This window comes from Schistocerca gregaria, chromosome 6 (genome assembly GCF_023897955.1).
Source record: "Schistocerca gregaria isolate iqSchGreg1 chromosome 6, iqSchGreg1.2, whole genome shotgun sequence".
NCBI lineage: Eukaryota > Metazoa > Arthropoda > Insecta > Orthoptera > Acrididae > Schistocerca > Schistocerca gregaria.
This window is the reverse complement of record NC_064925.1, coordinates 528,966,902-529,038,990: the sequence shown is the minus strand read 5'-3', so window position 1 is coordinate 529,038,990 and position 72,089 is coordinate 528,966,902.

Genomic DNA, 72,089 nt, shown 5'->3' with positions numbered 1-72,089 from the left:
GCAAAGTGTCGTTGTACGTAGACGATCTATTGACAGCCACAGAGACCTGGTAAGAGCATGTAGAATTGGTACACAAGGTGTTCCAAAAGTTCCGAGAATATGACGTCACAGCAAATTTTAAGAAATCCGAATTCCGAAGAAACCGAATAAAAATTTTAGGCCACATTATTTCACCAGACGGAATTTTACCAGATCCAAAAAAGACTGATGCCATAAAATATTTCCCCTCACCACAAACACGTAAACAATTGAAAGCTTTTCTAGGGGTCACGTCATTTTTTTCGAAAATTCGTGCCCAAACAGTTACTGAATAGTGATTCCCTATTCAACCTTTTAAGGAAAAACCACACATGGTTGTGGACAGAAAAATGTGAGGAAGATTTTGTAAAAACCAAACAGGCACCCATAAATGCACCCACTTTGAAGTATCCCGACATGAACTGCAACTTTTGTTTGAGCACGGACGCCTGCTGTCAAGGAGTAGGCTCTTGTCTGTTCCAATTAGTAAATGACAATGGAGAACAGACGATAAACATAATTACCTTTGCCAGTAGAACACTTTTACGGAATACGAGAGGACCTATTCGACAACGTAACTTGAAGCGTTAGCTGTTGTGTGGGCTTTCCGCAAATTCGAGTACTATCTGTGAGGAAGGCATACACGAATGTTTTGTGACCAACGAGCATTATCGCTTTTAGTCACATGTAAATTGCTGCACAAATGGATTGCACATTGGTGTTTATTTCTCCAGTAATTTGAGTCCGAGGTAGTTAATATAAAGGGTGAACAGAATGTAATTGCCGAGGCATTATAGCGCTTGCCACAAGGCTTGAGCGAGTTCAATGAATTGATCGAGCAGACTTCCGATTTTAGAGTTTTTCTGGTGCATGATTGCACATTTCAACCATGCTACAGAAAGATGTGTAAAGACATGAACAAACTAGAAAAGAAAGACAATAGTTGGAGACAAGTTATACTAAACCTGCAGGCAGATGACAATAGAACATTGAAACAATATTATACACTTTCAAACAATGTTCTTTTCTACAGGCGCAATCCACAATCCAGCATCTGGTGTGTATGCATCCCGGAAGAATACATAGACAATTTGATAAGACACACACATAGAGTATGGGGACACTATGGGGTATCAAAATGTACAACGAAAATATCAACGTATTGCCACTTCCCGAATCTCAGACGCAGAATTGAACAAATAATAAAAGAGTGTACAATATGACAGAAGGTTAAACATCTTAATAGATCTTGTTTGGACGTATTACACCCCATCATTCGAACTAGGCCAAGAGAACTAGTTTCTGTGACCGCAACATGACCATATCCACGAGCTAGGGGGGTAGTCAGACACGTGATCGCATATTATGTCTTCACAAAATACTTAAAAATGTATGCTACAAAAACAGCCATGTCTGGACCAATAATCAGACGCATGATGGAAGATTACATACCACGAGTAGGGAAACCGAAAAGTATCTTAACTGATTATGATAATGCAACAAACTTCACTAGTAATAAATGGAAAACATTTCTCTGATCTCAAAACATAAAACATATATTAGTGTCCAAATTTCACCCACAATCGAGCCCGATTGAGAGAAATTTTAAAGAATTTAATTGCTTTATAAGAACTTATATACCAAATAAACAGACAAAATGGGTAGCATATTGTAAATAATTTAATTCATAGTTCAACAGGCTTTACACCTACAGAGCTAATGTTTCAAGGCACAGAACTTGACGAGTGGGCTAAACCTTCACCTAAATTAGGCACAAAAGAAATAACATTAAGACGGATTACCTAAATTATTCGCAAAAGAAATAACACTAGACGAAAAGATACGCCAAGCATTATTACGGATGGAAGCACAAGCAGAAATAAGGAGAAAACAGTTCAACAAAAAGATAAAAAAAGATTACAGAATTTAACATTGGCCATGGAGTACTATTACGTAGCCACCCTAAATCCTCTAAAATTAAGGCATTAAACAAAAAGTGGCGGTTTTTGCATGATGGCCCTTTCATTATAACAGACAAGCCTCGCCCAGAATGTTATCTGTTATGTAACACATGAACTGGCAAGATAAAACGGCTATACCCTCACAAAGATATCAGGGAATAGTTCCACTAAATGTCATATGTTGTGTTATTAAAACAGAAAATATACCACTTTTATCACATAATGAAAATATCGTCATTAGCACAAGAAACTTGCGAACATGGAAAAAGTATTCTAGGTCCGATGTTCGTAGTTTAAAAAAAAATACATTGAAAAAGACAGTCAGTCAGTGAAAAACATACATTAACACATAAAACATAACTTAAGTTTCAAGTTAACCGCGAAACTAGTAGCTAACTGGGGGCATATGCCATGTTTAAAACGAATAGTTAACCCCACCTAATAAGACCTGTTACTGTGAGTCTCAGGAACAAAAAAAATACGGTACTTTTGTAGTCTAACTTAGTTATTTTTTAAGAGTGAGGAACAATAATACATTCTGGGCAAGAATTAGAGTTTGTGTGCTTGAAACGAGCAACAAACCGCGCGTCAACGTTTCAATCCAATGCTCAGCTAATGAGCACGCGATAGCTGCATGGCAAGAAGACGGCATTGGCCGCGCTGTAGGCAGCGAACCGGGGAGAAATCTTCCCCCCTCCCCTGTCTAGTCAGCTGAGAGTATGCAAAGCGTGAATGCGCAGGCGCGGTCGAGTCCAGACGACACGTGACCCATATTTACGCGATGGCGGGTATCACGAGTAATATTCACCAACAATGCGCCTGCACTCGTGGTACATAAGCACGCATGCGCGGAACGTTTAAAAGTTTTGACACTACGCTTACTATGAGACACAGTGACGAAAGTCACTCGAAAACAATAAAGAAAATGTGATTCTTGAGTTTCTCCCGGCGTATTTGATAATCAAAATATCCAAGGGTGTACTGCCGGTCTACATTGTCCAAAGGGGAAAATATTTCGGCGATCATACATGTCGCCATCATCAGGTGAACTGACGGACTGAGCTCCTGTGAACGTGCCGGCACGGAGATCCGTACGCTATGGCTGCTCAGGGGGAACAGGGTTCGGTCGCGGCGGCGGCAGATTTAAATACCCTCCGCCCGCGGCTCACTCCCTCCGCCGTCCGCGCCCCGGTCACGCTGTGGAAATTGCGACGCCGTCTGAGATGACGTCGGTGTGATGGCTCTGTCCGCCGTGCTCGATTTACTCTTGATTAAACCAATCGTTGGTTCCCAAGCCTTGCTAAGATTATAGCTACAGTCACGCTTTTATGAGGTCGTCATTGGTGCGAATTTCGATGGCCTCCCTAACAACGCTGTCCCAGTATCTCGACGTCTGTACCAGAATCCTCGTGCGTTCATACTCCATAGCGTGATTTTCCGACAAACAATGTTCAGCGACCGCCGACTTGCTCGGATACATCAGTCGAGTGTGCCTCTGGTGTTCACGGCATCGACCCTCGACGGTACGCATCGTCTGACCAATATACGACTTGCCACATTGACACGGAATCTGGTAAACGCCGGCCTTCCTCAAACCGAGATCATCTTTGGCGCTCCCCACCAGTGCACGAGTTTTATTCGGAGGACAAAACACAGTTCCGACCCGGTGTTTCTTCAGAATGCGGGCGATTTTCCCCGAGAGTGCGTCTGTATATGGAATAAACGCATTGCCTACCTCCTCCCTAGTGATTTCATCCATCTCCACAGGTTGTGCTGTAGTGGCTGGGCGGAGAGCACTTTGAATCTGCCACTCTGAGTACCCATTTTTTCGAAATACAGTTCTCAGATGTTCCAATTCCTGGGGTAGACTCTCTGCGTCAGAGATAGTGCGCGCCCTATGTACTAGAGTTTTAAGTACCCCATTCCTCTGTGAAGGGTGGTCGCAGCTGTCTGCGTGCAAATACAGATCAGTGTGCGTTGTCTTCCGGTACACCCCATGACCTAGGGTGCCGTCAGCCCTTCTCTTGACCAAGACGTCAAGGAAAGGTAATTTATCCTCCGTTTCAGTCTATATAGTGAATTTGATGTTGGTGTGTATGGAGTTTAGATGTGTAAGGAAATCAAGGAGTTTATCCATACCATGTGGCCAGATGACGAACGTGTAGTCCACGTAACGGAAAAAGCAAGTAGGTTTCCATTCGGATGACGACAGGGCTTCCTCCTCGAAGTTCTGCATGTACAAATTCGCTACCACCAGTGAGATTGGGGTACCCATGGCGACTTCCTCCGTTTGTTCGTAGTATTCTCCATTAAAATTAGCTTCAGGTTGGATGAGTCAGATATCATGGTGAGTTTTGACGTCGTTTTCTTGTTTACGAAGGTACCCCTACGAGAGTCACTAGAATTGATTAGTCAGAAGTTTGACGAGAAGACCACTGAACGTTTTAGGCATGTCTAGAGTTCAATGTAGTTTCTTTTAAATGGAGAATACTACGAACAAACGGAGGGAGTCGCCATGGGTAGCCTACTCTCACCGTGATTGTGGCTATAATTTTAGTAAGGATTGGGAACCAGCGATTGGGTTAATCAAGAGTAAATCGAGCAAACGTATAGAGCCATCACACCGACGTCGTCTCAGACGGCGTCGCAATTTCCACCGCGTGACCGGGGCGCGGACGGCGGAGAAAGTGCGCCGCGGTCGGAGGGTATTTAAATCGGCCGCCGCCGCGACCGAACCCAGTTCCTCCTGAGCAGCCATAGCGTACGGATTTCCGTGCCGGCACGTTCACAGGAGCTCAGTCCGTCAGTTCACCTGATGATGGCGACATGTTTGATCGCCGAAATATTGTGCCCGTTGGACACTATAGACCGGCAGTACACCCGTGGATATTTTGATTAATAAAGAAAATGGTACACAAGTCTTGTAAATAGTAGCTTAGAAAGTTTATTTTGTAAGCTTGTACTCCGTAGTATTAAGTGTACATGAAGGTATATAATGGCCCTTGGCGCTGCACTCAAAACCAATATTACATAGCATTTAGTGTTATCTTAGATATAAGACTAGCTATAAGGAAGGAGAAAGGAAATATCACAGTACCAAAAGAAGTAATACACATATATGAACGGGAAAAAAGGCTATGTACACGAAAACAACACACAGTTACATATAGAAGGAACCCAGCAGCAAAGAGTAACGCAAAGAGATAACATATAAATTTACATTACACAGTAGCGAGCGATTTTCAGAATAACCAACAAGGTAAATACGTGAATTTTGTGATTAAAGAAGCAAATGACAGAAACTTTAAAATAGGGAAATAAATAAACAGATCTATGCAACGTGAGTAATCAACATGAATAGCTCTCGAAACAAATACCTACATTTTATCGAGAGAGAAACATATTGACATTAGGAAGCACATAAAACACTCAGTAATACGTAAGAATTCACAGTGCCATGAAAATGAGACAGTAAAAATGAAGTTTGTAAATAAAAGACACCCAAACCTATCAGTTGCAAGGTCGACTACTGTATCCTGGCAACCAAATAAAATTTTCTAGTGACAGTATACAGTAGGGGAGCAGAGAGATACAATACTTTAAATTCTGTGCCAAAGATTAAATTGAGAGGAATGTAGAATATAATCTCTGTAATGTCCATATTTGATTCTCTTTTGTTTCATACTTGAAGAAGAAGTTAAGATACACTCTCTCTCGTTACCATGTATAGGATGGACGTAATTTTTGGTGTGTGCCAAAAGGCAGCCACCGTGGTAGTATTTATGATTTGTGCGACGAACATAGCAAGTCTTATTGTCTTGTGGATAAAATATAGTGAAAAGTATCTAAGTTTTACTAGAATTATTTAAAGCGACGTAACATTGTATTCCTTTGTTTCAACCGACTTCGTGAAGGAAACCGATGCCCAATTAGGAAGATACGCACGGTCAACAAAGAGAAGAACATCGATGGCGACTAATCAGTTAATATTGTGACAGAAGGACTAATTCTACGTGTAAGGTGAGGACTCTGAATAAATCAACAATGACGTAGAACTCAAAAATATTATTAAACGGAATTGTAAATTATATTACAGGCAAATTTCACGCAGCACTGAATTTGTCCGCATTCAAGTCGGTCAATACAGTCCGTAAAAAGCCTTTCAAAAATTCTATAGTTAAAGTTCCATATCCATATTTTTTTCTTTTCAAAAAATCAATAATTTAATTATTTTTATTTATTTCACCACAACACCTTTCTGCAAGAGACCTCTGCAAGAGATTTAAATAGAAGATGGAGTGAAGAGAACTTCAGAAACAGCTGTTCTAATTGATGCTCCTCCAGCAAAGCATCAGATGGCAGCACTGCTATCTTGGGCGGAGCTGTAGTTTATATGTCTTTTGCACTAGATGTGTACGCCTTGTAGCTCTGAGTTGACAAAGCCGCATAAATTACTAGCTCCCTTAAGGTTCCAAACCGCAGTAGCGGAGACTATGCTAATAAGGCTTGCAGAGATTCACACACGAGACGCCCTAGATAACAAAGACTTTCTAAGAGTTCTGGTGAATATAGATGCTATTTACTGCTCCCTTCCAGAACTGCGCTTGACTCTCACGAAACAAAATTCATGACCACTCACTTAATTTCATTACTTTCATGGCCATCGTTTCATTTTCATTACTTTCTCATGACTTTCCTGACCAGTAGACATCCTGAATAACTATATAGTCAGGATGAATCTTTCTCTCCGCAGCAGAGAGTGCGGTATTTTGAATCCTCTCGACACACTGAAACTGTGTGCAGTATTTTGAATCCCCCTGATACACTGAAACTGTGTAGATCGGGACTAGAACATGGAATCTAGGCTCCGACGTGAAATGCTCTGTCATGATCGGAAATACAGTTTTAATGTCAGAAAGTTCCATGACAGTGCTCACTTCACTCCGTAGTAAAATGTTCACTATGAAATCAACCACTAAGTTGTGCGAAGTCATTATCAACAACATCTTTCATTCCATGAGTGGTGGTTCAGTAAGGTATGCATAAGAGCTTCTCTAAAGTGCAGTGGAGGTACTGGAAGAAATGGGCTGTCATGGCAGACCGTAAGTCATGCTTGATAATTCAGTTGGTTAGAGCATTACAATGAAACGTAAGAGGCTGGGTTTGGGTCCCAGTACAGCTCACAGTTTGAATCTGCAGAAAGTTCCAGCCACATAGTTGCCCACAGAAAAAGGGTGCGCAGTCGCAACCACCAAAACGTTTCAGATAAGTTTTTGTTTGTTCACAATATTAAGTGAAAGGAAAATTTTAATTAGATTGATCAACGCAAGGAAAGTTACTCTTGCTGCGGTGTTAAGAACGTAGGCTGTCATTGTGTAGAGAGTTGCAGCAACGAGTTGTAGCTTTTTGAATAGCACACTTTTTTTTTAGCAAACCTTCAACGTTTTATGGGTGGATGGAAGATATTGTACATAACTGGACGGGTTCATATTGATGTTCTGGTGTCGGAATTTCATTTAAGTGAGGTGTTAGTGTCCATTTTCATGAATGCGCAACCACTCATTGCTCCTTCTAAGGTACCCGTGAATGAGACGTAAAACTGTCAGTGTTACAGAACGGTAGATTTCTCGATGCGCTGTTTGAAGTCATCTAGGGCTGTGAGCTCGGTGACCTAAACAGAATTCTGTAGATATCCCCACAAAAAGAAGTCCGCTGACGTTAAAAGAGGTAACGGCGCGAGGCACTCCTGAGGGACACGACGTCCTAGCCATCTTTAAGGCAATCTGATGTTCAGTTCTTGTACAACATTATGTGTAGAATGGACCTGGTGGCATTATGCTGCATCCACACGACCTTTAGCATCTAGACCGACATTTTCAAACAGAGCATCTAAAACGTCTACTATGAAAGCTCGATATATCTCACCTGTCGGGGTACCTGCCAAGTAAGATGAACGGATGATTTCATCTCCAAGGATTCCACACCAAACTTTTAACTGAGCGCCCCATACAGCAATCGACATTACAATCCATCTAGAATTTTCGTGGCCCACTCGTGCATATTACTGTGGTTCACTGAACTACAATTTGTGAATGCGGATTCATCATAGAACATAACTATTTGTCATGCGTGAGAGTGAAATTATTCAGGATCTACTCTCAGAAAATAATTCTCCGGCTGAAATCGTTCCCACGCGGATCCTGTGTCAGTAACAGGTGGTACGGGTCAAACTTGTGACAGTATACTATTCACCACACAGGTATAAATGGAGCAAAAACATCTCGCAGAGTGACATGAAGATCGTGGTGTATTACAACTAAAACAAACACTTCCGGATCTCACTTCTTGCTCGTCCCCCTGTTCGCCTCACTCCCTCTCCACCGTTTTCTACCTCTTTGCCTACGCCCCTCAAGCCTGTAGAACATATTCTCTCCTCCATATAGTGCATGTCCCTCAGATTTTCAGTAAAATTGCAGTGCTTCAGTGTTTTTATCAGACGAATTTCACCTTTCTGTGACGCATTTGTAAAATGTATATATATTCCTTTTTTAGCCACCTGTCTTTGATTTTTAATTTAAAACAGAACAACAGCCACAAATGTTCCTTATTAACATCAACTATGTACAAATTAATTTAAATCGCCCAGGATGGCAGGAAAGGCAACATCGGTCGTGAAATTTTTAATCTGTTTATTGGAGGTCGATTTCAGCTACTGTGTAGCTGTACATAACGAAAATCAGGCATTAAAATATAAATTAAAACGAGATCACAAATACGTCAGCTTGTAAACCGTTAATTTACAGGCCAGTTTTACTCAGTCATGATGACTCTTTATAAATGAAGTCGCACATGGTACCGTACTGACATTTCAGATTATAAATAATCAAACTAAGGCTGCTGATTACGTTTCCATGCGGCTAACCTTGGTATGTGATGTTAATAGTATCTAGCTCCTTCTTTATTACTGTCTCCTGTACACTACATTTTTTTAAATATTTACATAAAATTACGATGGCAGCCTTAAATACTAAAATACGTTGAGTAATTATGTTAAAACCAGATTGAAGAATCGACATACAGGTGGTGCAAATTGAAATACTAACGACATTTGCTTTTGCATAAAAACTAAAATCAGTGCTAACATTACAAAAACGGCCTACAATATTGATTCATGCCACAGTCCGAGTGAATAAGTTAAAATGTGTCCCATTCTCTCGTTCGTTGAATCCTTCTCTTTTATTTTTTGCCTGTAATTTTTTTTGCAGCAACAGTTTAGTTTATTAACCACCAAACAGATATAATTAAAACATCGGGATATCCGCTGTGCTGTGTTGCTTTCTTTGTGGCAAGCGAGATGGTGTAGTTGATAAGGCTCTGGCCTCGAATTCGTTGTGGGCGAAGGGAGGGGAGTGGGGGGGGGGGGGAAGAAGAGGGGTAGTGGATGTCAATTCCTTCCGGCCATGCTGATTTAGGTTTACCGTTGTTGCTCTCAATTACTGCAGGTCAGTGACGGAATGGTTCCTTAAACTAGCTAACACCACAATGTTTCCCTGTTCTGGAACAGGAATTCCTAGTAGAGGAAAGAACCTCAGTTGCAAAAAACTCTTCTTTATTCCTATCTAGGAACAATTAGCCAGTTTCAGCCTGAAGAGCTACTTGCACATGTCTTCGTGCACGAAAGATCAGGAACTGAAGAGAACATTGCAGAATTCAGTATAATATGGTTCTCCAAATATTATACCGTAGCAAATGACTAGAGTTGTTAACTACACTCAAGTTGTAGCATCCATCGTGCAGCACACACATACGTGCAAGAGAGTGTAATCAAAATGTACTCTTCAGATTTAACCGCACATTATTACACATGTACTGATTCAACTACTTCCAGTAACGTTCCATACCTCGTTAATCTCCGAATGAGCACGTAAGCTGAACAATAGTAATGGTACTTTTGTGAACTGCCACACTGGAAAACTAACTTCTGAGGTGATGGCGAATATCAGCTTAAGATGCAAAGTTAATTACATTTCGTAATTACAAACAATGAATTTGAGTGTGACATTTGTAATCAATATAAAATAACAGATCCTGCGGTATAAGTTGCAAGAATATAATTAAAATACATTACAATAGCTTTATTGCCACAAAATTTATATATTTTGGACAATGGTTCAAATTACTTCAGTTATCCACGTCAAAGTTAGTTAACAACTTGTTCTTAAATCGGATCAGCTTTCTGTCAAATATTAGAGAATTAAAGAATGAAATACACTTACATGCATAAGAAAGTTTGATGTTACTTCCGCCACAGTTCGCCGCCTATCCTGTTTTACCCGTCTGCCCAGCCTACGACGTCCACCTGTAATGAGGGGTGGCCGCTCAACCCGACGAAGCCTGGAAGTGGTTTCACCTTGGTTTCGTCACTCGCTGAAGACACTCACCACAGCATTCCTCGAACACCCAACAAGTCGTGCAGTTTCCAAACTGCTCGTGCGAGACTCCGGACCATTACTATCTGTCTTCCGTCAAACATAACTAGAACACAGTCTACAGATGGGCGTACCAAGGTTAACATATTCATTGTTCATACACGCTCATAGCACGCTCACTGATAATACATGCACCGTGCGTGTGTCTGACTAGCAGTCATTCCTTACCATGTGACGCTGCTATCGCCTGGACTGTCTTGTATCGATAGTAGGTCGGTGGTTATAATGTTCTGGCTAATCAGTGTTGTCGTAGTGAAGTTGGGGCCATTGTAGAATATTTCCTATCCACCTGCTAAACTTAACTAGAACGTAGTGTACAGATGGGCGTACGAAAGGTAACATGTCCATTGTTGATAATCTGCTCTAGATTCAGTCCATGAGTTGTTCAACAGATGAAAATGCCGAAAACAGATAGTTCAGTGTTTAGTCGTATAAGACTCTGCCTGCCAGAGTTTCTGCACTATACGACAGATTGAAAAATTATATTATGCCAAGCAAGAAGCGAAGAGGTTAGTTGCTATGTTTTTAAAACCTGGCATTTCGAAACCGCGAATTTCTCCTCATCGAATCTCTCCTCACTTCTTTCGTCACCAGAGCATTTATGAAACAGATTATTTCGTAAATATTTTCTTTAATTATACTAAGAGATACCGAGGCTTGATGTTCATGTCTGCTATAATTTTTAATTTGGTGAGTTCAATTTTGATATAAAGCAAAAGTAAGCAATGCGAAAATGTGATACCTATAGAACAAAGCATAAATGTTCTAAGACACAAAGGAATTAATGACAGTAGCTGCCAGTGAGCATTGGCTTAAATCAACGGAAAATGCTGAAAATTTCTAGTGTGTCAGCATTCAAACTCGGAGCTCCTGCTTACAAGGGAGATGCGCTGACCACAGAGCCATCGAAACAGCGGTCGCGCAGCTGCATGGATTACGGTAGGACGCCTCCCGTCAGACCTAAATTCTCAACTTATTCACACGCTACAGCTGTTTAATATCCCTCGCCCATTACTCGTGGCATTTCGCCGTTACTAGTAAGAGATCCACCGTGGTGTGAATCTGCTCTGAAGTGATCCATTAATTGTCCTCATCTTAACCTTTAAACACATTAGCGAGTCGCAATTGGAGTCACTTGTCCTGCACAGATACATGATACAGCGTGTAGAGACACGAAGCGGAACGATCATATAGGCTCATTTGTAAATAAAGCGGATGGAGGCTACAGTTTATTCGTAGGGTACTGGCAGACTGGATTGTCTACAAGTGAGGTTGTGTACACCATCAGACCAGACTAGCATGGGACGTCAATCGTATGCGAAGAAGGGCAGTGCAGATCTTTGTAAGATTGTCTATTTAGAGAGTAACTGCAATAGAAATATATAAAAGGCTTAAATGGAAGCTGCTCAAAGAAAGACGGCGTACATGTCGCAAGCAGCTCCTAATGAACCAAAAATAGTTACTCAGATCAGAAACGTCGAATATTTTTAACCCCCTACACGCTTATCCCGAAGAGGTCTGGCAGAAAAAAAAAAACTGGATGGTAACAGCTTACACACAGGACGTCACTATTGCCTCTCGTCGTATCCCTGAATGCGTACAGCGTACTGCGGAGTAGAGGAAGTCGAGACTGCCGACCTCATGTAGGACGCTTGTGGTCTATCAGGTCAGGAAAGTGGTTCCAACTTACCTACAAAAGTCATATAAGAAAAGGCGCATGTGCGCTGCACGGCGTTTATAATGTTCCAGTCGCCCTCTTATGCCGCCGGCTTAGTCGGTCAGACTTTTGAAGCTAGCAATTTAATCTTTCTGTGAAGATAATGAAAAAAATACTTCTGTGGACGTCATGAAAAAATGATTACGTTTACAATTCGAATTAAACTTAACCCTTACAAACAAAGAAGTTTCATCGTAAGAAGGCCAGAGTAATAGAACGTGGTAATTTTTCATTTTATGCTGCTATAATTTCAACATTTTGAGCTGAAATTTACATAAACGTCAATTTTAAAATTTTTAAATGCGAGAATAAGGTGTGTTTAACGTTCGAGGACTTTTAGCGAGAGAATGGAATAGCTTCAAACAATTAAGACCGACTAAATTGGTGCCGTAATAGGGTCACACCATGTTTAATATTAAGAGAATGCGCGCATGATTTGTAGCTTAGGTGGCTTTTGAAGGCCAATTGGAGGTTATTTCCCAGCTTGATAAACCGCAAGTATCCGACATCAAACAGTTATTGTTTACACCCTTATATTCTGCTAAGAGTAGTCAGGCCCATCTTGTCTGGTGTTACGACAGATATCTGCAATTTCGCTTTTGCGCTGTGCGGCTTGAGTCTGTCCAAACAATTACTGCTCACGAAGTCCTTCGTGCGAAGCCCATTGTTAACGTAAAACTTTGGTTTGTTTCCCATTATAAACAAAATTATATTTAAAGCTGAATTTTACATGCCCATTCGATAGAGCGGCGATATTAGTTTTATCGGTATGTATTAAAAGGGTCAGTAAACCACGAATAATAGCCAATAACCCAAACATCTTCTTCGTCTGGTCTCCTAAAGCCGAACAAGAGAGCGATACAGAAAATTAACATGGGGCGATAGTAAGTATCGAACGGGACTGGAGACTGAGCAGTCACCTCCGCTATCGCCTATGCTCTGGGTACAAATGACTGATTGTATCCGCCGGGTTGCTTGAGTTTATGCGCGCAACGGTCTGACTGGCTAACTTCAATATTAACTAACTGGGAAACGGCGCAACATAACGAAAATTTTTCTTAACATATTTCTCTTAACATATTTCTCATCGCAACCTACCGTGCAAAACTTACAAGTTTTCTAGGCTGTTTGTGACCACCCTGTATAAAAATAAGGTGTTGAAAACTTAAGGACAAAAGTAACGTTCGCTTGATGTGTCGCTGCCAAGTTCACTACTGGCCATTGAATTTGCTACACCACGAAGATGACGTGCTACAGATGCGAAATTTCACCGACAGGAAGAAGATGCTGTAATATGCAAATGATTAGCTTTTCAGAGCATTCACACAAGGTTGGCGCCGGTGGCGACACCTACAACGTGCTGACACGAGGAAAGTTTACAACCGATTTCTCATACAGTTAGCCGGTGTTGCTGGTGAAACGTTGTTGTGATGCCTCGTGTAAGGAGGAGAAATGAGTACCATCACGTTTCCAACTTTGATAAAGGTCGGATTATAGCCTATCGCGATTGCGGTTTCTCGTATCGCGACATTGCTGCTCGCGTTGGTCGAGATCCAATGACTGTTAGCAGAACATGGAATCGGTGGGTTCAGAAGGGTAATACGGAACGCCGTGCTGGATCCCAACTGCCTCGTGTCACTAGCAGTCGAATTGACAGACATCTTATCCGCATGGCTGTAACGGATCGTGCAGCAACGTCTCGATCCCTGAGTCAACAGATAGGGACGTTTGATCCGAAAACCATCTGCACGAACAGTTCGGCGAGGTTTGCAGCAGCTTGGGCTATCAGCTCGGAGACCATGGCTGCGGTTACCCTTGACGCTGCATCACAGACATGAGCGCCAGCGATGGTGTACTCAACGACGAATCTGGGTGCACGAATGGCATAACATCATTTTTTCGGATGAATCCAGGTTCTGTTTACAGCATCATGATAGTCGCATCCGTGTTTGGCGACATCGCGGTGAACATACATTGGAAGCGTGTATTCGTCATCGCCATACTAGCGTATCACGTGGCGTGATGGTATGGAGTGCCATTGGTTACACGTCTCGGTCACCTCTTGTTCGCATTGGCGGCACTTTGAACAGTAGACGTTACATTTCAGATCTGTTACGACCCGTGGCTCTACCCTTCGTTCAATCCCTGTGAAACCCTACATTTCACAAGGATAATGCACGACCGCATGTTGCAGGTCCTGTACCGGCCTTCCTGGATATAGAAAAAGTTCGACTGCTGCCCTGGCCAGCACAGTCACCAGACCTCTCACCAACTGAAAACGTCTGGTCAATGGTGGCCGAGCAACTGGCTCGTCACAATACGCCAGTCACTACTCTTGATGAACTGTGGTATCGTGTTGAAGCTGCATGTGCAGCTGTACCCGTACACGCCATCCAAGCTCTGTTTGACTCATTGCCCAGGCGTATAAAGGCCATTATTACAGCCAGAGGTGGTTGTTCTGGGTACTGATTTCTCAGGATCTATGCACCCAAATTGCGTGAAAATGTAGTCTAATGTCAGTTCTAGTATACTATATTTGTCCAATGAATATCCGTTTCTCATCTGCATATCTACTTGGTGTAGCAATTTCAATGGCCAGTAGTGTAACACAGATCGATGAAACTTGGGCCATAAATAGGAAGAACTGCTCCGGTGCACTACAGAATGTAACTGAAAGAAATACACATTGAGACTAACAGAAACAATACTATTATTCGGAGACAATTATTACACTGAAATTTTCGCCTTTTATTATGGTCTCATGCTCGCTGCAATGGAAGAGACAAGGATCTTAATAGTGTGTGTAACGTCTACGGATGGCAACTTGCGCCACTACCAACCACAATACTGGTAAATAGATCATGTGGTAGGTCGTTCCATTTCTCCACAAGAGCTGCTGAAAGCTGTATATGGGCGGGGTACAGTGCGTCTCTCCAACGCACCCACACGTGCTTTATGGGATTTAGGTCGGGGAACGGGCAGGCCAGAACATTCACCCAATATCGTCTCGATCCATGACGTCCTCCACATTTGGAGTTCGACGCGGTCGCGCATTGTATCCGTAAGATTGAAGTTAGGGCAGAATGCACCCCTGAAACGATCTACATCTACATCTACATGGTTACTCTGCAATTCACACTTAAGTGGCTGGAAGAGGGTTCATCGAACCATTTTCATACTACTTCTCTACCATTCCATTCTCGAATGGCGCGTGGAAAAAAGGAACACGTAAATCTTTCCGTTCGAGCTCTGATTTCTCTTGTTTTATTATAATGACCATTTCTCCCTACATGGGTGGGTGTCAACAAAACATTTTCGCATTCGGAAGAGAAAGTTGGTGACTGAAATTCCGTAAATAGATTTCGCCGCAAAGAAAACCGCCTTTGTTTCAGTGACTGCCTCCCCAACTTGCGTATCATATCTTACCCCTATTGCGCGATAACACGAAACGAGCTGCTCTTCTTTGCACTTTTTCTATGTCCTCCGTCAATCCCACCTGGGAAGGATCCCACACCGCGCAGCAATATTCTAGCAGAGGACGGTCAAGTGTAAAGTAGGCTGTCTCTTTAGTGGGTCTGTCGCATCTTGCCGCACGGGATTAGCCGAGCGGTCTGCGGGCGCTGCAGTCATGGACTGTTCGGCTGGTCCCGGCGGAGGTTCGAGTCCTCCCTCGGGCATGGGTGTGTGTGTTTGTCCTTAGGATAATTTAGGTTAAGTAGTGTGTAAGCTTAGGGACTGATGACCTTAGCAGTTAAGTCCCATAAGATTTCACACACATTTGAACAATTTTGTCGCAATCTTCTAAGTGTTCTGCCAACAAAGCGCAGTCTTTATTTCGACTTCCCCAAAATATTATCTATGTGGTCTTCTCAATTTAAGTTGCTCGTAATTGTAGTTCCTAGGTATTTAGTCTAACTGACATCCCTTATATTTGTGCGATTTATCGTATACCCAAAATTTATCAGATTTCTTTTAGTACCCATGTGGATGACCTAGCACTTTTCTTTGTTTAGTGCTAATTGCCACTTTTCGCAGCAAACAGAAATTCCCTCTAGATCATTTTATAATTGGAGTTGATCGTCTGGTGATTTTACTAGACGGTAAATTACAGCGTCATCTGCAAACAATCTAAGGGGCTGCTCAGATTATCACTTAGATCATTTATGTAAATCACGAACAGCAGAGGGCCTATGACACTACCTTGCGGAACGCCAGATATCACTTCTGTTGAACTCGATAATTTACCGTCTATCACTACGAACTGTGACTTCTCTGAGAGGAAATCACGAATCCAGTCACACAACTGAGACGACACTCTATATGCAAGAAATTTGTTCAATAGTCGCTTGTGAGGAACGGTATCAAAAGCCTTCTGGAAATCCAGGAATATGGAATCGATCTGAGATCCCTTGTAGATAGCACTCATTACTTCATGGGAGTAAAGAGCTAGCTGTGTTGCACAACAACGATATTTTCTGAATCTGTGTTGGTTGTGTGTCAATAAGACATTTTCTTCAAGGTGAATCATAATGTTCGAGTACAGTATATGCTCCAAAATCCTACTGCAAATTGTCAGTGATATGGGTCTGTAATTCAATGGGTTACTCCTATTTCCTTTCTTGAATATTGGTGTGACCTGTGGTACTTTCCAGTCTTTAGGAACAGAACTTTCTTTCATCAAGTGAGCGGTTATATATCGCTAAGAAAGGCACTATTGTGTCTGTATACTCCGAAAGAAACCTGATTTGTATACCATCTGGACCGGATGACTTGCCTTTCTTACGTGTTTTGAGTTGTTTCGCAACACCTAATTTATCTACTTTTATGTCACTCATGCTAACAGCTGTTCTGGTTTCGAAATCTGGAATATTTACTTCGTCTTCTTTCGTCAAGTAATTACAGAAAACTGTATTTAGTAATTCGGCTTTAGTGGCACCATCATCGGTAACATTTCCATGGGGAAGTTGCAGGGTGTCACAGTAAAGCAGACAATAAGGGTACCGTGTCAAAGATTTGGAGGTCAGCATGCCCATCCAACATAATGTCCCGCCACATCGTAACACTTGTATCACCAAAACGATCGTGTTCATATGTGCATGTGGTGTTCCCAGCTCTCGCCATACGAGGGTACCTACCCAGGAATATTGTCGAAGATGATCGCTTTGGTGGACAGGGTATTCTAGTGTCTGGAGGCATAAGGTTGCATGGGCGTACTGCCTTCCATATCTTTAAACACAGTACACTGAGCACTCGACGTCATAGAGACAATATACACCTTCTCCACATGCATCTTTACAGGGATTTATTTCTTTTCATGGATAACAATTCGCAACGCATCGAACTACACTACTGGCCATTAAAATTGCTGCACCCCGAAGATGATGTGCTACAGACGCGAAATCTAACCGGCAGGAAGAAGATGCTGTTGTATGCAAAAGATTAGCTTTTCAGAGGATTCACACAAGGTTGGCCTCCGGTGGCGACACCTACAACGTGCAGACATGAGGAAAGTTTCCAACCGATTTCTAATACAAAAACAGCAGTTGACCGGCGTTGCCTGGTGAAACGTTATTGTGACGCCTAGTGTAAGGAAGAGAAATGAGTACCATCACGTTTCCGTCTTTGATAAAGGTCGGATTGTAGCCTATCGCGATTGCGGTTTATCGTATCGCGACATTGCTGCCCGCGTTGGTCGAGATCCAATTACTGTTAGCAGAATATGGAATCGTTGGGTTCAGGAGGGTAATACGGAACGCCATGCTCGACCCTAACGGCCTAGTATCACTAGCAGTCGAGATGACAGGCATCGTATCCGCATGGCTGTAACGGACCGTGCAGCCACGTCTCGATCCCTGAGTCAACAGATGCAGACGTCTGCAATACGCCAACCATCTGCACGAACAGTTCGTCGACGTTTGCACCAGCATGGACTATCAGCTCGGAGCCCATGGCTGCGGTTACCCTCGACGCTGCATCACAGACATGAGCGCCTGCGATGGTGTACTCAACGACGAACCTGGGTGCACGAATGGCAAAACGTCATTTTTTCGGATGAATCCAGGTTCTTTTTGCAGCATCATGATGGTCGAATCCGTGTTTGGCGACATCGCGGTGAACGCACATTGGAAGCGTGTATTCGTCATCGCCATACTGGCGTTTCACCCGGCGTAATGGTTTGGGGTGCCATTGGTTACGCGTCTCGGTCACCTCTTGTTCGCATTGACGGCACTTTGTACAATGGACGTTACACTTCAGATGTGTGACGACCCGTGGCTCTACCCTCCATTCGATCCCTGCGAAACCCTACATTTCAGCAGGATAATGCACGACCGCATGTTGCAGGTCCTGTACGGGCCTTTCTGGATACAGAAAATGTTCGACTGCTGCCCTGGCCAGCACATTCTCCAAATCTCTCACCAACTGAAAACGTTTGGTCAATGGTGGCCGAGCAACTGGCTCGTCACAATACGCCAGTCACTACTCTTGATGAACTGTGGTATCGTGTTGAAGCTGCATGGGCAGCTGTACCTGTACGCGCCATACAAGCGCTGTTTGACTCATTGCCCAGGCGTATCAAGGCCGTTATTACGGCCAGAGGTTGTTGGTCTGGGTACTGATTTCTCAGGATCTATGCACCCAAATTGCATGAAAATGTAATCACATGTCAGTTCTAGTATAATATATTTGTCCAATGAAACCCGTTTATCATCCGCACTTCTTCTTGGGGTAGCAATTTTAATGTCCAGTAGTGTATATCACTTCACAGTGATACATCTTGCGAAAGTTACTTTCACCCATAAGTTTTGCACGCCAGAGTTCAATATGAAGTTTCCTCCCCCACGCTGTTCCCAGAGACTCTCACAGTAGTTGGAGTGGCTTTTACTGATTGGTGTCTGTGGACTCGGCAGCTGTTAGTCTGCTGTCCTATCAAAGCCAATAGGACCGTCTGTCTGCGGTCTAAGGTTTCCCCACTGCGCCGTTCGAAGTTGCCTCAGACCCGCGACACCGCACCACCCCTCTCAGCCCCTGAGCAATCCCTCTGTTCTCCCTGAGACAATCAAGGGCGCTGCGCGACTCATCTCGCGTTAATTCTCGGGCGCGCAGATTTCCGAGGAAAGGCTATTACAGATGCCGCCGCCTACGCTTCCGCCGCCGGCAGGAATAGACACAATAGCCGGCGCCTAAAAAGCCCGCCGAAGACTCGTCCCGCAGCCCACGGGCGCGCCACGCAATTTTCTCTGCGACGCCCCACTCATTATCACCGGCTAACTTTTCACTTCGCGCCATTTCCGTGTCGAGACATCTTACTGCGAGCGCTTAAGCAATGATTACGGAGTAAGATTGCCTTTCCCATAGCTCGTCTGACGCATTCCAAGCACAAGATCCCTATTCTCGAGTTTGAGACACGCCCTGCGCGACCTAAATGGAATTTCTCCTTGTTTGTTTCCCACTTCAGCTTCTGCCAATATTGCATGTCTGTTCGAATCATATGGTTGCCAAAGTATCCTTTCTTTATTACGATGAACAGTTCTGACATTGTGACCACGTCCCACCGCCATGTTGGGTGCCACCTGGTGGCGCTACAAGCACGTGACTTCGTAGCAAAAATACGTAAGCGGAGCAAAGACGGGGGATAATCCTAGCGAAGATGTGGGCTGAAAATGGGGAAATAAACGACTTCGACAAAGGCCAGATTATTATTACACAGAGCCTGTGAACGAGAATCTCGAAAATGGCGAGGCTGATCGAGTGTTCACGTGCTACTGTCGTGAACATCTACAGAAAGAGGTAGAAAGACAGTGAAACTACCTCTAGGCGGCAAATAATTGGACATCCACGACTTTTCACAGAACGTCGGGTTCAGAGGCTATTCTGCTCTGTAATGTAGGATAGACGGTGATCTGTGGCATCTCTGCCGAAAGAGCACAATACTGATGCACGCCTAAGTACACTACTGGCCATTAAAATTGCTACACCAAGAAGAAATGCAGATGATAAACGGGTATTCATTGGACAAATATATTATACTAGAACTGACACGTGATTACATTTTCACGCAATTTTGGTGCATAGATCCTGAGAAATCAGTACCCAGGCCAACCACCTCTGGCCGTAATAACGGCCTTGATACGCCTGGGCATTGAGTCAAACAGAGCTTGGATGACGTGTACAGGTACAGCTGTATATGCAGCTTCAACACGATACCACAGTTCATCAAGAGTAGTGCCTGGCGTATTGTGACAAGCCAGTTGCTTGGTCACCATTGACCAGTCGTTTTCAATTGGTGAGATATCTGGAGAATGTGCTGCCAGGGCAGCAGTCGAACATTTTCTGCAACCAGAAAGGCCCGTACAGGACCTGCAACATGCGGTCGTGCATTATCCTGCTGAAATGTAGGTTTTCGCAGGGATCGAATGAAGGGTAGAGCCACAGGTCGTAACACATCTGAAATGTAACGTCCACTTTTCAAAGTGCCGTCAATACAAACAAGACGTGACCGAGACGTGTAACCAATGGCACTCCATACCATCACGCCCGGTGATACGCCAGTGTGGCGATGACGAATACACGCTTCCAATGTGCGTTCACCGCGATGTCGCCAAACACGGATGCGACCATCGTGATGATGTAAAAAGAACCTGGATTCATCCGAAAAAATGACGTTTTGCCATTCGTGCACCTAGATTCGCCGTTGAGTACACCATCGCAGGCGCTCATGTCTGTGATGCAGCGTGGAGCGTAACCGCAGCCGTGGGCTCCGATCTGATAGTCCATGCTGGTGCAAACGTCGACGAACTGTTCGTGCAGATGGTTGGCGTATTGCAGACGTCCCCATCTGTTGACTCAGGGATCGAGACGTGGCTGCACGATCCGTTACAGCTATGGGTATAAGATGCCTGTCATCTCGACTGCTGGTGATACGAAGCCGTTGGGACCCACCGATTCCATATTCTGCTAACAGTCATTGGATCTCGACCAACGCGAGCAAAAATGTCGCGATATGATAAACCGTTATCGCGATAGGCTACAATCCGACCTTTATCGAAGTCGAAAACGTGATTGAACGCATTTCTCCTCCTTACACGAGGCATCACAACAACGTTTCACCAAGCAACGCCGGTCAACTGCTGTTCGGTTATAAACTTTCGTCATGTCAGCACGTTGTAGCTGTCGCCACCAGCGCCAACCTTGTGTTAATGCTCTGAAAAGCTAATCATTTGCATATCACAGCACCTTCTTCCTGTCGGTTTAATTTCGAGTCTGTAGCACGTCATCTTCGTGGTGTAGAAATTTTAATGACCAGTAGTGTATTTTGCAGCACAGCTTTCATCATACATTGTTGAACATGGAGCTCCACACCAGACCACCGCTACGTTTTCACATGTCGACCCAACGACATCGTCAGTTACGACTGCAGTAGGCACGACACCATCGGGATTCGACCGTCGATCAATGTAACTTGTCGGCTCTTCGGGTGAATCACATTTTTGCTAGATGGTCGTTTGCACAAACGCCGTCATCCAGGTGAACGGCGGCTCTAAACATACAGCGCACGACAGACTCAGGCTGGTGGTATCAGTATTATATTATGGGAGACATTCTCCTGCGCTTGCATGGGACCTGTGGACTAATCGAAGACACGCTGACAGCTGCGAACCACCTGCATATCTTCATGCTTGATGTCTTCCCCGACGGCAATGTCATTTTCATCTGTATAATTGCCCCTGTTTTTGGAGTATGAACCGTGCTACAGTGGTTTGAGGAGTAATATAGTGAACTCAATTGATGTCTGAGCTACCAAATTCGCTGGATGTATATCTTATAGAACCCATTTGGGTCGTTATCGGGTGCCATCACCGTGTACGCAAATCAGCGGTCCGTTATTTACGCGAATTACATGACCTTTGCGTAGACATGTAATGTCACATACCTCCACAAACCTACCAACAAACTGTCGGATCCCAGATACGCATAATCAATGATTCATTTCGTTCCAAAGACGGACGAAGAAGCCATTAAGCAGGAGGTCATAATGTTTCGGCTCATCAGGGTAGATCTTTAACGTAATATGTCGATCTCACAATCTGCCCCAGTGACTGCACTCTCATGCTGCTTGCATCCTGTTAGATTGAACTTCTAGCTGCTGTAGGGCCCCCATGACTTCATCGGTCCATCTCTACACTGGCCTGCCTAGCGATCTTACTCCTGCGGATCTCCCCACCACCAGTGCGATAGCTCTACAGTGTTCAACCGAGAGATCGATGTGGTTTTCAGATCGAAATCCTTTCGCTTTCACTTTGTAGACAATGTTTGCTGGCCGCATCTATCCGTACAGTTCCTTCTTCTTCTTCAGCAAACACATGATGTTATTATCACCTCCTTAATAGCGTTTTAGTTCACCTTTGGAAGGCAATATTGTAGTAATTGCAAGGCATGGATTCGACAAGTCCTTGTAAGTTTCAGGAGGCACATGACTGCTCACTGATCACATAATTTCTACAAATTACGGTCCGTGGTTTGTGGGGGCGGACCTGGCACCCGATAGCTTCGTAGATGTGCTCCGTTGGGTTCATACCAGACCAATTCGCTGGTCAAGACATCACCATAACCTCATTATCTTTCTCCTCAAATCACTATTGCACGAATCTGGCCTTAAGACATGGACTATCACCTTGTAAGACGCTGCCGTCAGCGGGGAATACATCAAACGTGAAGGGAAGCAAATTGTCTCCAATAACGTTCAAGTAGACCACAAGGACGAAAAAATGGTTCAAACGGCTCTGTGCACTATGCAACTTAACTTCTAGAACTTAGAACTAATTAAACCTAACTAGCCTAAGGACATCACACACATCCATGCCCGAGGCAGGATTCGAACCTGCGACCGTAGCTATCGCTCGGCTCCAGACTGTAGAGCCTAGAACCGCACGGTCACCCCAGCCGGACAACAAGGACAAATGGACACGTTGGAAAAACTTAAGTTTTAAGGAATCGGTGGCTTTATATACTACAGTCATTGTTGTTGTTGTTGTGGTATTCAGTCATGAGACTGGTTTGATGCAGCTCTCCATGCTACTCTATCCTGTGCAAGCTTCTTCATCTCCCAGTACATACTACAACCTACATCCTTCTGAATCTGCTTATTGTAGTCATCTCTTGGTCTCCCTCTACGATTTTTACCCTCCACGCTGCCCTCCAATACTAAATTGGTTATGCCTTGATGCCTCAGGACATGTCCTACCAATCGATCCGATTCAATACTTCCTCATTAGTTATGTGATCTACCCATCTTCAGCATTCTTCTGTAGCACCACATTTCGAAAGCTTCTATTCTCTTCTTGTCCAAACTATTTACCGTCCATGTTTCGCTTCCATAAATGGTTACACTCCATACAAATACTTTCAGAAATGAATTCCTGACACTTAAATCTATACAAGATGTTAACAAATCTTCAGAAACGCTTTCCTAGCCATTGCCAGTCTACATTTTATATCCTCTTCGACCATCATCAGTTATTTTGCTCCCCAAATAGCAAAACTCCTACTAGTTTTTCCATTCGTCTGTAAAGAATTCACGTTAGTATTTTGCAGCTGTGACTTATTAAACTGATAGTTCGGTAATTTTCACATCTGTCAACACCTGCTTTCTTTGGGATTGGAATTATTATATTTTTCTTGGAGTCTGGGGGTATTTCGCCTGTCTCATACATCTTGCTCACTAGATGGTAGAGTTTTGTCAGGACTGGCTCCCCCAAGGCCGTCAGTAGCTCCAATGGAATGTTGTCTACTCCGGGGGTCTTGTTTCTAAACGTAACGCAAAATGTTGTGCTGAATAATCCAAATAATGATGGGAAGGTTGGTTATTTTAGTGAGTGTTTAGAAATCAGAAAGGGAGACCCACAGCGCTCAGTTTTGTATCCAATCCTATCTATTATACAGGGTGGTCAACAACAGTCTGAAAAGCTTGTAAGCATATAACAGGGCAAATTGTTCTGAGAAATAATAGTTAAGAAAAAAATTCCATACGTTGCTCCGTTTCTGAGTTAATTAGCACTGAAGTTAGGCAGAAAGGCTGTTACGTGTACAAATTCAAGCAACCTGCAGAGATGGTGTGCCAGACGTGTTCTTCATTTGGTTTCCTAAAACCGAATAAGAGAGCGATACAAAATTAGACACGGGACGCTTGTAAGGATCGAACCCAAGCCAAAGATTGAATAGTCTCGTGCGCTATTATCTACGCCATCAGAAGAACTAACACTAATTGTATCTGGAGAGCAGCTAGAATTGGCACGCAATGGACACACCTTCAGTGCTAATTAACTCGAAAACGGCGTAATGTAACGAACTTTTTTCTTAACAGTTATTTATGATTACAACCTACCTTCCAACACCCTTACAAGCTTTCCAGACTGTTTCTCACCACCCTATATATGTAAATGACCTTCCACTTACATTCAAGAAGCAGAATGGGGACTTTTTGCAGACCGTACTAGCGTTATAATAAATACTATTGGAGTGGAAGCCACGGAAGAAATTGCAAATGATATTTTTCAAAGAATTATTAAGTGGCTCTCTGAAAATGGACTCTCCATAATTTTGAAAAACCGTGCTGTACTCAGTTGTGTACAAGAAATAGACATACCAACAATTGCTGTGGCACATGTACAAGAGTCAGTAAGTAGGGTAGAATGCTCCAAATTTTTGGGTGTACATGTTGATGAAAACCTGAACTGGAAGAAGCATATTACTGAGCTTCTCGAGTAAAGTTCACTTACTATTGCTGTTTGTGTAATTGCTAGTCTTGGAAAGAAGTGAATCAACCTCCTGATATATTTTGCACATTTTCACTCACTAGTGTTTACGGAATAATTTTCTGGAGTAATCTTGATTGTACAAATGCGAGCAACGGGGAATAATATGTGGTATTCACCCGAGATCGTCATATACGTACTCTTCAAGAAGTGGTGCATTTTAACGGCACTGTCACAATACGCATACTCGCTAGTGAAATTCATCAATAATAAATGATCCTCTACAATTTGAGAGGAATGGTGGTGCCCATATTTACAACACTAGAGGAAAAAATGACCTTTCTTATCACTTATTAGTTTTAGTTCAGTTTGAGTTATGTCATGCTCTGTAGATCAATTTCCCGATTATTTTACCGATATGATGTGGAACAGATCAGATTACAAGATATATCTACACACATGAATAGTGCTAATATTAATATTACTGAAATTTTTAGTTCTACACATGCAACTACATTCAGAGGTACAATCTCTCTTTTTTTTTTTTAACCATTTCTGAAACAGAAAATCGTCCATCGAGTAGAAGGAGTTGTCCTAAAGAAATGATTTTAAGCTAGATTTAAAACTTGATCTACTACCTGACAGACACTTTATGTTGTTGGGCAAATGATCAAAGAATAATGTACTCCTTTTTGAGGAACTGACAGCTTCAATAACAGATATGAGAGGTCATTTTTCCCTCTAGTGTTGTACTTATGAACATCATAGTTCTTCACGAATTGAGATGGATTATTTGTAACGCATTTCATTAGCGAATATATGTACTCCGATGGTGCAGTTAAAATACCTAATTCCTTGAAAAGGCGCCTACATTGAAGCAGTCAGTAGCTCACAAAGTAATGCAGTATGCAGCAATCAAATTTTTTTACCGTATATTCAGTGACATAAAATGTTTGAAAGGTGGTAAAGAAAGTTTTAAATCTAACCCAAACTTTCTCCCGGACAGTCCTTCTATACCATAGACGAATTTAAAAACAGGTGGTCTAACCAAACAATAGATCTTTTTTTTAACTATAGCTGCATGAGAATTACGTAAAAAATTTGCCAGATGCGAGTAGGACCCGCCCCCTGAGGGTTCTGTAAAATCTTAATTTTCTACAGTTCATCCATTCCGCAGGTCGAGAATCTCGATGATTTTTGTCTGTTGTCGACAATGGTACTGTCAAAATGCCCGGTCCCAGGAATCTCAAGACTTTCGAAAATGTTTTAATTTTAAGCTTGAAGCCGGATAACAAATGACAACAGAAATAATTTTTCGTGTGATATAATTACAAATCAAAAATTGTTTGGTCTTGTCCTTTACTGCGAAACCTTTATTCGTGCCAAATTTCATGATTCTAGATCAACGGGAAGTACCCTGTAGATCTTAGTGACTTTGCTGGTGTCAAAATATTGATATAAATGGCAGTGCCGGTATTTTCTGATTCCGCTGACTCCGAAGCTGTTTTATACAACTGCAAAGAAGCGTAAACTCAGTAAGCAACATTAATTTCAACTTGACATTTATTCCCCTTTCCTCAGAAAAAGGCGCTTAACATAGGGCCAGATACACAGTCGGACAACAAATAAGCCGGCCGCGGTGGTCTCGCGGTTCTAGCCGCGCAGTCCGGAACCGTGCGACTGCTACGGTCGCAGGTTCGAATCCTGCTTCGGGCATGGATGTGTGTGGTGTCCTTAGGTTAGTTAGGTTTAAGTAGTTCTAAGTTCTAGGGGACTGATGACCACAGCAGTTGAGTCCCATAGTGCTCAGAGCCATTTGAACAACAAATAAAATGATCTTTCTTTCGAGTGATGTAACACTTGATCGAATTTTTTCTATACTTGTAATGTGAACTCTTGCTTCTTGCCAAATTTCATGATTCCAGGTCGCCGGGAAGTACCCTATAGGTTTAGAGGAGTGAGTTTGCGAGCATCAGAATATGTTGCGCAAATAGTCGTATCTTTTGATTGCATTGACTTGAAACTTACATTTGTTACACCAACCACCAAGAAATCATAGGCCTTAGCGTGTGATATAACATTTAATGCGACATGTGAACCCTTTCCTCAAAAAAGTGGTTTTAACAGCCAGAGAGATAAACAGATAACAAGTGGCAAAAGAACGATTTTCGTATGACATAATTACATATTAACAATTTTCGAATTTGTTCTCTATTTATACTATGAAACCTTGTTTCTTACCAAATTTCACGATTTTTAGGTCGACAGGAAGTGCCCTATAGGTTCGATGAGTGAGTTTTCGAGTGTCAAAATATGTTCGCTCGCTCGCTCCAAGGCGCTGGACAATGGGAATCGGTTTTGATGTTGTGCAGTTCCTAGGATGATGTATTGCACAACACAAAAAATTTAATTGGTTACGTAAACATTTGTGGTCAGGCATTTTTCCAGGTAGACAGAAATACGCTATTGTTAAACCACTGCATAAAAAAGGGAATAGATATGATGCTAACAAGTACCGCCCAATCCCACTTCTGACAGCCTTATTCAAAATTCTTGAAAAAGTAATGTATTCAAGAGTAGCATCACATATTTGTAAAAGTGAAGTACTAACAAAATGTCAATCTGGTTTTCAGAAAGGCTTTACAACAGAAAATGCTATATATGCTTTCACTGATCAGGTATTAAATGTGTTGAATGATCATCACCCATTGCGATATTTTGTGATCTCTCAAAGGCTTTTGACTTTGTGAATCATGAAATTCTTCTACATAGATTAAGTATTGTGGTATGAGTGGGACATTGCATAAATGGGTTAATTCATACTTAACTGGAAGAATGCAGAAGGTTGAAATTAACAGTACAGATAGCCTGCAAAAACCAGCAGAGTCCTCTAACAGGGGAGGTATCAAGAATGGTGTCCCACAAAGTTCAGTCTTGAGTCCCTTATTGTTCTTAATATTTATTAACGACTTGTCACTCTATATTCATGAAGATGCAAACCTAGTTCTTCTTGCTGATGATACAACTATAGTAATCACACAGAAGAATCAATAATCAACTGAGGAAATTGCAAATAATGTCTTTCAGAAAATTATTAAGTGGTTCGCTGCAAATGGACTCTCACTACATTTTGAGAAAACACAGTTTATACAGTTCTGTACAGCAAATGACATAACTCCATTGATTAATTTAGTTGCTAAGGCAGAATACTCTAAAATTCTGGGCGTGTGCATTGATGAGAAATTGAATTGGAAGAGACCCATTGAGGATCTGCTGAAAAGATTAGGTTCAGCTACTTATGTTATTAAGGTTACTACAAATTTTGGTGATAAACATATCAGTAAATTAGACTATTTTCACTCACTGCTTTCATGTGGCATCATATTTTGGGGCAATTCGTCATTAAGAGAGTATGGGAACAAGATAAAGATAGCGGTATATGGAAGAAACTGTCCCCACTAATATCTGCACATGCATATATTTCGACAATTTTCATACACGTGCACACAGTACACAGACCAGACTGAATTAACATGGCGTACCGTATTAGTGACCTGAGTCCCAAAGATTAATGTTGTCTGTGGTCGATATGACCTATCGACACCAGAAGAGAAAGTATTCCTTGCACAAAAGCATGTAATCAGAATAATAGCTGGAGCCCACCCAAGATCACCTTGCAGACATTTATTTAAGGAACTCGGGATATTCACAGTACCTTTGCAATACATATATTCACTTACGAAATTTGTTATTAATAACCCATCCCAATTCAAAAATAACAGTGAAGTGCATAGCTACAATACTAGAAGAAAGGATGATATTCACTATTCTTGATTAAATCTCACTTTGGCACAGAAAAAGGGTGAATTATGCTGCCACAAAAATCTTTGGTCATTTGTCAAATAGTATTAAAAGTCTGACAGATAGCCAACCAACATTTAAAAGCAAATTAAACAAATTTCTGAAAGACAACTCCTTCTACCCAATAGACGAATTAGTAAGAGTAAGAGTAAAAAAAGAATTGAAGTTATTAATTAATTAATTATTTTGTGTAAAGAAAACTTATGATAAAGTGACACTTTCCACATCATTACGAAATGCCATATGCATGATCTATGGAACAAGGATTAATGTAAGTATGTATGTATGTATGTGCCTCTTGTTGCCCTTAAGAAAACAGAATGCGGAAGGATATGAACACAGCACTGGGTACTGCATACAGCAAGGGAAGATTTCAGAGATGATGATTGCATCAGCATGACAATGCTCCTTGTTATAAAGCGGCATATGTGAGGCAATGGTTTGTGTGCAATAACAGTCCTTAACTGAACTGGCCTGTCCAGAGTCCCAACCTGAACTTAATGGAACACTTTTGGCATGAGTTATAACGTCGACTTCACTCCAGACTGCAGCGTCCACACCACTACCTTCTCTGATTTCTGCTCTTGAGGAAGGATGGACTACCATTCTTTCTCCACAGACATTCAGAAGCCTCATTTTAAAGTGTCCCCAGCAGAGCTGACGCCGTCATAATGGTGATGGGTGCACATACTGCCTACTGATGTCCACTAATAAGTGTCAAAATACTTTTGGTTTGTCACAGGGTAATTTTGCTAAATAGAGACAACCTATTGGAAACGAAACCTAGGAGGACAAGGAGCAAAACAGATCATATTGATGTAAGGCCAGAATGCGTTCCTATGGAGCTAAGGTGGAGACAAATGATCTTTGTCAGTGACCCAGCATCAGCACCAGCCAGGTGATCCACCAGCATGAGGTAAGCTAGACAACCGTGTGGTACACTCTCCACGACAGCTGCCAGTATCCGTATCACTCGGTTAACATGCCTTACTATTTACAGGATTACCTCTTTGGTGACAATTTTTCTGCTGTTTTATCGTGCAGGTTTCCACGATGAAGGAACTTCTGTTGTCCATGCTATTCTCAGATGGGGCCACCCTTATTATTACTAATTGCACTATATCGATAACTAACCCAAAAAAATTAAATGTCTGTCTCTTAGGCCGAAATCCATATGGTTTCCTTATTACCGTTTCATTCGCAACCTCTTGTTTATCTTCCGATACCTTTCTCCTCACTCTCCGTTCTGGTCCACATCTCCTATCCCTGCTGTAACTTCTGGACTCCCTTGAAAATATTTCAACCGCCCTACATGCACACTTGTCTTTATTGTCAGAAATTTAATCTTGACATTCACTGGCGATGTAGTCTCTAACACATGGTATATCGACCAATACTTTGCAAAAAACTTCTTTATCTTTCCCTTTGGCATATACGAAGTTGGTAGCATCACCCACTGACCAACCTTATACTGTGACATTCCTGCTGAATGGGCCCACTGCTTCTTTCTACTCTCCAGTACTTGTTTATTTGCTGTCTGTACTCTATTCCAAATTTCCCTAATCACTTTGGCTAATTCCTTGACAGATTCTCCAGTCTTCCCTTTCTTTGTTTTCAATATGTCCAATGGTGATGGTATTTTATGACCATATAATTCTTCGTATCGATAATCCTATATTCCTATGATGTTTTGAGTCGTAGGCGAAGATGACATACTTCAAGTAGACATCCCATCTGGTGGGATTTGAGTCAACATAGTATCCAGGCACCTTCCCGGTTGTCCTTTGTGCTCTTTCAGTTCTTCCATCAGCTTGTGACTGGAAAGGACTCATTCTTAACTTCTTCAGATTTAGTCATGTACACCATTCCTCAAACACAGCTGACATGAAGTTTGTTCCCTATTCTGTTACTGTTGTTTCAGGCACTCCAAACTTCAATACACAATTATTCACAAGTGCCTGTGACACTGTTGCTGCCTGCTGGTTTTGAATCGTGACCGTTTCTACATGGCTTGAAAAATGATCTATGATTGTGACTATGTACTTATTCCCTCAGGTCTTTTATTGAATGGACCTATAACATCAGACTCCAAAAATTTGAATGGTGCTAATGCTTCAGGTAATCTCTGCAATGGTACTCTTTTTCAATACAAATCCTCTCTCTGTGTGCATTGTGTGCAATTCTGCACCTACTGGTTTACGTCCATCTGCCTATTTCTCCACCAATACCTTTCTGCTATATTTCTGTTGCTAGATCTGCAACATCCATGATCCACTAATAAGTGATCATCTTTTAGCACTCTATTCGTTAGATTGACTGGTGCCACTAACCACTACCTTTGATCCCAGCATACCAACCCATCTTGCATACAGAACTACAACTGCTTAAAAAACTGCTTACTTTCATCATCTGCTCTCTGTGCAGTTTGCCATTCCTTATGCTCAGTATCCCCAATATGTAATTCTGCTCTTTTTCTACTTAAGCCTTCTGCATTTCCGTACTTCTTCCCAGGTTTGTGTGTGACTTTAAAATGAAATTCACTTAGTCTTATTGCCCATCATGTCAACCTATTAGAATGATCCTTTAATCCCAATGACAATTTTAATGGCGCATGATCTGTTATTACTCTAAACTTTTTCCCGTGGAGATAACATTTCAAACATGTGATTCCATAAATAAATCTTAACATCTCTTTTTCCACTGTGGAATAATTTCTTTCTGTAGAATTTAGCTGTTTTGGTGTGTAAGCTACTGGATGTTGTAGTGTCACAAGGCTTAGGCCTGTCCCACCCCTCATTAAATTGAGCAAGACTTATATGAATAATAGTAAGAACAGATATTATTATTATGTTCTTTAAGTTTGTTTTTGGGTTTTCAGAAATACTGTGGGAAGAAAGTTTATTTATGTTGCAGATAACGTGGAATACTTTGCCCAATGATCACTAGGAAAGTTCGACGTAGTGTCAAGTGGGCAAGAAAAAAACGAATGCTGCAAAAGTGCAAACAACCGCGAACCATGGAAGAGCCTGGGCAGTGAGGGCATCGAGCTTCCTAGGTCGTTGTTAGACAACGTAAAAGGAAGAGATATTCTGCTTTCTCTTTGTAAACAGATCAATCGTGTCTTGAAAGGTTCATGTAAAACGTATAGGCGGATGACACATTAGGTGGGTCCCGATGCCTGTAATACTTCCACAGTTATTAAAAAGTTGTTAAACGGCAAAACCAATAGTTCATCATTTATATGTATATAAAGTAGTAAAGATATAGGAAAGGAAGAGTTGCAGCATCAGAAGGAAAAGTTATACATCACTCAGCAACAAAGAAGGACGCATATAGCGGGCGTTACATGGTGAAAATAAATCAACTGATAATATAGTAAGTCTGTGTTTAAGCATAAAGCTATGTAACACTGCAATGTTCTACACCTTCTACCTCTTGTGACAACACAAAACCAAGTGCATGGTTTGATACTACACATGAGAAAACAAATTCTCCATTAAAATCCAAAAATAGCAGTATCGGACTTGATGTTAAAGATTCTTTTAGTTCCTCAAAATCATGCTTTTGCTCTTCTGACCACAGAAATTTAGTACACTTTTTTAACAATTGTGTCGTCGGTCTGGCAATATCCACAAATTCTTTTACGAACCGGCTGTAATAGTTCATGACTCCTAAGAACAATTCCAACTCCTTTACAGGTTCTAGTATAGGAAATTCATGTAACACTCTAATCCCATCTTTACTTATAATACAACCTAGGTATGCTACCTCTTCCATCAAAAAATTACGCTTTTCTGTACTCAATGTTAACTTTGCTGCTTTTAAGCTTAGGAACACTTCCCTTAATCGCTGCATATGCTGTTCCACATCACTCCCATAGATGATTATGTGACTGAAATACACTAATCATTGCCGTCGTTTTAAACTCAGAGTACTCCATCCAACAATGCTGTTTTGTGTCGATCCTGTGGTGCAACCTCTATCTGGTGACAACTATTCTTCAAATCTATAATAGAATAATATTTGCTTTACACTAAATGATCCAAGGTTTCTCTGATGTTTGGAGAAGCGTAGGTATCCATTATGGTTTTTGCATTTAGATGCCTGTAATCACAACAAAATCTGTATTTTCGAGTTCCATCCTCTGATTTCTATTGTACGATGACTATTCCTGTCCACCCCCTCCCTCCCCCCCACCCCCACCCCCACCCCCCTTTCTTTGATTATTCCTTCTTTCTGCTGTTGATCGATAAATTCCTCCTAAATTAGCTGCAAGTATCTATGTGTTCTGCATGGTTTGCAGGTATGCTTAATATGTATAGCTAGTAATGGTCCTTTTGGAAAACTTCAACTCTTAAATTCAAAAAGTAATTTTTCCATCTGTTCCCTACTGCTTCCCTCTAGGTGCTTCATTTTTCCTTGTAATGCAGTTTCAATGGCTTCTGGTGATTTCCCATGGCTGACACCCCTTGCGTCCCATTCTTCTTCCTCCAGGATATCCATATTAGCGATTAACACCCCTTTTATTAATCCTATGTCCTCTTTGCTAAAATTATCTGTAGAAACAGGTACCTTCTTTTCACTGTTTATTTTTTTGTGCATATACAATACCTTTTTTTACTAAGCAACCTACCTGACCTAATACTTCATTCTCTTCTAACAGTTCCACCACACAAAATTCCAGCCAGCAAGCTTGACTCAACACTGACCCAAAGTGATTTCCTTGTACCATTAATAACAGAACCATGGGAATCAACTCTTAGTATGGTTGTTCATGGTTTAATCAGTTTGTCTTTCATGACAGACTCCCCTCGACACATCGCTACACTGGCAATAGCTTCACACAACTAGCTTCACATCACTGTCAAGTTCCATCTTACATTGCTGAAGATCTATTATGGCACTAGCCTGATATAAGAAATCTAATCCTAGAATCATGCCATGGCCCTAGCTCATTTGTTGCACAATCTCTACACATTGTTTAAATAAAACTGTATCCAGGCAGAAGTCTATGTCCATCGATCTTAGTGGTGTGACATCTTTGTCCCCTGCTCCACGCACTCTGTAACGTGGTGGGTTCCCTTACTAAGTTTCACCAGATCACTACTGGTCACCAACACTTGTGCCCTTGTGTCCAATAATACACCACAAATCTTTTATCCCACTACTCCCCTTATCGCACACTTCACCTCTATATCCTATTTCGTAGCATTCAATCTTACTGAGAATGGCTGTAGGTGAAATTGGGATTCATGTAGATGTTTACCACATTCTTCCCTGGTCTTCTACTTTTAGAACCATTACTTCCCCTTACTTTATCTACATCACCCTGTGGCTGGCGAACTGCCTCCTTACATGCCCCATTCATTTACATCCGAAACATTTTATACTAACTGCAAACACTGTCCATTTACCCTAAATTTCTGTTGACATATTGATCTCCTCACACTCTATAGCTAACTGCACTGCTGTGCACAAATCCATCATATGCCCTGTCCATACACGTCTTGACATTTACGCGTGCAATCATCTTAAAAAAGCATCGAGCATCCTCTGCTCAGCCACTTGCAAAATAATTTCATTGACTGCAGCATCTTGTCCTAATCCATAGATACATCCATTAATTTTCCTTATCCTATCCATAAATTGTTCCACAGTTTCCCTATTTTTCTTAGTTATTGCTCATAATTGTTCCCTCTAGTTTCAGACACTGTTTCGTTTCACATATCTCTGAATCAACCCTTCTTTTAATTCTTTGAGTGTTATGACTGCCTTAAGAACTTCTGTATACCCTATATAAGCTTTAGCTACCCCTGTTAGTCCCAAATTTGCAACACTCAATAACTCCTTATCAAACCAACCTTCCACCTCAATCAGATTTCCAAGGTCTCCCACAGGCCTGGACATCCTCGGTTGCCTTACCAGAAAAAGGAGCAATTAAGCTTGGGACTGCCACATCTACACACCACTATGATGACTGTGATTCTACCCCCCTTCCCCTCCCCATACAGTTCTGTATTATCTACTGTTAATTGTACTACCTTTTGTAACAATATGCACCCTGCTTCTGACCCTGACACATCATGCAACTCTGGTTCTGTGAAAGCTCTGTCCTTGAACACACTCATTTTGAGAGTTAACATTCACAAGACAAGAAAACAAAGTACATTAACCAAATTCTTACGTCTAATCATGAGCCATCTCGATTCCTAGCATTGCCTAGCCATTGCCCCAACGATTACACGTATAACATTTTACTGGAACTGATTCCATACATGGTGCTGATTGGCCGTCAAGGTTACACTGTGCAAATCTAGCAGGCAGTAAGGAATCATCACTTCCATTATGTCTAAAACTAGACAAATTCATTGGTTCTCTACTAGAAATGAAATCTGCTTTACAGAATACATGACCATCAAACCTTTTCTTCATGACCAAAATACAATCAAAATTTTGGGACTCACCACACCATAGCTGTAGGTTTAGATGCTGCTCTAAGAAGGTGATACCAATGATCTGACAGTAGTGTTAGGTGATCCTTGGATTGTCACCTGTGGAGAGTGAAATGATACATCAGGATCACAGCATATTTGTTTAATTAACTTTTTTATTCTATCTGTCAGCCATGGTACATCAGGAACAGCTTGTTGGAGGCATTCGGTTGCCTCTCATGTGAAACAATAAACATCCAGCATAGCTGAGAGCGCAGAATGGGGCCAGGTGTGGCGTCACTCAAGTGGTTCTGTCAGAAACATCTCCAGCAGCGACTGTGATGATAGCATGGCAGTTCAGCTAGCGATACTACAGAGGTGGCCGTGACCTCCCTCCAATGAGCGGGTGGCACTCTGCTCTGGCAGTGGGTGCCCTCATGACTCAGGGCAGGCAACCCCAACCTGTGGTCAAACAGCAGACCCCATACCACATTCTGGGATGTTGCTCCATGTGTCATGGGCTCGTGGTTTAGGTTGTGATACTGACACGAGAATATTTTAGTACATGAATGGCTGAGTACTTATACACTCCAGACAACATTTGTTTAGGGCTTAAGGCACATATTCTAAACACTTTCATGGTGGCAAGTTAGGAAATGCTTCCATCCTTCCACTAGCTTATTACAGCATTGGCTGTTGCTACATTGCGCCCAGCTAGCTCTGCTTCCCAATACTTGTTGGCTGTGTTTTGCTTCACGACACACAACACTCTTGCCTGCCTGCAACTGGCTCTGTTGCAGCTCATTTCCACTCTGGTGTACTTTTTGGCCGAATTCGGTTGATCCACTTAATAACAAAAGCCTTACTCACAAATACCCATGAGAATATCAAAAGCCTTAAATTAAATTTTTCTTCAGCCCTGTATATCTTCCTATAACTTTCAATGACCCATAGGCCCATACCCAATGGCTAGATAAGCTGCTGCCATTACATATATGTGCAAAACATGCCTGTTAAGTTACAATGCTGCTTCATCCTTCCTGCCAAAACCTTGTCCTTACTTTACACTTCATCGCTCCTAACAAATTCTTCTGCATCCCTAAAAGAAGTGTATTTGAATGACACAAATTCATTGACCAGCCTTCTAAAAATATAAGCTGGGCGCTATCTGCTGCCAAATTAGTGCTTAATTCCTAAAATTTTAGCTGCCGGAAAGCATGTCTTCAACCAAAGAAGCCCCGCTCCCCAGCCATAACAATCACAAGTACTGATTTTGATAAAACTTACAATGACAAATCATTTAAATATTCTGAAATTCAGTTTCTTGAAACATAATTTCTTATAATCAAAACAATAAAACCATGAGAATAATACAAACAGGTGATACCGCCTGTTCCCGTCGCAGTGTCACTTTACTCCCTAGTTATGCTTGTTATATATCAGCACGAATGACAATTCTTCATGACTACGGCATCATTTTCTCAAACAGTTGCACTGTAGTTGTTTGGTGAATGTGTGTCTGGTGTTAATAAAGCATTTAGTGATGAATGACGATGAAGATATTTTTGGCCAGTTGAGATAACGTACAATACTGACTTACCGAAGAGTTGGGAAAAATAAATCACCATGTGACATATGACCACTGCATGTGACACAGAGTTAGATGTTTAGTCAAGGCCTTAAGTGTAATTTGTCTTCTGCTGACTTAGTTATTACAACTGGATTAAGTTCATGTCCATTACTACAAATAAGCAACACATTTGAACATAAACGTCCCTCTAACATGTCCTCATGAAACGTTAATTTCGTGGCCCCCCCCCACATACACACACATACATACACAGTAGTTCGCCTCCATGCCCCTGTGCTCATCACATCACATGGGTCACTCATTGTCATGTTCCATGGTGCTGGCACAGCAGCAAATAATAGTTGCCATTTTATACATGTGTACTATTTTAAACCTCCTGCGAGTGTTCCAGTGAGTTCAAAAAAATTCACTGGCAGGTATCAGAATGCCATTTCAGCTCATTCTGGCCTAAATTAAGCTCTGTGCCAAATCGTCACTTCCAAAGCTTGTGCAAGCAATTTGATTTGACTGACATTGCACTGTGCGATGGGCCTTCCATACCTCAGACATATCTGTTCATTCCGACACAGCTTACTAGTATGACCACATCTTAGACAGTTGTGGCATTGTCTAACAGTAAGAACATAAAGGTTAACCTGACATCTTCATCTGTACAAGAAAACATGCTGAGGCTGTGAGTGACCTTTGAATGTAAGGACACTTCTTTGATTTCATGACAGATGTAATGTTGTTCTGAATTAGGCATCACGGTAAGCATCTAACATGCACTATTACAATAGGTTGCTAGATGGAGGTAGAGATTTCAGATCCTGCTAATGATACATCCACTCCTCTGATTCACCTCACCTGTGTGCAGGAATATTATCTTCTAATTTAAGCACTTCAAGCACAGAAGTTGATATAAGTTTGTTCACTATAACTGGGCTATCAGTTTCAATTTTGACCCTGTTCTTACCTAATGAAAAAATATTTACTATGTGGCTTCTCATTTCGTATATGTATGCGAACTATTTTATCAAGACTCGCAGAGAGTAGTTTAGCGATTTCAATATTCGCATGTTAAGGACCTGCATAAGTTAATTTACATGTACTGGCAGATTTTGTTGGTAAAGACAGCTTACTATATGTGTTTGATGTTCCTGCATCTTCAGGAAGATCTCTCACTGGCAGCAGGAGAGACTCAGCTGGCCGTCTGGAGAGAATTTTGATTGCTTGTAAGGTTCCTATTTGCATGGTTACGGTGACATCTTTTTCATCTGACAGTCTTATTTTTCTGTTGTTGATGCTAGCCATTTTTTCGTGCAATTCACTTGGACACCTTCTTATAATCTTTTTGGTATAGAACTAAGCTACCTTCTTCTACGTCTGTGTCATTTCCTTGCTGAGCATGACCATTCAGAGAAATAACTGCATCCTAGTGCTAAGCCTGCACCTTGAGTAACTGAAGTGGCTTTATTGTGCTGAGGCCACTCCTTCACTAAATACTCAATCAAACTTGATTGGAAATAGTCCTCACTCATTCACCAGAGATTCGAATTTTGAATTCAAAGAGTCTAATGGACATGAGTTTTTTGCTTGCTGTGTGCAACACTTTGTAATACCACAACACAATTCTGAGATGGGTATGTCCAGGTTATATTTGGTATGCAGTTTGGTTTTTGCATCATCAATGTGTTTAAATTTGGAGTTTCACAATTTTTAACAGGGGGGAGTTGGAGGTGAGGCATGGGTAATTGTGTGTTGCTTCTGAAGTTGAGATTTCAAATTCCCATTGTTTAATAGTTTTATGGTTGTAATAATAAGCCCTCTGGGCATACAATTCAAGTTCATCTCTGGTTCTTCAAAAGATAAATTATTTCTCATAGCAAGTTCTTGCGCTTTTTGCATAGCAAGTTCTTGTGCTCACTACTGGTGATTATATTTGGAATACTAGCAGTCTGTAGCTAGGTATGCTTGGCAGCAATGTAGACACCCTTTGCACTAAGCTATTAAATGGTCCCTGCTGCATTTGCTGCAGCTTTTCTGTCTGATTGACTGCCTGCTTATGTGTCCACAACTTAAGCAACTATAACACAGTGTCACTCATGGAATAGAAGAGTCTACCATACATTTCATTCTGTGAAGCTGTAATGTGGAAGAGACTAGCTCTCTAAAGTCAGCACATAAGCTTGCAGACTGATAACAGACCTTTATTTTATGGCAGCAATGTGGTCATCCTTCTCGCATTTAAGGCTCAGTTGTTACTTTCTCACATAGCTTACACTTCGTAGGTCACCTTATTTAAGTACTGTATCAAAAGATAGGCAATGTATGTGTCAATATCTTTACTAACAGATATACTTGTCACTTCACGGTATTATTAGCAACATGTGCACTCTTTACACTTAAATGAAGAACACTGCTCAACGCACGCAATCAAGTTGCCAGATTGTATGTTGTCTTATTAAGTTGCCTGTACTAGAATCAGAAATATTTAGTATGTTACCCTTTGCTTCCATAAATAGGAGTGTGGATCAGTTTGCCAACTACTGTAAGACATTTTCTGCATACATTCTATTGTTTTTTGCAGAGGCAGTACATATGGGCCAACATCCGCTCTGTTGTTGTTGTTGTGGTCTTCAGTCCTGAGACTGGTTTGATGCAGCTCTCCATGCTACTCTATCCTGTGCAAGCTTTATCATCTCCCAGTACCTACTGCAACCTACATCCTTCTGAATCTGCTTGGTGTATTCATCTCTTGTCTCCCTCTACGATTTTTACCCTCCACACTTCCCTCCAATACTAAATTGGTGAACCCTTGATGCCTCAGAACATGTCCTACCAACCGATCCCTTCTTCTGGTCAAGTTGTGCCACAAACTTCTCTTCTCCCCAATCCTATTCAATACTTCCTCATTAGTTATGTGATCTACCCATCTAATCTTCAGCATTCTTCTGTAGCACCCCATTTCAAAAGCTTCTATTCTCTTCTTGTCCAAACTATTTATCGTTCATGTTTCACTTCCATACATGGCTACACTCCATACAAATACTTTCAGAAATGACTTCCTGACACTTAAATCTATACTCGATATTAACAAATTGCTCTTCTTCAGAAACGCTTTCCTTGCCATTGCCAGTCTACATTTTATATCCTCTCTACTTCAACCATAATCAGTTATTTTGCTCCCCAAATAGCAAAACTCCTTTACTACTTTAAGTGTCTCATTTCCTAATCTAATTCTCTCAGCATCACCCGACTTAATTCGACTACATTCCATTATCCTCGTTTTGCTTTTGTTGATGTTCATCTTATATCCTCCTTTCAAGACACTGTCCATTCCATTCAACTGCTCTTCCAAGTCCTTTGCTGTCTCTGACAGAATTACGATGTCATCGGCGAACCTCAAAGTTTTTATTTCTTCTCCATGGATTTTAATACCTACCCTGAATTTTTCTTTTGTTTCCTTCACTGCTTGCTCAATATACAGATTGAATAACATCGGGGAGAGGCTACAACCCTGTCTCACCCCCTTCCCAACAACTGCTTCCGTTTCATGTCCCTCGACTCTTATAACTGCCATCTGGTTTCTGTACAAATTGTAAATAGCCTTTCGTTCCCTGTATTTTACCCCTGCCACCTTCAGAATTTGAAAGAGAGTATTCCAGTCAACATTGTCAAAAGCTTTCTCTAAGTCTACAAATGCTAGAAACGTAGGTTTGCCCTTCCTTAATCTAGCTTCTAAGATAAGTCGTAAGGTCAGTACTGCCTCACATGTTCCAACATTTCTACGGAATCCAAACTGATCTTCCCCGAGGTCGGCTTCTACTAGTTTTTCCATTCGTCTGTAAAGAATTCACGTTAGTATTTTGCAGCTGTGGCTTATTAAACTGATTGTTCGGTAATTTTCACATCTGTCAACACCTGCTTTCTTTGGGATCGGAATTATTATATTCTTCTTGAAGTCTGCGGGTATTTCTCCTATTTCATACATATTGTTCACCACATGGTAGAGTTTTGTCAGGACTGGCTCTCCCAAGGCCGTCAGTAGTTCCAATGGAATGTTGTCTACTCCGGGGGCCTTGTTTTGATTCAGGTCTTTCAGTGCCCTGTCAAACTCTTCACGCAGTATCGTATCTCCCATTTCATCTTCATCCACATCCTCTTCGATTTCCATAATATTGTCCTCAAGTACATCGCCCTTGTATAGACCCTCTATATACTCCTTCCACGTTTCTGCTTTCCCTTCTTTGCTTAGAACTGGGTTTCCATCGGAGCTCTTGATGTTCATACAAGTGGTTCTCTTATCTCCAAAGGTCTCTTTAATTTTCCTGTAGGCAGTATCTATCTTACGCCTAGTGAGATAAGCCTCTACATCCTTACATTTGTCCTCTAGCCATCCCTGCTTAGCCATTTTGCACTTCCTGTCGATCTCATTTTTGAGACATTTGTATTCCTTTTTGCCTGCTTCATTTACTGCATTTTTATATTTTCTCCTTTCATCAATTAAATTCAATATTTCTTCTGTTACCCAAGGATTTCTACTAGTCCTCGTCTTTTTACCTACTTTATCCTCTGCTGCCTTCACTACTTCATCCCTCAAACCTATCCATTCTTCTTCTACTGTATTTCTCTCCCCCACTCCTGTCAATTTTTCCCTTATGCTCTCCCTGAAACTCTGTACAACCTCTGGTTCTTTCAGTTTATCCAGGTGCCATCTCCTTAAATTTCCACCTTTTTGCAGTTTCTTCAGTTTTAATCTACAGGTCATAACCAATAGATTGTGATCAGAGTCCACATCTGCCCCCTGGAAATGTCTTACAATTTAAAACCTGGTTCCTAAATCTCTGTCTTACCATTATATAATCTATCTGATACCTTTTAGTATCTCCAGGGTTCTTCCATGTATACAACCTTCTTTTATGATTCTTAAACCAAGTATTAGCTATGATTAAGTTGTGCTCTGTGTAAAATTCTACCAGGCGGGTTCCTCTTTCATTTCTTAGCCCCAATCCATATTCACCTACTACGTTTCCTTCTCTCCCTTTTCCTACTGCCGAATTCCAGTCACCCATGACTATTAAATTTTCATCTCCCTTCACTATCTGAATAATTTCTTTTATTCCATCATACATTTCCTCAATTTCTTCGTCATCTGCAGAGCTAGTTGGCATATAAACTTGTACTACTGTAGTAGGTGTGGGCTTTGTATCTATCTTGGCCACAATAATGCGTTCACTATGCTGTTTGTAGTAGCTTACCCGCATTCCTATTTTCCTATTCATTATTAAACCTACTCCTGCATTACCCCTATTTGATTATGTGTTTATAACCCTGTAGTCACCTGACCAGAAGTCTTGTTCCTCCTGCCACCGAACTTCACTAATTCCCACTATATCTAACTTTAACCTATCCATTTCCCTTTTTAAATTTTCTAACCTACCTGCCGGATTAAGGGATCTGACATTTCACGCTCCGATCCATAGGACGCCAGTTTTCTTTCTGCTGATAACAACTGCCTCTTGAGTAGTCCCCGCTCTGGCATCTGCAATTAATCCAGTGGGTTACAGTTATTTGCTAGATCCACTAGTCCATTTCCATCCCCATCTGATAATCTACAGTACGTTCTGTTGTTGCATTTGACGTACTTACAGCTGCTGTCACAGGGATAGCCCACCGGTACAATTTCTGTTGGCGCATCTGCCCTACGTACTTGTACAACAAGCTGTCTCTTGCCGCATTGGGTGTCATCTCCACCCACTTTGAACTCGAAGTCAGAGCTTTTATACATACATTGATGGGATAACAATCAGTTCTGTCGTCTTATAATTTTGGTTCACTACCACCAGCACACAACAGAAATGCTGCTGACACCATAAGTGCATTTTCACTGTAAGTAGTTCAGTTGTCCATGTATCAGGCCTTGGGTAACACTGTACTTAATAGATCCTCCACTTTGATTTATTGTTTCACATGGACCTCTTAGGGAAATTCTTTCATTTCTTGTTATTCAAGTAATATTGTAGCCAAGCTAGTAGTTGGTCTTTGATGCCATCGTATGGGAGTTTTTGTACTAATATGTTATGTTTTACACAATATGAAGCTTTAGTGAGGTCGTAGAAAGTCCCCACGTGATTCCTCCCTCTGCTCAGTTCATTTAGATGCTCCCTCTGAAGAGAGCCTTTGGGCAAGCCAAACTGGGATGGTGTCAGTGAGCCAGTTTGTGCTGTTCCTATAGCTTGTTGTACAATACCCTCTCATATATTTTTGAAAGAAATGTCAGCAAAGACACAGGCAGATAGATATTATCCATATCTCAATACCTTCGTGTCATGATCCCATGCATTTATTAAACCAGTTACACCCAAGATATCTTAAATGCATTGTTTCGTGTAGTGTTTGACCATTAATGCTGGGTGACCAGATTTGTATAATCAACAGCTGTAGGAGCATGAATGAAAAAAAACTGATAAACTCTTAAGCACTTTACAGTATTATTTTGTGCTGCACTGCCCACTCATAAAAAGGAAAATCATGAAGAAAATACATAAATCAATTGGATCACTCCAGTCATAAGAGTTTCACTGAAGGAAAAGAGATTTCTCTTTTTCATAGCCAAACAAACCAAAACAACTCCAGAATTTGACACTTATTTTAAAAGATACAAACACATCTTCAAATGAAATTATTAGAAGATAAAAAAACTAACAAATGACAACTACAAGGAAAATGTTACAAATGAATTGAAAGCAATGTGGGCCATTATCAAGAAAGAATCTGCCAAAACACAGGAAAAAATTCCTGACATTAACCTGTTTGAAAATGGACACAAAATTAGTGACCTGTGCAAAGAAGCTGATGTATTTAATGCATATTACACAGAAATAGCAAACAATTTTATAGCAAAACAGGTTCTAGAAAGAGAGATGAGCAAAAAATCTGTTTAAATGAAAAATTAGTTCTTTTTATATCTAACAGATGGAAAGGAAATACTGAATATTATAAAGGTATTAAAATCAAAACTTTCTTTGGTAGTAAACAATGCTCCTTACTGCACATTTTCTAATGTGCAGTAAGATGAGCAAAAAATCTGTTTAAATGAAAAATTAGTTCTTTTTATATCTAACAGATGGAAAGGAAATACTGAATATTATAAAGGTATTAAAATCAAAACTTTCTTTGGTAGTAAACAATGCTCCTTACTGCACATTTAAAAAATGTGCAATAATGTTGACTAAGCCCCTGAGTCATCTGTGCAACTTTTCATTGTGCAGCAATGTTTCTCCTAAAAAAACTAAAAGTGGCCAAGATAAGGCCTCTCTTCAAGAAAGGAGACAAGACAAATGCAAAGACCTATAAATCAATATCTCTGCTCTCTGTTTTTTTTTTAAATACTGGAAAAAGTATTTAACAAAAGACTTATTTTGTGCATAGAGAAGTAATTTTGTATCAAGTACCCAACATATATTCAGAAAACTCAAGTCAACAGAAACTGGAATTTTTTATTTTGTTAATGAAGCCTTGACTCGAGCTTATGTGTGTGGACTCTGTCAAGTTTCTTGGAATATGGCTTGAAGAAAATCTTAAGTGGGAGACACACAAATTATATCTCAAAAAAGCCATCAACTGTGTGTTACATTTTAAGGGTACTCAAAAAATCTGTCAGAAAATCTGTTCTCATACATGTATATTACACTTACTTCCATTCTACATTACAGTGTGGAATCATATTTTGGGGGAATTCACCTGGGGGTAGATATATTTTCAAAATGTAAAAAAAGGCAATACGTATAATATGTAATCTAAGACATAACGAATCATGCAGACAACATTTCAAAACAAATGGCATTATGACACTGCCCTCTGCTTACATTTATAATATCATTTCATTTGTCAAGTCATACCTGTTAAACAATGACTGCACACTAAAATTCAATGGAGATATTCATAACTATGCAACAAGGTAGCAATCTGACCTACATATGATTCAGTCCAGAACTACCTGCTACCAAAAAAGTGTTTTAAATGTTGGGATACAAATGTATAATAATTTACCAAATGAAATAAAAGAAACAAAGAACCCAAGAGCCTTCACACATAAATTAAAAAAAATATCTCTTGGACCATTGCTTTTATGCAGCTGATCATTTTTTTGAAAGGGGTTAAAATTGTAAACAATTTTATGATAAATTTTCTATTAGGTCTGAAAATTATATACTATGCATGTCTATGAAATATACTGGATTATTATATACTGTGCATGTCTATGAAATACACTGGGCTACTTTATTATTACATTTCAATAATTAATGGAAAATCTCATATAAAGATGTGAAACAAATACTAATAAAGAGATAGAGGGGCTGGCCAGTACTTACCTCAGCTCAGTACAGCTGATAGATACACAAAAAACAACCAAAAATTTACGTTCCTGCTTTCGGAATAAATGTTCCTTCATCAGGGAGGAGAGAGGGGAAAGAAAGGGAAGAAGGGAAAGTGGATTTAGTTACTCACAACCCAGGTTATGAAGCAACAGGGAAAGGAAAACTGAGCTGAGGTAAGTACTGGCCAGCCCCTCTATCTCTTTGTTAGTATTTGTTTTACTATTACATTTGTATTGGCTGTTTGTATTTTACCATACAACATTTGTATTTACTGTTTTGTTAAAGATAGCTAACTTCCTCACTACAAAATAATGTAAAATCAGTTTATTAAAAATTACTTGCAAATATGTTCTCTTGACCTGTCCAATATCGTATGTACAACCTTACCATTCTATGATTTGTATTAACTGTTTTGTTTAAGATAGATAATTTCCTTGCTACAAAATAATGTAAAAATCAATTTGTAAAAATTACTTGTAAATAGCTCTCTTGACCAGTCCAATATCATGTGTACAGCTGTACAATACTATGATTGCCTGGATCAATAAAAATACAATACAATACAATACGACTCCAGTAGACATGTATCAGCAACGTTCCTGGACTCTGCAAAAGCTTTTGATGTAATAGCCAACAAGTAACTCCTTCAAAAATTAGAATATGTGTGTGCAAGTATTAGAGAGATCACCTTGCAACCTAAACAGATGGCGGAGCAGGCACTGTGCCATGTGCACAAAAGTGCAATATAAGCCCCACCCACCAAGACCTTGGAACCACTTATGTTTACTTTACAACAAAAATAAATTAATTACTGTGTGCCCCAAGGTTCTGTCTGGGACCCAGTGTTGTTCTTGACATTTAACTGTGTCATAGAATCACACAGCCTATACCAAAAATATATATAAAATTTGTGGATGACAGAAACATAGTGATAAAATGCGAAACACCTACAGAACTATAAAATTAAGTACAAAATTGCACCACACTCATTGCAGAATGGTTGACTCCCAACAGTCTTATTGACGAATGTGGATTCAGGACAACATGAAGTGGGACTCACACACCAATTACATTATCCAGAATCTAAACATGGTACACTGTGGCATAAAAATACTTACAACAAAAGAAATATTAAAAAAATGTGTACTACAGCCAAGCGGAATCATTGCTGCAATATGCAATAATTTTTTTTGGATACTTGCCAATAAGCAAAAGCTTTCTCATAGCACAGAAGAGGATCATTAGGGCAACTGAAGGCACTACACTCAGAAACTCATGTGAACACCCTTTTAAAGCTCTGCAGCTACTACTGCTACCAATCTTGCACTTTCTTGAAATAATTACTTACACAGAGAAAATTTCAGAGCCTGAAAGCAACTTAATATATTCAAATCCAGCAGGCCACGCATAAGACACCAGGCAAATATTGGTCCTTCATGGTCGGTAAGCAAGCATAAGTTTCAGACAGAATGGACCACTGAACACTGCCGAAACGTTTTAGGAACTTCCCCACCACTTTAACACAGTGAAAGGTAAACAAAAATTCAAAATTACTCTAAAAACACATGTGCAAGATAGTTGATATTACACTGTAAATGAATATCTATTGACATGGATTTAAATTATTTCCTTATTTATGGTGTACCTAAAATTTATTTTGTTACCTATTGTACTGTATGGTAGATTATGGTATTAATTTAAGGTATTATATTTTTATAATTTATTGTACTGTATTATTTGCTTAAAATTATTTATGTTATTGAATCAATTATTTTTATGTATCATGTTTTAAAACTGTGCATTAATGTACAAAGTAAGCTAAATCCACATCAATTATAAATTAGAAGTTGAAATGAATCAACAATTTGTTAAAACATTCATTACTATACTATCTGTGTAGTATACTGCTTAACAATTGCTAAAGAACAGAGGCATTGTTGGACAGAAATAATCACAGGCTATGATGTGTGACATGTAATACAGTACATACATAACAGAAGTGGAGTGGTATATTTATAACAAAAAATTGTACAGATTTAACCCCATGAAAAACCAGGATAACAGACATAAAAATGATACTACAGAAAGGTCATCAGTTTACAAGGGCGCAAGACAAACATAGGAAAGTAAACCCAGAAACAATCAGTATTGTACTTGTAAATTGTCTTAGGTGTTTTCCAAGCACTAATAGAAAGCACTGAAGCTCAAATCATTCTGAGTACAGAATGCTGGCTAAAGCTGGAAATAAGTTCAGCCAAAATTTTTACAAAGGACCTAACTGTATTCAGAAAGGATGGATTAAATACAGTTAGTGGTAGAGTATTTATTGCTGTCAGTAGTAGATTACCTTGTACTAGATAGAGGTTGTACTTCGCTACCAGAATAAATTAATAATTGGTTTCTTTTACTGAACCCCCTCCCCCCCCCCCCCCCCCACACACACACTCACTAAGATGATACAATTGGTGAACTGTTCAAAGGAAACTTGAGTCTCATTTCAAATACATACACCATTCATAAAGTTATAGTTGGTAATGACTCCAATCTAATCTTGATACATTGGCGAAACTACACGTTTAAAGTTGGAGTTAGGCATAAAATGTCATTTGAAATAGTTCTGAATGCATTTTCAGAAAATTAGTTTGAACAATTAGTTCACAAGCCCACTCAAAGTGTAAATTGTTTGCAAAAACAAATAATACTGCCCAAATGGGGAGCATCATGATGGATACAGGGAGTAGTGACCACAATGTTGTTGTAGTGATACTGAATACCATAACATCCAAACTTACCAAAAATGAATGCAAAATACATCTATTTAGAATAAAAATTCACAGAGGCATTTGTTGTGACAGTGCCACGACATTTAACAGTGCCACCACGACAGTACGCGCAAACGGCGATAGAAGCACTCCGCAACTCAGCTGAGCGCAGGAGCGCCACCTAGCTACGAACGGTGCCAGCCGCATGTCACGGCATGGCAGTCGAATAAGAGATACTGAGTTGTGATCATGTAACCAGCTATTGCTTCTAAGTGAGAGTGTTGAGTATCCACGCAATTATTGGTGATTAAAGGTTATAATACTTTTTGGCGACGAGGTCCGATATTTTCACTGCGTTGGGGATTTGTGTGTTTGTGACAGGGCAGACATGGAACAGCTTCTGCAAGCGCTCATTGAACAACAAACACAGCTGACGGCTGCTATTCAGGTGTTGTCGACGTCACTTACTCAACGTCTGTCTTCCTCTTCTCCTCCTCCATTCCCTCCTTACGACGAGGCCGCTGAAGACTGGGAGGATTATGAAAAGCATTTGCAGCAACACTTCTTGGCTTTCGGCGTTGTAGACGCTCCTATGTGTAAGTCGTTATTTCTATCTTGGATTTCCCCACGGACCTACCAGCTGCTATCTCAGTTAGCCCCTCTGCGGGAACCTGCCTCTCTGTCCTTCCAAGAAATGTGTGACTTATTGTCTAACTATTACCGAAAAAACATCCACGTCGTTTCCGTCCGCATGGCATTCTACCGGTGTCATAAACAGCCCCATCAATCTTACCGGGCTTGGGCGGCGGAACTACACGGTCTGAGTAGGAAATGTCAGTTTGTCACAGACACCCATCATGAGTCTTATGCTGATTCAATGGTTAGGGATGCTATTCTACGGCTTGCTTCTGATAAAGAAGTTCTGCAACGTGCCCTACAACAGCCAAACCCGTCATTGTCGGAAGTTCTAAGCATCGCTCAATCCTTTGAAGTGTCTCATGCTGCTGGAGAGCAAATAGACACATGGTGTGATGTAGGCACTGTACATTCAACTTTCAACACGGACAATTTGACTGTTTCACAGGAGAACGAAGATGTGGCGGCGGTTCACTCGCATAAACAACATCGCGTTGGGCCGCAACGCTCGCAACCACAGAAGCAGGTTCGTTCCGCACTTCCTTCTTGTCCACGTTGTTTCATACAGCATGACAGGGCCGTGTGTCCAAAACGTTGGGCCACATGTAATTCATGTAGGAAAAAAGTCCACATTGCTTGTGTGTGTCAGTCCCCTAAAGTTCCTGTCGACGAGGACAAGGCATCAGACATGGATGTTAACTGTCTGCTTTCTCAAACAAATAAGTTGTTTGTTACTGTTCGTGTTCTGGATAAGGACATTAAGTGGACACTGGCTCTGCAGTAACTCTTATTAATTCTCGCATGTATTTGGAGTTGGGTTCCTCTCCCTTGTCTCCAGTTACGCGAAATCTGAGAACTTATAATAAACAGAAAATTCCTATCATTGGCCAATCTGATGCTTCCACTGCCTACAAGTCTGTTGTTAGGCCCCTCACGTTTTATGTGGTGGATCATGTGAGCACTGAAAACCTGTTTGGTTATGATGCTTTCCAGTCATTCGGGTTCTCCATTGATGATGATGTGCACCTCATATCTGAGGATATTCCGTATCAACAGCTGGATGGATTGTGTTCTGAATTTTCGTCCATGTTCTCTGCTGGTCTGGGTTGTGAAAAGGATTTTGAAGCACACATTACTCTTCAACCTACATCTCCCCCTAAGTTTTTCCGGGCACGCCCTATTCCGGTGGCTTTGTGTGCATCTGTCAAGGCTGAGATAGACAGGTTAACAGCTTCAGGGATTCTCCTTCCTGTTACTTCCAGCGAATGGGCATCGCCAATCATTGTGGTTTCTAAACCAAACGGGAGTCTGTGTTTGTGTGGTGATTTTAAAACCACTGTCAATGCTCAGTGCCTCATTGACACTTATCCTCTTCCCCATCCTGAGGAGTTATTTACCAAGCTCGCTGGGGGCCAGTTCTTTTCCAAACTTGACTTATCAGAGGCATACCATCAGTTGCCGCTGAATGCTTCTTCCAAGGAATTTCTCGTCATCAACACTCCTTGTGGGTTGTATCAGTACCAGCGGTTACCATTTGGCGTCTCTAGTGCGCCGTCCATTTCTCAGCGGTTTTTGGAACAGCTAATGGCTTCCATTCCTGGCTGCATAATCTATCTGGATGACATTGTCGTCACGGAGGCCTCCACTGAGGAGCACCTTCGCAATTTGCGTTCACTGTTTCGGGTTTTGCATTCAGCTGGGTTGAGGTGCAATCTGGACAAGTCACAGTTCTTCCAACCCTCCATTGAGTATCTTGGTTTCCACTTGTCCCGTGAGGGTATATGTCCTCTACGTCAGCATGTTGCGGCCATTAATGTTCTACCCACAGCCCAGCACGCCAACACTGACGCATTGTCGCGATTGCCGATGGGCCCTGACCCGGTTTCAATCATGATGAACTACACTGTTTCCACATTGATGAGGAAGAACATCGTGCGGTCGAGGGTTTTCCACTTACAGGTTCGCAGGTCGCATCGGCTACTGTGCGGGACCCGGTCCTGTGTCTGGTGATCGGTTTTGTTCAACGGGGTTGGCCGGACAGTACCAAGATCCGGGCATCGGATCCTCTTCGCAACTACCATGCCTTGCACTTTCGTCTGTCTTTTCATGATGGTGTTGTTCTTCTGGCCACGGATGGCGCATCTCCACGGGTCGTGGTGCCAGCCTCTCTTCGCAAAGATGTTCTCAAACTGTTGCATGAAGACCATTGGGGTATTACTCGGACTAAGTCCCTGGCCCGCAGGCACGTTTATTGGCCCGGTATTGATTCGGACATCGCCCACATGGTTGCTGCGTGTGGTCAGTGTGCTCAGCAACAGCATTCTTAACAGATGGTCACCACTCCTTCCAATCAGAGTATCCTAGTGTAGATCAGATGTGGTTTAAATTCAAAGAAATAGTATCAACAGCAATTGAGACATAGACCAAATAAATTAACAAGAAATGGTACTGATCCTCCACTATTAACAAAACAGGTCATAACACTGTAGCAAAAGCAACAAAAAAGCAAGTCAAATTTAAAAGATGCAAAACCTTCAAGATTGGAAAAGTTGTACAGAAGCTTGAAATGTAGCGCTGTATATCAATCAGGTGTCTGTCAGAGTTTACTGGCGCAATATCTCCATATTTAGCAGTCATATACAACTGATGTGCCTGCAGAATCATTAGTGCATATTATATCTCTTTAAAAAAAATAATGTATACTATTTATTTAGAGGAAACACTCTCCTAGTAAATTTGCTTATCCATTCATTTATCGTGATATGTTAGTGATTTTTAGCGAAGTTAGTTTTTATGTTTACATATCACAAAAATAAAAAAGAGATATGTTGTTTGTTGTGGTCTTCAGTCCTGAGACTGGTTTGATGCAGCTCTCCGTGCTACTCTATCCTGTGCAAGCCTCGTCATCTCCCAGTACCCACTGCAACCTACATCCTTCTGAATCTGCATAGTGTAGCCATCTCTTGGTCTCCCTCTACGATTTTTACCCTCCACGCTGCCCTCCAATACTAAATTGGTGATCCCTTGATGCCTCAGAACATGTCCTACCAACCAATCCCTTCTTCTGGTCAAGTTGTGCCACAAACTTCTCTTCTCCCCAATCCTATTCAACACTTCCTCATTAGTTATGTGATCTACCCATCTAATCTTCAGCATTCTTCTGTATCACCACATTTCGAAAGCTTCTACTCTCTTCTTGTCCAAACTATTTATCGTCCATGTTTCACTACCATACATGGCTACCACTCCATACAAATACTTTCAGAAATGACTTCCTGACACTTAAATCTATACTCGATGTTAACAAATTTATCTTCTTCAGAAACGCTTTATTTGCTATTGCCAGTCTACATTTGATATCCTCTCTACTTCGACCATCATCAGTTATTTTCCTCCCCAAATAGCAAAACTCCTTTACTACTTTAAGTATCTCATTTCCTAATCTAATACCCTCAACATCACCCAACTTAATTCGACTACATTCCATTATCCTTGTTTTGCTTTTGTTGATGTTCATCTTATATCCTCCTTTCAAGACTCTATCCATTCCGTTCAACTGCTCTTCCAAGTCCTTTGCTGTCTCTGACAGAATTACAATGTCATCGGCGAACCTCAAAGTTTTTATTTCTTCTCCGTGGATTTTAATACCTACTCTGAACTTTTCTTTTGTTTCCTTCACTGCTTGCCCAATATACAGATTGAATAACATCGGGGAGAGGCTACAACCCTGTCTCACCCCCTTCCCAACAACTGCTTCCGTTTCATGTCCCTCGACTCTTATAACTGCCATCTGGTTTCTGTACAAATTGTAAATAGCCTTTCGTTTCCTGTATTTTACCCCTGCCACCTTCAGAATTTGAAAGAGAGTATTCCAGTCAATATTTTCAAAAGCTTTCTCTAAGTCTACAAATGCTAGAAACGTAGGTTTGCCCTTCCTTAATCTAGCTTCTAAGATAAGTCGTAGGGTCAGTATTGCCTCACGTGTTCCAACATTTCTACGGAATCCAAACTGATCTTCCCCGATGTCGGATTCTACTAGTTTTTCCATTCGTCTGTAAAGAATTCACGTTAGTATTTTGCAACTGTGACTTATTAAACTGATTGTTCGGTAATTTTCACATCTGTCAACACCTGCTTTCTTTGGGATTGGAATTATTATATTCTTCTTGAAGTCTGAGGGTATTTCACCTGTCTCATACATCTTGTTCACCAGATGGTAGAGTTATGTCAGGACTGGCTCTCCCAAGGCCGTCAGTAGTTCCAATGGAATGTTGTCTACTCCAGGGGCCTTGTTTCGACTCAAGTCTTTCAGTCCCATTTCATTCTTCATCTACACCCTCTTCCATTTCCATAATATTGTCCTCAAGTACATCGCCCTTGTATAGACCCCCTATATACTCCTTCCACCTTTCTGCTTTCCCTTCTTTCCTTAGAACTGGGTTTCCATCTGAGCTCTTGATGTTCATACAAGTGGTTGTCGTATCTCCAAAGGACTCTTTAATTTTCCTGTAGGCGGTATCTATCTTACCCCTAGTGAGATAAGCCTCTACATTCTTACATTTGTCCTCTAGCCATCCCTGCTTAGTCATTTTGCACTTCCTGTCGATCTCATTTTTGAGACGTCTGTATTCCTTTTTGCCTGCTTCATTTACTGCATTTTTATATTTTCTCCTTTCATCAATTAAATTCAATATTTCTTCTGTTACCCAAGGATTTCTACTAGTCCTCATCTTTTTACCTACTTTATCCTCTGCTGCCTTCACTACTTCATCCCTCAAACCTATCCATTCTTCTTCTACTGTATTTCTTTCCCCCATTCCTGTCAATTGGTCCTTTATGCTCTCCCTGAAACTCTGTACAACCTCTGGTTCTTTCAGTTTATCCAGGTGCCATCTCCTTAAATTTCCACCTTTTTGCAGTTTCTTCAGTTTTAATCTACAGGTCATAACCAATAGATTGTGATCAGAGTCCACATCTGCCCCTGGAAATGTCTTACAATTTAAAACCTGGTTCCTAAATCTCTGTCTTACCATTATATAATCTATCTGATACCTTTTAGTATCTCCAGGGTTCTTCCATGTATACAACCTTCTTTTATGATTCTTAAACCAAGTATTAGCTATGATTGAGTTGTGCTCTGTGCAAAATTCTACCAGGCGGGTTCCTCTTTCATTTCTTAGCCCCAATCCATATTCACCTACTACGTTTCCTTCTCTCCCTTTTCCTACTGCCGAATTCCAGTCACCCATGACTATTAAATTTTCATCACCCTTCACTATCTGAATAATTTCTTTTATTTCATCATACATTTCCTCAATTTTTTCGTCATCTGCAGAGCTAGTTGGCATATAAACTTGTACTACTGTAGTAGGTGTGGGCTTCATATCTATCTTGGCCACAATAATGCGTTTGCTATGCTGTTTGTAGTAGCTTACCCGCATTCCTATTTTCCTATTCATTATTAAACCTACTCCTGCATTAACCCTATTTGATTTTGTGTTTATAACCCTGTAGTCACCTGACCAGTAGTCTTGTTCCTCCTGCCACGGAACTTCACTAATTCCCACTATATCTAACTTTAACCTATCCATTTTCCTTTTAAAATTTTCTAACCTACCTGCCTGATTAAGGGATCTGACATTCCACGCTCCGATCCGTAGAATGCCAGTTTTCTTTCTCCTGATAACGACATCCTCTTGAGTAGTCCCCGCCCGGAGATCCGAATGGGGACTATTTTACCTCCGGAATATTTTACCCAAGAGGACGCCATCATCATTTAATCATACAGTAAAGCTGCATGTCCTCAGGAAAAATTATGGCCGTAGTTTCCCCTTGCTTTCAGCCGTTCGCAGTACCAGCACAGCAAGGCCGTTTTGGTTATTGTTACAAGGCCAGATCAGTCAATCATCCAGACTGTTGCCCCTGCAACTACTGAAAAGGCTGCTGCCCCTCTTCAGGAACCACATGTTTGTCTGGCCTCTCAACAGATACCCCTCCGTTGTGGTTGAACCTATGGTACGGCCATCTGTATCGCTGAGGCACACAAGCCTCCTCACCAACGGCAAGGTCCATGGTTCATGGGGGGAGATATAATAAGCAAAATAATGAATTTCGTAGGTTGCCAATTACGTATTATATCTGCTTTTATCGAGCGCCAGGCTCCCTACAAATTACTGTAAATGCAATAGCGTAGTATTACTCAGCTCCAGTTCACTATCACAGAAAATAGACAAGTTTTAATAAAATTATTTCACTGGATTACTTCAATTAATCTCACTGAATATTTTTATGTAATTTCTTCCACTCCGGCTGTCAGACATTGTGCTGTGAAAAAATATTTTTAAGTGCACCACGTAATGGCAGCTAATTGTTAACAGTCAGATATCACTGTTACTCGCTCCACAGCAGCTGGAAAGATGCTAAATAATTTTCATTAAATATTCTTTTCATGACACAGTCAAGGCAGCCCGTAAAAGGAAAAAGAAGGCGTACCAAAAATGACTACATACTAGAACTCAGGTAGACAGAGAAAGTTATGTTGAAGAAAGAAACAAAGGCAAACAGATAATTGCAGAATCCAAGAAGAAATCTTGGGAAGACTTTGGAAATAGGTTGGAGACATTGGGTCAAGCTGCTGGAAAACCATTCTGGAGTGTAATTAGCAGTCTTCGAAAGGGAGGTAAGAAGAAAATGACAAGTATTTTGGACAGGTCAGGAAAACTGCTGGTGAATCCTGTGGATTCCTTGGGCAGATGGAGGTAATATTTTGAAGAGTTGCTCAATGTAGATGAAAATACAGTCAGTAATGTTTCAGATTTCGAGGTACAATGGGATAGGAATGATGATGGAATAAGATCACATTTGAGGAAATGGAGAAAATGGTCAATAGATTGCAGTGCAATAAAGCAGCTGGGGTGGATGAAATTAAGTTGGAACTCATCAAATACAGTGGAATGTCAGATCTTAAATGGCTACACAGGATAATAGAAATGGCCTGGGAGTCGGGACAGTTTCCATCAGACTGGACAAAAGCAGTAATCACACCAATCTTTAAACATGGAAACAGATTGTAACAACTACATAGGTATCTCTTTAATCAGCATTGTGGGTAAAATCTTCTCAGGTATTGTTGAAAGGAAAGTGTGAGTATTAGTTGAGGACCAATTGGATGAAAATCAATGTGGGTTTAGGCCTCTTAGACGTTGTCAGGACCAGTTATGAGTGGAACAGGGAATTGTATCTATGCTTCATAGATCTAGAAAAGGCATATGACCGGGTTCCTAGGAGGAAGTTATTGTCTGTTCTATGTGATTATGGAATAGGAGGCAAACTTTTGCAAGCAATTAAAGGTCTTTACATGGATAGTCAGGCAGCAATTAGAGTTGACGGTAAATTGAGTTCATGGTTCAGAGTAGTTTCAGGGGTAAGACAAGACTGCAACCTGTCTCCCCTGTTGTTCATATTATTTATGGATCATATGTTGAAAACAATTGACTGGCTGGGTGATATTAAGATATTTGAACACAAAATAAGTAGTCTTGCATATGCGGATGACTTAGTTGTGATAGTAGATTCGATTGAAAGTTTGCAAAATAATATTTCAGAGCTAGATCAGATATTTAAGGACTATGGTATGAAGATTAGCATCTCCAAAACGAAAGTAATGTCAGTGGGAAAGAGATATAAACAGATTGAGTGCCAAATAGGAGGAACAAAGTTAGAACAGGTGGACGGTTTCAAGTACGTAGGATGCATATTCTAACAGGATGGCAACATAGTGAAAGAACTGGAAGCGAGGTGTAGCAAAGCTAATGCAGTGAGTGCTCAGCTACAATCTACTCTCTTCTGCAAGAAGGAAGTCAGTACCAAGACTAAGTTATCTGTGCACCATTCAATTTTTCGAACAACTTTGTTGTATGGGAGCGAAAGCTGGGTGGATTCAGGTTACCTTATCAACAAGGTTGAGGTTACGGATATGAAAGTAGCTAGGATGATTGCAGGTACTAGTAGATGGGAACAATGGCAGGAGGGTATCTACAATGAGGAAATCAAAGAAAACCTGGATGTGGTTAAGAATGATTTTGAAGTAATAGGCTTAACATCAGAAGAGGCAGCAATGTTAGCACTGAATAGGGGATCATGAAGGAATTTTATTAGGGGGACTACGCTCCAGACTGAATGCTGAAAGGTATAATCAGTCTTTGATGTTGATGGTGATGGTGATGGTGATGGTGATGATTCTTTTCATAAGATAAATGTGGTGTAGGTTCTTGAAATAACACACAGAGATCACTTTACATTAATATATTCTTACTAGGACACAGTTTACACCATTAAATATTTGCAATTACGTTACGACAGAAGCAAATGCTAGCGCAGCACAATAGCTTGCATAACTTATTCCAGCTAACACCAGAACAAACAGAACAAAACATACTAGACAGAAGAATGAGCATTGCATTGTATTTTATACTCTTACAAAGATAATATTTCTTTTAATTACTTACACATTATAATCTCATACAATAAAAATAATGCCTTTTCCACATCTATCAATCTATAGTGTATAGTTTTACAGTTAATGTTATTACCTTTCACAGATAAATCGATGTTTGCAATTCATTTTGAGTCACATACAGTCATTTGTGTTTGTTTCACCTCGATAATGGTGAATATTGCAAAAGGGACACTACATGCACAGTACCACATCAGTATGTGATTGTATGGATGTAAATTAGTGCCTGTGACTGTAGCACTGTGTGCTGTGATTTGCAGTCCACTTAGTGGCCCCTTGTGTTTACAAATAACCTCCTGTGTGGGGCTGGGGCCATAACTGGCCTGTGGACCATACATGTAAATGAGGTGCCCATAATATGCAGGGGGCAGGCCTATGTATTCAACAAAAGGGAAACTGAGTCAGCACCTTTCCACAGACAGTACACACAGAAAAGCACACTGCAACACATAAACTTATTTTTGTAAACAGTTTTCACATGGACATGGTATCAATAAAAAGATCACAAACTGTTAAAGTTTGTATCAACTTTCTGGTCTATAAATCCATAAAATATGTATTCGAGTATCTGAGAACCATAATTACTTACAGTGGTAGCAGTTTGATCAGTGGCTCATGATGTCTGCTAGGAAGGCATAACTTGTTTGTAGAAAGTCATCCTCTCTCCCACAAACAAAATTCATACTCTATTTTCATCAAGTCAGAGAGGTAATTCTATTACATAAGCAGGCCATGAACAATGGACCCTGCTGATAGTGAGGAGACCTGCATACCTCAGCGATACAGATAGCCGTATTGCAGGTGCAACCACAATGGAGGGGTATCTGTTCAGAAGCCAGACAAACATGTGGTTCCTGAAGAGGGGCAGCAGCCTTTTCAGTAGTTGCAGGAGCAACAGTCTAGATGATTGACTGATCTGGCCTTGTAACATTAACCAAAACAGCCTTGCTGTGATGGTACTGTGAATGGCTGGAAGCAAGGGGAAACTACAGCCATAATTTTTCGTGAGTGCATGTAGCTTTTTTGTATGGTTAAATGATGATGGCGTCCTCTTGGGTAAAATATTTCAGAGGTAAAATAGTCCCCCATTTGGATCTCTGGGTGGAGACCATTCAGAAGGACATCGTTACCAGGAGAAAGAAAACTTGTGCACTACGAATTGGACGATGGAATGTCAGATCTCTTAAGCAAACAGGTAAGTTAGAAAATTTAAAAAGGGAAATGTATAATTTAAAGTTAGATATAGTGGGAATTAGTGAAGTTCAGTGGCAGAAGGAACAAGACTTCGGGACGAGTGAATACAGGACTATAAATACAAAATCAAATAGGAGTAATGCAGGAGTAGGTTTAATAATGAATAAAAAAAACAGGAACATGGGTAAACTACTACAACCAGCATAGTGAACTCACTATTTTAGCCAAGATAGACATGAAGTCCATGCCTACCACAGTAGTACAAGATTATATGCCAACTAGCTCATCATATGATGAAGACATTGAAGAAATGTATGATGAGATAAAAGAAATTATTCAGATTCTGAAGGGAGATGAAAATTTAATAGTCATGGGGGACTGGAATTCGATAGTAGGAAAAGGAAAAGAAAGAAAAGTAGCGGGTGAACATGGAGTGGGGCTAAGGAATGAAAGAGGAAGCCGCCTGGTAGAATTTTGAACAGAGCATAACTTAATCATACCTAACACTTGGTTTAAGAATCATGAAAGAAGGTTATATACATGGAAGAGGCCTACAGACACTGAAAGGTTTCAGGTAGATTATATAATGGTGAGTGTGGTGTGAATGCTATAAGACCTTCGGTACACACACCATCAGATTATTTGACTTGTCACTCTAACAAAGTAGGCAAGTCAGCAATATGTCTCGTGGTCTTATCTTGGTGTGCTTATCTTCTACTGTTAGGTCAGATGATAGAAATGCCACTTGCACGTTTAGAGTAGCAGATTGATGGTGGCCAACTTTAAACAGAACTTGATTAATTTTCACACACATTTATTAAAATAATAAAAATCATAGATATTACGAAACTTGATTCTGGATGCTGTTTACAACTGACAATCTGAAGTTCCTTTGGTCTTGGTATGTTAATCTTATTCTCACATATCTCTGATACTTGACAAAGTATCTATACATTTCTCTTCATGGCTATGTACAGGAATATGATAATCTTATTAGGCGCAGACTGAAACTTGACTATAGACTAATGCAGACTGACTAATCGGAAGTGTGTACACTTGTTATAATACCTCGCGCATTCAAGTATCACTGTGCGAGTGTGATCCGCAAGGAGAAAAGGTTCTATGTTAGCAGCGATCTCATTGGCTGCATTACATATTAATACGCGGATCGGCAGAAGCAGAATTTGGTCCGTCTTTATGGCAGCGCCATCTCGTAGAGCAGACATGGACGAGCGCTGCGCCTGCGCTGTTGTGCTTGGCGGGGCGCGCTCTAGTGGGAAAGTTGTGTATGCGCTGACTACATGGAACTATGTACACAACAGTGAGACAGAGATTTAGGAAACTGTAAGACATTTCCAGGGGCAGATGTGGACTCTGATCACAATCTGTTGGTTATGAGCTGTAGATTAAAACTGAAGAAACTGAAAAAAGGTGGGAATTTAAGGAGATGGGACCTGGATACACTGACTGAACGAGAGGAGGTAGAGAGTTTCAGATAGAGCATTAGGGAAGAATTGACAAATAGGGGGAAAGAAATATAGTAGATGAAGAATGGGTTGCTTTGAGAGATGAAATAGTGAAGGCAGCACAGGATCAAGTAGGTGAAAAGACGAAGGATAGTACAAATCCTTGGGTACCAGAAGAGATATTGAATTTAATTGATGACAAGAGAAAATATAATAGTGCAGTACATGAAACTGGCAAAAAGGAGTACGAATGTCTCAAAAATGGGATCTACAGGTAGTGCAAAATGGCTAAGCAGGGATGGCTAGAGGACAAAATATAAGGACATAGAGGCCTATATCACTGGGGTTAAGATAGACACTGCGTACAGGAAAATTAGAGACCTTCGGAGAACAGAGAACCATCTGTATGAATATCAAGAGCTCAAATGGAAAACCAGTTCTAAGCAAAGAAGGGAAAGCAGAAAGGTGGAAGCAATATATAGAGGGTTTATGCAAGGGCAATGTACTTGAGGACAATATTATGGAAATGGAAGAGTACCTAAGGACATAGATGAAGATGAAATGGGAGATATGATGCTTGTAGAGTTTGACAGAGCACTGAAAGACCTAAGTTGAAAGTAGGCTCCAGGAGTAGACAACATTCCATTACAACTACTGATAGTCTTGGGAGAGCCAGACCTAACAAAACTCTACCATATGGTGAGCAAGGTGTATAAGAGAGGCAAAATACCCTCAGACTTCAAGAAGAATATAATAATTCCAATCCCAAAGAAAGCAGGTGTTGACACATGTGAAAATTACTGAACTATCAGTTTGATAAGTCACAGCTGCAAAATACTAACACAAATTCTTTAAAGACGAATGGAAAAACTGGTGGAAGCTGACCTTGGGGAAGGTAAGTTTGGATTCCATAGAAATTCTGGAACACATGACGCAATACTGACCCTATGACTCATCTTAGAAGATAGCTTAAGGAAAGGCAAACCTACATTTCTGGCATTTGTAGCCTCAGAGAAAGCTAATTACAATGTTGACTGGAATACTCCCTTTCAAATTCTGAAAGTGGCAGGGGTGAAACACAGGGAACAAAAGGCTATTTACAATTTGTACAGAAACCAGATGGCAATTATAAGAGTTGAGGGGCATGACAGAGAAGCAGTGGTTGGGAAGGGAGTGAGACAGGGTTGTACGCTATCCCTGACGTTATTCAATATTTTATATTGAGCAAGCAGTAAAGGAGCCAAAAGAAAAATTTGGAGTAGGAATTAAAATCCATGGAGGAGAAATAAAAACTTTGAGGTTTGCTGATGACATTGTAGTTCTGTCAGAGACACCAAAGAACCTGGAAGAGCAGTTGAATGGAATGGAAAGTGTCTTGAAAGGAGGATATAAGATGAACATCAACAAAAACAAAACAAGGATAATGGAATGTAGTCGAATTAAATCAGGTGATGCTGTGAGAATTAGATTAGGAAATGAGACAAGTAAAGTAGTAGATGAGTTTGCTATTTGGGGAGCAAAATAACTGATGATGGTCAAAGTGGAGAGGATATAAAATGGCGACTGGCAATGGCAAGGAAAGCATTTCTGAAGAAGAGAAATTTGTTAACATTGAGTGTGGATTTAAGTGTCAAAAAGTCTTTTCTGAAAGTATTTGTATGGAGTGTAGCCCTACATGGAAGTGAAACATGGACGATAAATAGTTGAGACAAGAAGAGAATAGAAGCTTTCAAAATGTGGTGTTACAGAAGAATGCTGAGTATTAGGTGGGTAGATCACATAACTTATGAGGAGGTACTGAATAGAATTGAGCAGAGAAGAAATCTGTGCCACAACTTGATTAGAAGAAGAGATTGGTTTATAGGATATGTTCTGAGGCATCAATGGATCACTAATTTAGTATTGGAGGGGTGTGTGGAGGGTAAAAATCATAGAGGGAGACCAAGAGATGAATACACAAAGCAGATTCAGAAGGATGTAGGTTGCAGTAGGTACTTGGAGATGAAGAAGCCTGCACAGGATTGAGTAGCATGGAGAGCTGGATCAAACCAGTCTCTGGACTGCAGACCACAACAGCAACATACAACTGATCACATTGAAAAATCTGTACCTAAAGACTGGAAAGTTGCACAAGTCACGCCAATACCCAAGAAAGGAAATAGAAGTAATCCGGTGAATTACAGATCCATATCGCTAACATCAATTTGCAGTAGGATTTTGCAACATATAATGGTTTCAAATGTTATAAGCTATCTTGAAGAAAAATGATTTATTGACAAACAGCCAACATGGAATCAGAAAATATCATTCTTGTGAACCACAACTAGCTCTTTATTCTCATGAACTTATGAGAGCTAATGACAAAGGATGTCAAATTGTTTCCATATTTTTAGATTTCCCGAAAGCTTTTGACACCGTACCTCACAAGCCATTTCTAATCAAATTATGAGCCCAGGGACGATCATCTCAGTTGTGGGACTGGTTTTATGATTTCCTGTTAGAAAGGTCACTGTTAACAGTGACTGACATAAAGTCATTGAATAAAACAGAAGAAATATCTGGAATTCCCCAATGAAGTGTTATGGGCACTTTGCTGTTCCTGCTCTACATAAACGATCAGGAGACAATCTGAGTAGCACTCATAGATTGTTTGCATATGATGCTGTCATTTACTGTGTACTAAAGTCATCAGAAGATTCAAAACAAATTGTAAAATGATTTGGACAAGAAATCTGCATGATGCGAAAAGTGGCAATCGGCTCTGAATAATGAAAAGTGTGGTTATCCATATGCTAAATTTGGGTTATATGATAAATTGCATAAATCTAAAGGCTGTAAATTGAACTAAATACTGAGAGATTACAATTAACCTAAGTTGGAACAATCATTTAGGTAATCTTGTGGGTAAAGAAAACCAAAGACTATGATTTATGAGCAGAACATGCAGCAGCTCTACTAAACAGGGTTTCCATACTATGCTTGTGCATCCTCTTTGGGAATCCTGCTGTCTGGTGTGGGATCCACACCAGATAGAATTCAAAGATGGGGCAGCTCGTTTTGTACTAGGGGAGAGAGCATAGTGGGATAGTATGTGAATTGGGGTGGCAGTCATTAAAGCAAAGGTATTTTGCATTGTGGCAAAACCTTCTCATGAAATTTCAATCACCAGCTTTCTGCTCAGAGTGTGAAAATATTTTGTTGGCACCTACATAAGCAGAAAGGAATGATCATCATAACAAAATAAGAGAAATAAGATCTTCCACAGAAAGATTTAATTGCTGATTTTCCTTGCACATTGTTTGACAATGGAATGGTAGAGAAATAGCTTGTAGGTGGCTTGATGAGCCCTCTGCCAGGCACTTAATTGTGAATTCTGAAGTAATTATGTAGATGTAAATGAATAATGTTCTTGTTTGAGACAGGTTGGACTCCCAACATAAATGTTGATATCAGATTGTCAGTAAGGAATATGCCATTCCCGACCACTAATGCAGATTTTGCACATTCTCTTTTTCATCCTGGCTATCAAATTGTTAAGGAATCCTCTCTCGAGTTTGTTTTCATTTCTTGCACAGGTTTAGGTTGAGGGAGTATGCAGGAAATTTCACACGTCTGTATCTTCACTTTGTACTGTGTCTGACACCTCAGCAGTCCTGATTGGGCAGAAATTGTCATCTATAAACAAAGTCTGGACTGACTGCACCCTAAAAAGATAGACATGATCCAAAATAATCTCCTTGCAATACTGCTGTGGTGTAACAGTACCTCACACAAAGATATGCAGTGGTGTTTGGCATTTGTGCGTAATGCCTGCCCACACCATAATGCCTAGGCTGTACTGATGATGTTCAAGAACATTGAGTGATGTGTAATGTGTTACCCTCTCACTCCACATTACCTGGTGGCCAGAATCATTCACCATAGTGAAGAAGCATTCCTTGTAAAACATCACTCTGGACCACTGCTGTTGACCACAACCAACATGACCCCAACCAACATGACCCCTACAGCAACAAACTCTTTCACAATGATGGCATGGTTGATGTGGTATGCATTTAACATGCTTCCAAGCATAAAAACTAGTGTGGTTTAATTGCCGTCAAATACTGTGTACCAAAAGGGGTTGGAAGGTTGCAGCTATCTGCCTAGGAGTGCAATGTCTGTTCCTTTATGCCACTAGAGCTATGTATGGATCCTTTTATGGTGTAGAGGTCAACCAATTATCCCAACATGCTTTCGCATAGCATTTCCACATTCAGCAAGGTTTTTTAATGATGAGAACACTTTTGAACACACCTGTTAATGTGGCCACAGTGGTGACACTTTGACTGGTTCAAAGCACTGAATGATGTCTTGCAGCCATGTTACTGTGCCATATGAAATGTTGCACTGATCAATTCCACAATAACTTTTGACAAACAGATTACTGCATGAATAGCTGAATGTGTACAGTGCATCACTGCAGTTACACATCCCACTCATACGTTTCCTTTTATTATGATGGTCAAGTGTTCCTTACAAATTTCCAGTTGTTGCGTAGCAATTGGCAGTTGTTTCTTAGAAAGAGTCAATTGTTCCTTATCAATTATCAGGCAGTGTAGAAATGTGTTAGGACTTGGTTTATGTTTCAACTACAGAGATCATTAAATCTCTTTGTTGAAACTTGCACTAAAAAAAAAAAAAAATAATCAAAATCACTTGAATTACTAGTCGCGTAAATATTTTCATTTTATTGTTGCCATATGGAAACACAATTTATATGACTGGGATATAAGTAGGTCTGTAAATAGGGTAGACAATGGTTATTACTAACATACATTACTTATTCCTCACCCTCAGTTTCATTTTACCTAGAGTTTCATGTTTTCAAATAGAATGTCATAAAAATGAAAACAAGAAGTACCCTGAAAATGAATGTTAGTTATAATTATTTCCTTACTAGTTTCCTCACTAATCCTATTCTTTTCATCAGTCCATAAAACATTTCTGATAAAGACCACTCTTTCTGTAGCTGTATGAGTACCAGGTAGAGCTAGCACAAATGCATCAATGAGCCGCTAATTTTTGCAGTAGGTATCTTGCGATGCAAGGAAATTGAAAATGATGGACCATTTTTCACCAAACTCTTGATAGTGTTACATGGTTACAGCACATGAAATGGATAAACCCATTTTTCAGTATAGTATATCACATAAAATAAACTTGAAATGTCAAATAAATCAGAATCTTTCAGCAAGCCATTTTCTTGCAATGTACTGAATTTTCAGAGTTTGACACTTTTCCTCCTTCTTCGATTTCACTTTCCTTGTCAATAATCCTGACTCCTCCAAAACTTCATTTGCTGACATATCTGATATCTCAATATATTTCATTGTTGAAGACATCATTTTCAATTGGCTCTCAACAAAACAGCCAAAACAGTGACTGAGGATCCCTGAAGAACATTTTAAGATATAAAGACGTTTTTCTTGAGACAAAAGTAAGATTTTAGTCCTTCTTAATATGAATAATTCTGTTAACACCTGCTTTCAAGGAAAGCCATCTTCTTTTAACACTGCCAATCACTTGTCTGTATTCCACTTCCAAAAATGGGCAAAAGTCTTTCAGTTCTTCAACATGAATGGAATAAATGTGGAAATGCTGAAAAATTTTGAGTACAATGGGTTTTATGCCTACAGGGAAAATGCCAGCACTGGTTTGTTCTGCAATGCAAAACTCCAAAATTTGAATTGTAGTTGTCACCCCAGAATGCAACACTTTTGTCCCACAGATGGAATTTATTAAGAATTTACATGATAAGATTTGCTATAACATCAGCTGCTTTACCTGTCATATTCTGGTGGTCAATCACCATTACCTGAATGCCCTTACTTGATACAAAACATTCAACAAGGACTGGTATCAGTTTTACACTTCTGTGTAGAGGTGCCCACCATAACTTAAATGTACTTTGCATCTTTCAGCTCCGCACAAATTTGATGCAGTACATGTAGAGCCAACACATTTACTATTACAGGTTCACTCTTTGTTCTGGAACAGGTAAATTTCTTCTCAAACATGTTCCTGGTGATCACAGCAGTGCAGTCCATTGACTCATGAATGGTTATGTTTCTTTGTGTGGAAAGTTAGTGAACCTGCCTCAGTAGCAATGCATTGCTTCATCATTCATAATGTACTATTCTAATGTTTTATAATGTAAATGGATAGGTAAAACATCTGTACATCTAGTGGTGGCAGGAGAACACACATATAAAAAGGGTTTTACCTATGCAAGCTTTCAGAGCAAGTGGTTCCTTCTTACAATGGAAGAGGTGAAGGAAAAGGACTGTAGAGTTTTAGGAAAATGCTTAGGGTTTGGAAAAGTCACCCAGAACCCCGGGTCGAGGGAGACTTGGTGGTCTGTTGGTTGGCACCCCTGTATATGTCTGATTTTAATATACAACTGCCAGAAGTTTCATTGTTGTATGTCTGTTAGTTAATGTTCAGTGCTGTATTGTGTGTCACATAGTTTGCAAATTTCGAGATGGCAGAGTGTCTGCATTAAATTTTGCGTGAAACTCAAGAAAACCTATACACAGACACACCAAATGATGCAGGAAGTCTATGCTGATGAGTGGTTAAGCCATACTCAGTGTTAAGAATGATTCACATAGCTTAAAAATGGCCAGATGGAAGTTAAAGATGACCCTCGTTCAGGACACCCTTCGATGTTTGCTGGTGACACTCATGTCAGGAACTTCATCGAAATTGTGCATGCCAATTGAAGACTGACTGTCCAAGAGATTTCAGAATAAGGCAACATTTCAGTTGGATAATGTCATAAAATCCTGACACAGCATCTTGAAATATCTGTCAAACAGGAAACAAAAAGTTGTAGTAGATAGTCAAGATAATGTCCCATTATCTTCAGAATGGGGTACCATTACAATTGTAGATTCACCATTTTCGCTGATGACACTACACTACTTATTGATAATTCAGTAGATAAACTTTAAGTAACACCAAATTTGTTTATTTATTTATTTATTTTTTAAAGAAACGGTGAACTGGTGCAACATTAATGGTCTTTCTTTAAATTACTGGGATTTTCTCTGCCTTGTGATGACTGCATGTTTCATCATCATTGACTCACCGAAGTGGCATCAACTAAAGAGGACTTGCAATACGGCAGCCGAACTTCCCAGCATGGGGCCTCCCAGCCAACAATGCCATACGATCATTTTTTCATTTTAAATTACTGTAAAACAAACTACATTCAGTTCCACAAAAGGTGAGCAGACAATAACCAGGGTAGATTCCTCACAATACCTAGGCTTGCATATTGATAGCAAACTGAATTGGTCAAATCACATCGTGGAGCTATGCAAAAGACTAAGTTCAGCAAGATACGCATTGCGCATTGTTTCTTCTTATAGAAATATGAAAACCATAAAGTCAGTGTATTATGGTTACTTTCATGCAATTATGTAATTTGGAATTATATTTTGGAGAAATCAGCCACTGGCTAAAAAAGTACTGTGTGTACAAAAAAGAGCCACAAGGATCATGTGTGGAGTCCATCCTAGAGCCATATGCAGGAATCTTTTTAAGAATCTTGAAGTACTTACATCCACTGCACAATATATATTCTCTTTGATGTGCTTCATAAGGAAAGGAAAATCCATCTTTAATCTGAATAGTGCATATCACAGTCACAATACTAGAAGGAAACATGATATCCACTATGAACAGCCAAATCTAAGTATGGTGCAGAAAGGTGTCCATTTCAGTGGCTGTAAGATTTTTAATGCCCTCCCTTCAAGAATTAATTGTTTGGTAGATGATGATCTCTTGTTTAAAAAAAAACCTTAAGGCAGTTTCTATTGCAAGGATCATTTTAAACAATAGAAGAGTTCCTGAACTACAGTGTTTAACATTTCTTGTGTTGTAAATTGCAAATGTATGCCCAAATTTGTATTTGTAATACCAAATATTTTTATTGTAAACATATATTTTGCAATATTTATTTCTCTGTAACACTTATTATTTTGTAATCTTTATCTATCTCTAAAATGTATTTTTTGTAGTACGACCTAAGTTACTCTTTACTGTTTTTGTTTTGTAACCTCTATCTATCTCTAAAATGTATTTTTTTGTAGTGGGACCTAAGTTACTGTTTACTGTTTTTGTTTTGTTTTATGTATTACCATAAATTCTGGCCAAAAGCTTGTAAAATTGACATGTTCCATATCCTGTGATAGTGTCACAACATGAATCACTGGAACAAGAGATAAATAAATAAATAAAATATGTCATGTTATCACCAAGTTCATCTTACAGCTCTTGAGTTAAGACAAGAAAGACCTCTACAATCTGTGAAGAGCTTCCGGATCACAGAAATGAGAGCAAGATGTTCCTTAAAAGAATCATAACAGGTAATGAGACGTGGGTCTACAGTTATGATGTTGAGACCAAGGTTCAACCTTCACAGTGGGTTGGGGAAGGTTCTCCAAGACCAATATATATATATATATATATATATATATATATATATATATATATATATATATATATATATAATGACGATGTAAATAAAACAGAAAGAAACTTCCACATGGGAAAAATATATTAAAAACAAAGATTCCAAGACTTACCAAGCGGGAAAGCGCCGGCAGACAGGCACATGAACAAAACACACAAACACACACACAGAATTACGAGCTTTCGCAACTGGCAGTTGCTTCGTCAGGAAAGAGGGAAGGATTCCCTCTCCTTCCCTCTTTCCTGACGAAGCAACTGCCAGTTGCGAAAGCTCGTAATTCTGTGTGTGTGTTTGTGTGTTTTGTTCATGTGCCTGTCTGCCGGCGCTTTCCCGCTTGGTAAGTCTTGGAATCTTTGTTTTTAATATATATATGTGTGTGTGTGTGCGAGTGTATACCTGTCCTTTTTTTTTCCCCTAAGGGAAGTCTTTCCGCTCCCGGGATTGGAATGACTCCTTACCCTCTCCCTTAAAACCCACACCCTTTCATTTTTCCCTCTCCTTCCTTCCTTCCTGACGAAGCAACTGCCAGTTGCGAAAGCTTGTAATTCTGTGTGTGTGTTTGTGTGTTTTGTTCATGTGCCTGTCTGCCGGCGCTTTCCCGCTTGGTAAGTCTTGGAATCTTTATTTTTAATATATATATATATATATATATAATGACGTCATGTCAGGTCAAATGTCAGACCCATACTAATAGTTTTCTTTGACTTTGAAGGATTAGTTCATGATGAATTTGTGCCAAAGATCAAACTGTTAATCGTGGTACTATCAGGATGTTTTGCGAAGCCTGTGAGAAAATGTGAATGTGAGAAGGAAACAGCCTGAAATGTGGAGAGACAATTCATGACTCTTGCATCACGATAACACACCCACACATTCGTCCCTTTTGGTGCACGACTGTGGGCTTTTTTTTTAATTTCCAAAGTTGAAAACCCACTTGAAAGGATGAAGATTTGCAGTGACAGATGAGGTAAAAGAAAATTCACAAAATCGAGCAAGAGGCACACCAAGACTGCATCCTAAAGTGGAAATGGCTTTGGGAGCAGTGTATCAACTGTGGAGGAGAGTATTACAAATGAGACCATGAACAATACGTAAAAGATAAGCAAAGAAAAATTTTGTCAAGAATGTTCAGAGATTTTTTGAACTGGCCTTGTATTCTCATGTATTGTAGCAACGGACAACATACTTTGTGATGAAACTTTGCTTGAAACAGCTAGCTTGTGTATCTTCACATTAAAGTGTTGCTCAACATCAGACTGACCTCCATGGTAGAATGGAAAAGTATCATACTTTTACACAAAATGCAAAATAATTTTTTGCTCTGATGTTCAAGTTTTGGAAATGGGAACCCAGCCTTAATTTCATCAGTAAAAGTTTGCAGTATATCACATTAAGTAACAGAACACGTGACTCTGTCTAAAACCACACTTCTAAAGCCTACAGTCTGTAGTACCATAATAGACAGTGCATAAAGGAAGCTGGAAGTGAGAAGCTGCTCACCAAATGAAAGCATTACATCATACGGCTTTGGGAGCTGTGAGGATGGGGCGTGTGTCATGCTTGGGTAGCTCAGTTGGTAGAGAACTTGCCCACAAAAGGCAAACGTCCCAAGTTTGAGTCTTGGTCCGGCACAAAGTTTTAATCTGCCAGGAAGTTTTTTTCCACGAACAATACGAGACTGGAATAGAAGGGAGAACCGATAGAGGTACTCGGGGTACTCTCCGCCACACACCGTCAGGTGGCTTGTGGAGTATGGATGTAAATGTAGATGCAGATATTAACCAAAGAACTTTTAAACTTGAACCTTGTTCTGTTGGGTGTAATCAAAGAGTGGGTATGCCCATATTAGTTTTCCATTTGGTTACACTACAAGTTACATAAAGACAAGCTGTTTTGAAATATACGGTACTGTTAATGAAAAACAGGATATTCTTTGTCCCATATGTATTCTGTAGGAACAATAGGATGCTTAAGCTAAACAAGAAATGCCCTGTAAAATACAGGATTTCTGGTCATGCTTTAATGTCTACTTCAGGTGCTAATAGGTTATTTTTGTTTGTTTGAAATATAAGTCTTTCTGAAGTTAACACAAGCTGTTTACTGTGAACCAATTGTAGGCATGATGAGCTATCACATCAGCTATATTTGGTATTGTTGAGCTTGAACTCATGTTAAGTATACTTGTGCCAGTCACTAGCAGACATTACAGTTATTCAAATTGTCTTTATGATATTTGGAAAATCATTTCTGTAGGTTAGGAATAAGAGTATCATTAATGTCCTAACATTTTAGTTTCCCAAGTATAATTTTGTGTATCACTCATGAAACATGTTTCACAAGGTCACAGAATACACCAGCAGGATATTTTTAGCTCTGCCATTTTTATTTATTTTTTTATTTCTGTCACTATTTCATTTGTGAGATTTTGTATATCTTTGTATGTGGGAAATACTTCACAGAAGCCTGACTGTGAGGCAGTTAATTCATTTATGAAATGTGTTCCATGGATCCCATCAAGAAGGTGAGCTTTTCATGGATGTAGAACAAGCAGGAGAGCTTCTGTAAAGTTTGGAAGGTAGGAGACGAGGTACTGGCAGAAGTGAAGCTGTGAGGATGGGGCGTGTCTCATGCTTGGGTAGGTCAGTTGGTAGAGCACTTGCCCACAAAAGGCAAAGGTCCCAAGTTTGAGTCTTGGTCTGGCACACAGTTTTAATCTGCCAGGAAGTTTCATATAAGTGCCCACTCTGCTGCAGAGTGAAAATCTCATTCTGGAAGTTGAGGTATACTTTAACACAAGAGAAGCAGCTTATAGAAAATTAGTGCATGCAGCACATTTGTATTAATTAGCACTCTATTGATTAATGCTATTTGTATAAGACATCTCAGTGTCCCATAGTACATAAGCAATGAAACCTCTATTTTGAGAAAAGCTTGCTTTTTCACAGTTAAATTAATTAGCTGCTCTTCTGTGTCTATTGTGATCAGTATACATGGGTATTTGTTAGAGAAAATAGTTGTTTATAACTTTAAAACAGAGGTTTGTTTACAATACACCACTACTTGTAAGTTTACAGTAAACACTGATAACTGCAATGCAGTTATCAGGAATGTCAGTCCTTGAATCTAGTTAACCAGATAATTTTTAGGAGTGACAAATGAGGCATGTTTTTAATTTTCTTTTTAATTGATAGGGATTCCAAGTTTCTTGCTTTGTATTGGATGGAAACCTTTGAATACCTTTGCACCAGAGTGCTTCAATCCAAACTGGACTATGGGTGAAAAGAAAAATTACATATGAAAATAATTTTTTTCTAAAAATTATGCAAAAAACAGTTCTGCTGGAACTAATTTTACTCTCAACAACAATGTCCATTGTCGTGTGAATATACTGAAATTTGGTATAAGGATTCCAAGACCTTCAGACAAACCTGTACAAGATATGCAGTTAACAACTTTCCACAATATCCTTGCTGTGAAATACATGAAATATATTCACAGTTGTGAATATGGACAACCATCACCTGTATAATGGAGTGATAACAACGAAAATTTGTGCTGAACCAGGACTCCGGCCCAATTTTACCACTTATCATCAACACTCACCTTACCATTAGGCTATCCAAGAATGCATCATGGGCACACCCAAAGCTCCATATGCCATCAACCATGTGTCTACAACCAGCAGTTGTACATCCAATATGTATATTCCCATACAGGAGAGACATTTTAATTGAAAGACAATTGCCCAGTGTTGTCAGATAAATGCAATATTTCAGTGCCCATGTTGTTCACAAGTATAATGCAGTGTTCCT